Here is a 72089-nt window from a genome sequence, read left to right on the forward strand (position 1 = left end):
GTATGATCTGACATCAATCTTTAAAGCAATAATGTGTGATTGCATAAAAAATAGATTCCTATTTTTAAATAAATGTTAGTTTTCACTGATAGCTACTGATCGCATTGCCCCCTTTTAATTTCAAGCCAAACAAATGAGGTAAAACGAAGAAAATTGGTATTTCATTCCAGCGCCTACAATGCGTGTATTTAGCTTGCCGATTATAATTATCATGATTATCGGGAGCTTCACGCAGCTGAAGTTCTAACTGCAATATTTTGTGCAACTTGAGGGAAAGTGGGCCAAAAACATGCTATTTTGCCTGTTTCCTTAAAATTGTAGCTACTAAATTTGAAGACTTGGCACAAGTATAGGCATTCAAAAGTGTCAGTATAAGGTTAGAGTTAGCTCATAATTTTATTATATTTTTGATAGTTGATAATGAAAGAAAATGTGTTTTCCTTATTATTAATTAAAATTAGCAAAATTAGTGCTGCTTTTTTTCTGGAAGTAGTGAGTTGGGAGTAGTCACAAGGTTTTCATTTTTAGCAAGACGATACGAGTATTGATCATGTGAAATAAAACAAAAAGTGAAAACAAATCGCGAAAGTGTTCTTTTTGAACCATTTTCACCAATGGGGACTCTGGTTGTCAAGTTTGACGTCGACGTGTATAGTAGTCAACTATCATAATCTGCTTGTTTGCCATTACAAAGACATTTGTAATTAAAATATGTCGTTCCATTCGCAAACCTGGTTATGTAATAATTATCGTCCTATTTCTGTTTTATCTATGTTTTATAAAAAAATCTAACGTGTTTTTCATAAAAGATTATATAAATTTCGTCATAATTTGCGTCTTTATTTGCTTCATAATTTACTTCTTAATTGTCAATATGGTTTTCAGAATAAAGCTTTCCTCTAACATGGCACTCATTAATGCCTATAAGGCCGTATAAAATTAATGTTTTGGTTCTCGTCCCCTCCCTCCTCAATTTCTGTGATTTGTCAGATTTTTTTTTTTTTTTTTTTTTTTTAGATTTTTCAATTATTTAAGACTTTGGAATGATCTATGAATTTTCATACATATAAATAAGTTTATTAGAGAACAAGGATCACTTCCAAGTCTTTTTTGTGGTACTCTAGGGGTTTTACCTCAGAATCTCACATTTGAAAAAAAAAAAGTGCCTCATCGTTTCTTCAAGCACTGTTGGAAAAGACCGAAAACTACTGAAAATGGTGATTTTACATTGGAAAAAAAAAAAAAAAACCTCCCTCCCTCATCAATTCATGAAAATCCTCTGGACGAGAACCAAAATATTAATTTTATACGGCCTAAGCTTGATCTTGACATCTTCTTGGACCTCTCGAAGGCCTTCTACACGATTGATCATCATAATTCTTCTTGCTAAACTTCACAATTATGGTGTCAGAGGAAGTGCCTTCGAGTGGTTCAAGAGTTACCTTTCCAATAGAATGTATTGTTTGTTTAAACTCATCATAATAATAATATTAAACGTGGCGTGCTACAGGGTTCAGTATTACGCCCTTTACTTAATATCATATTCTTAAAAATAACATTGCCTTTTCCTTTGATGACATCATCACTGCCTACACAATAGTGTTACGTCGCACATGTCATGCCCGGTCCTGTTTTGCACTTACCCTGCCTTGTCCCTTATGTATAGTTTGCATGTTTGTAATGGTAATATTAGCTAACTGTCATCATTTATGTTAACCTCTGGTTGACCGTCATTTCGAGCTGTGCTCTTGTCGGTTTCCCCTCCAATGTTTTCTCTTTCATTATTAGGCTTATATAATGTATATGGTGAAAATAAACTGAAACTAAAACTGAGTAGTGTGTTGTCACCTTCACAGCCAGTTATGTATATTGTTCTCAATTGAGCCACATGCAGCCGCACTAAAAGTGCGTGGCAACGCCTGAGCTACCGTAGAATTCTGTCTACAAGCATATGCCTTATGACGAAAAAAACGAAAGACCAAAACCCTCCACAAAAACATTACAATATATTGGTCTTACAATAATACGTGTTTGTGCAGCCGCCAGTAATACGTTTTTGTGGAGATTATCTGCCTCTCGTCTCTTCCGTCAAAAAAATACCCACGTTTAGGAGTATACCGTAAAACCTCGTCTACAAGCATATAGTGTGCTTTTGATGAAAGCTAAATTATTCCGGACGCCATCCATTGACAAAATTAGAATATTATGGAGTTTTAGCAAATAAATGACCGATACAAGCATATACAAACAAGTAATATTGGGCTATTGCAGATGTATTCCGCACCCCCCCCCCCCTATGGAAGACATTTAAAAAAAATACAATTCCAGCTGGAATTGAGATGTGTCTAGAATTCCAGCAGTCATTTTTAACACAGATTCCGGCTGGAGGGTATGGAAGACATTGAGATTAGGTGAAATTCCGGCTGCTAAAATTAACAAAAAAACAAGAGTGGGGATTGTGAAAGGCCATGATGTGCCTATGGAAGACATTCATATTTCTTAATATTCCGGCTGGAAAATGGTCAAAAATGCTCTAATTCCGGCAGGATCTTCACTTATGGTCGCCATCTCGATTAACCTATGAATGACATTTACAATTTACTTGAATTCTAGCTGGAAACTGAAAAATGTTCTAATTCCAGCTGGAACCCTATGGAAGGCATTTACATTTACTTGAATTCCGGCTGGCCATATTACCACAATTCCGGTAGGGTCTTCCATGGGGTTTTCCTGACATGTGAATTCCGGCTGTCAATTTAGCCCCGAATTCCGTAGGGGGGGGGGTGCGGAATACATCTGGAATAGCCCATTGTAAGACCAACTTGGGATATTAATGGCTGCTTCGTTTTAAATAAATCGTCCTTCTTTCAATGTTTAAATATTGTGAAAACAATTATTAGTTATGAAACTATAGGCGTATTTATTTAGGGGTTACTTTTGTGCAGTCATAACCAATATTTGTACGAACAGTCATTCTAAAAACCTTACAAAAAAGTAACTTTGCAGTAAATTTGATTGATTTGAACTCAGCGCGAAGATAATGGCGGGCTTTACATGCTTGCGTTTAATAATTTTTTATCTCTATGAGTGCAACTTTTAAATTCGGGTTTTTTTCTTTAAAAAAAAACTAATGTGTTGTTAGTTCTGAATCATATATTTTTGCGAGTTAAATTTTGTCACGAGGTCTGTATTGCAAAATATATGATTACCGTAAAACCCCGTCTACAAGCATATAGAGTGCTTCTGATGAAAGCTACATTAATCCAGGCGCCATTATGGAGTATGAGCAAATAAATTACGGATCCAAGCATATACAAACAAGTATTATTTTAAGACCAATCTATTGTATTGGTATATTTACGCTGGCTTCGAATTAATTTAGCTTTCAATAAAAACACTATGCTTGTAGACGGGGTTTTACGGTATTTACCCTGTACAATGTTGGCACAGAAGTGGGTAAAGTTCGATGACCAAAAATTACGAATTAGCTCCAATTCACAGATTCACCAGTATATACTTTCTCTTTGGTATAATAATATTCTGGATTGGGTGACTGGGTTTCGGTTTCCTATGCGGTCACAATATTTCCTTGCGCAATTAATAACTATCATGTGCCTACCATTTCCGTAATTTTACACGCGTACTCCCAAACGCGATGTGATCTGTGAAATTGAGATACAGGCAGAAATAGGAAGCAACAAATAATAAAACAGATAAGAAAATTGACATCGTAAAAGACCATAACTTAGCAGCCAAGAATGCTAGGGATGTTAGGATTTTTGCAATAGCACAATTGGTTATTGCGCAAGTTGGTGGGGATAATAACTCAATTTTCGAAATTGCTTCCTTTTAACTGGTTGATCAGATTGTGTAACAATAACCTTTATTAATAGGCGATGAGCATTCAAAGCTTCTTGTGGTATTATTGACAACGAATAGTAGGCTAAATAAAGGTACAATATAATATAGTAGGCTAAAGGTCACAGCTGGCTAAAGGTCTACGCTTTTACCAAGAGGATAATAATAGCAAGGATTTTGTATAGAGCGTGTATTAGGCCTACAAGACTCGACACCAATCATCGAGACCTATTGCTCTAACTGTATAGAAGCTTGAGGCGACTGCAGAATGAATGCATCCACCGGTAGCATTAGCTCATCTATACTTGTTATAGTATGCATCCTCTTAAATCAGGCTCAAGGTAACATATGCTTGCATATCTAAACATATGGCAAATTCTGTTTGAGACCCCACTGCAGTCACAAGGCGTGTACTCAGCCGTGAAAAATGATATTGTTTCAAATGGGGTCCCAGCAAACACAAAACGTTTTCGACATCATTCGCAAAAGGTTATAAAAGGTTGTCAGAAAACGTTTAAATGTCGGGTTATATAAAGGGCATATTAAGAGTATAAAACGTTTTAATAACATTGAAAAACATTTTTTTATATTTTATTTCTCAGCATGCACAAAATGTTATACAAACAACGTTTAACTGTCGGCTTTTAATAACATTCCAATAACATTTTTGAAAACTTGATACAAAACATTCTAAACAGAATGTTATTTGGGGGTTGAAAAAATATTTTGCGAAAAATGTTTGCCCAAAATATTTTCAATAACGTTTTAAAAACGTTTTCATGACCTTTGTATAACCTGACATTTAAATGTTATTAAAAGGTTTTGAAAAAAAAAACATTTTAAGAACATTTCTGTGTTTGCTGGGTTCAAACATTTTAACATAATATTATTTAAATATTGACACAATATTTGGGGTAAATGTTTGTAAAAATAGTTTACAATAACATTTTTTGAAAACATTTAAAAATATTGTTGTAGTGTGTTTCATACAAAACGTTTTAAAACGTTATCATGACCTTTATATAACCCGACATTTTAATGTTATTAAAACGTTTTTACCTAAACCAAAAGCCAAAATATAACTTATTTAAAACGTTTTTAAAACGTTTTTGTGTTTGCTGGGGTGTCACTGTAAAGGGGAGTATTGTAGCTATCCATTGATATGCAACACGATATGAATATGTCACAAATATTTTGAGATACAGATGCTTGAAAAAACTTTCCAAACTTTTGTTGAGGAGTTTATATTCTTAAACTCGTAAAGTTACGGATTACTAATGATTTTCATCAAAACCTCTCTTCTTTTTTTCATGCAAATTTATGAACTACATTAATATGTTCACCACCTCATGTGCTAAGATTATAAAATATCTTTACCTACAAAGTGTTTTTAAACCTTAGAATATCATTTTGCACTACATATTTCTTGTTTATTGTTACTAAGGAATTGTAGTAACTCAGGTGTGTATCTCGTAACAAAAGAACTCTCTATTCAAGGAGAGTACTTGAATATATAGAATAAATTATCTTTGTTATTCGACGTCGAAGTTATGTAATATTCAGATTAAGTACCATAGCAATAGATGAATACGATTTTTGATTAGATCGCCCTGCACTACAAGCAGGTTGCACTCATCACGTGTGTATTTTGCAGTCATAGTTGAATACAATACCGCTCTTTACAAAGATACTAAGGGGCTGTGCAATAATTATGATCACTGGGGGAGGGTAAAAATGGGGGGGGGGGGGCAAGAAATTTTTAGCGCGCCGAAAGGGGGGGGGCAAGCATTTTGTGGCAAGCCGAGAGGGGGGGGCAAGTGATTTTTGGCACACATTATTGGGGCGCCTTTTAAATAAAACGCTCTAAAAAGGCTTAGGAAAACCGTACGGAAACGCTTAAATATGCAAATTTTCCTGCTCGCTGCGCGATGCGCTCGTAACATGTATATAGGCCAGTTAAGGTTTGCAAATTGGGATCCAAAAAATTGGGCATGTTCAAGGGGGAGAAAAGATATTTTGGCGGGCCGAGAGGGTGGGCAAGCGATTTTTGGCGAGCCGTTTGGAAATTTAACCCCTCCCCCCTCCCGTGGGGCTCGAATTATTGCACAGCCCCTAATCTTTCAGGTGCGAGTGATAAGCATTTCTTTGATATCTATATGGTTCAATGCATAGGCACCACGCAGACTTTGTAGTGCAGGGCGATATATTCAAAAAATGTATTCATCTATTGCAATGGTAATTGTGACCCATCACATCAAACCCGACCACTTCGCCACTGACTTTATTGGCAGATAACAATGAAAGAAGATGAGATAATAAAAAGAAATTTGAGCTTGTTTTGCCTCATTTTTACTGTATTTGATTTCAACAATATTAAGGTGTCATTTTAAAGTTAAAAATCAGCAGTTTATCCTAAGTATTTAAATCTCCATTTTCATTTCTGCCTCGAAGTGGTTGGTTTTGATGTGATAGGTCACAATTAATCCTGTTACTTCAACACTTCGGCGGCGAATACCAGCTTTACAAACTATGCTTATTCATGCACGCTAAATGAAACCTCTTCCACAATGGATGCTAGCATTTTAAATACTTTTAAAGAGACTTCTAAGGTCATCATAGGTCAGGTTATTTTATAGGTCACCTGGTTGAAATACAATTTAGGCATCCATTTTGAACAACATGTGATATCATAATGAGACATCAATTTTGATATTTCGTCAAGTTTGTCTTTTACTGGTATAGGCTACATATTCAAATGGCATATAACGGCTATAATAACATGTAGTACAATTTAGTTTATGATTGATTGGACAAACACAGGAAAAATAGGTACCAAAATCACTGAAGTGAAGCTCATGAAAAATTACCTAATCTTGTATAGGTAATGAGATGTCCTATTTTTTCACATTGTGTAGTTGGTCGTGGAAACTTTTTTACATTTGGCTTATTAACTATGTTTCAGTGAAATAATGTTGGTAGTTAAAAATACAAAATATTGCTCAGCATTCCAAATAGAAGCATTTGAACCAATCCTTTTTTTGTATATAATAGGTGTAGAGTACTGAAAATCACCAAGCTCATGAAGTTATAAAGAAATCAGGAACCTGCTACGTTGAAATATGCTGATTTTACCTCATGTCGAAGTTCGTGCAACGCGCCCAATTTTCAGAACGAAAAGTCTCATTTTGAATGTAAAGTCATGATATACAGGGTGTATCAAAATGATTGGTACCGACGACTTTTCATTTTTGCCTTTTTTTTACTATGTTTTGTACCAGTTTGGGGTTAATTATTTACATATTTGTAATGATAGTAGTTTTATCTTCTCTACGAATTTTAGATCTTAAAGATAGCACATTTGGTTCAGAAGTTACATGATTCTAAAGGAAAGTAGGTGTTTTACACTTTTCATCGTAACGCTGGATCCGTAGCGCACCATTTTCAAGCTGTTGTGCTCTATTTTATTACACATACCTGTCGAGAATGATATTTATGTTGAAGATCTTGGAAATGTTTTATTTTTTCCTTGCATATTTCTTCATTCACGATGTGTTCTAATCAATATTTATTGGTTGATAGTAATATCAAAGCCGTAATACCTTATTAACTTGAATTAAGAGCATGTATGCAATAAACATTTCAAGCAATGAACATATTCATCTTGTTGTGTGTAAGTAATTTAATTGACAATAGCTCCCAGATGCATCAACCTTTCATCGTCAGATTATTAGATCAATAAGTTAACATATGCCCCTTTCTATTTATAGTACAAAAACAATATTAATTAGCAATCTTATATTTTTTGATATATTTTTAAAAATGTCACATGTCTCGGTACCAATTATTTTGATACACCCTGTATGGATGTAGTGATCCTTAATCTACCAAAATGTTTTGGGCAACTATAATATTTGGGGAGCACAAAAATACAATTAGGTTTAAGCAGCATGTTAACCTTGGTTTTTATTCAAAATCAAAAGCGTGCTGTTTGAATTAGGCAGAGACTCGGTAGCCTGCGCTAACCATTATTTTTTCAATCACTATGCCCTCTATATTATAGTAGCTTATAGTCTTTGTTCCAGGCGCCTTGTTCTCCTTCGTGATGAATGAGCACAATCCAGTTTGGAACCGAGACAATATAATTATATTTAACACCGTATTAACGTACGTAAAATTAAAAACGTACGTTAAAACGTACGGTCCACGTGCTGCGTATGGAACATCGCAATCTCTCTATTTTTGTGCATTCAACTCAAATTTTTGTGTTTAAAACCCACTTTTGCAACAAACACACGCCTTTACCATCAGGTATTGATGTTGTCATTTCCAACAGCTTCCCGGGTAACCACAGACCCCGAAGTATCCGTACAGCGTAACACCCGAGGTGAACTCATGTGTGAGTTTGAACACACAAAACAAGTGTCCTCTGTCACATGGAAGAAGGGCGAAAATTACGATGATGCCGTGGAGGTCATCAAATACTTCATGGGGTGGAAAACAGGACCAAAATATAACAAGGGATACGATTTAGCAGCTGACAATTCGACGCTGATTATTGAGAATGTCGGTGATGAAGATGCTGGTACCTGGTGGTGTACTGTGGTTGTTACGGATCCTTGGACAGATAAAAACTCCACTAACGTCACCGTTACAGGTAATTTGCATTTTATTTAGGTCATGTAGGTTAGCAACTATTTTAAACTGTTGCGATTTGGTAGTACACAACATCTTTCGAATGGTAGTGAGCTTTGGCAAATATTGTATTGATCAATTCATAGCGAGTGTGTACAAGAATTTCTGTGGTTCTTGAGTTATGTTGTAAAGAGGTCTGAAACAACAACACTTATGTAAAACCTACATGGTTCATTCACAACCATAAATCAAGCAAGTTTTCAAAGTATATGATCTGTAGAATAAACTTTTGCAAAACATCAAAGTGTTATTTTTCAACAATAATTATATTGATTTAGATATAATGAAAATCGTTTTTTTATTTTTTGGCTGCTTCGACCAACATTAACTAGTCTACCCTTAAAACGCTAGACTCTCATTCGTACGAGTTTGAACACATGCATTGTCGTTTATATAGTTTTCTCTCGTGGGAAAATTGAGCTACATTGAAATACTAGTACTCTTGGGCGAAAGATTTACTACTTTTGTGTCTATAGGGTGTATGGTTTTGAATTACAAGTTCCTGATGTTGTTAAAAGGTTTATGGAATGATAAAGTATGAAAAGATTCATATTTTGTGGTTTGGAATATAGCGCGCTGTATATCGATCACTATATAGAGTGTTTCGGGGTATTTTTAGTCTCGGTCAAATATAGCAATCATTTTTTTCCTTCAGTAAAATTAGTCATGAAATGTTGTCTTTTAGTGTAAGATTTTTGATTTTCATAGGGCTTAATTTCGCCCACGAGCTTTTCTCGGAATTAATGTTTTGGCGTTTCAAACTAATATAATTCGCTAAAGAAAGATATTCTTCACCTCTGTAAGGCACATCTAGTGGGTCTATATATTATAGTTTTGTCAGAATATCCGTTTTGATTTTTTCCTTTTTTTCCACTTGCGACTCCCAAAAATGTCCAACCAGTGCTTCATTTCTAATATAACCAGCAGAAATAATCGATATTTCTATTGTGGCTTCCAAAATCATCCATCCATGGGTACATTCGCGAGTTGACTTTGACAAAATTGGTAGTCGGAATTGAAAAATGGTGCAATCAAAACCGAGGTTCTGACAAAACTATGACATATCGCCCATTATGATGTGCATTAGAAATTTGGGAAATATCTGTCGTCAGCGAATTATGTTACTTTGAAAAGCAAAAACGTTAACCCCAGAAAAAGCTCGCGGGGGCAAAATGAAGCCTGTGAAAATAAATCAAAAATCTTACACTAGAACGCTAAATTTCACACCTAAGTTTAACACCGGGGTTTGAAAAAATATACAGTACCAAGCATTATAGTTTTCTTCTGACATTTACCGACGAAATGAAAATTATTGCTTTTCATTTGACCGAGAAAATTAATTATGAACTGAAAAGGTGTAACTAAAAAATTAGCTTATTTCAGCACCGAATTCGATCGTTTCAAGCGACGTGGGTCTTGTTTAACAATAGGCATCGACTGACTAGCGTTCGGCCTGTACCTCGTGTATGTTTCACCAGTATAGCAGGGCGAAAAGCAGTATTCAGACTTTTTATTGTACGTACAATATTGTATGCCACATATCTACGTTGTTTAATCTATTGCCATTCTATTTCCAGTAATGTTTAAGTTCTAACGAATGTTTGATGACGTAAAATCGATAATATATTTCTACTAGATATTACATGTAACATATTATCGATTTTTCGTCATCAAACATTCGTTAGAACTTAAACATTACTGGAAATAGAATGGCAATAGATTAAATAACGTAGATATGTTGCATACAATATTGTACGTACAATACTCGGAGTCTGTGGAGCGCTTAAGACGACAGTGGACTTGAAAACGGTGTTGTTACACAGCCGTGACGTTAGTCACGGCTGTGTCTTTTTTATTACACAGCCGTGACGTTAGTCACGGCTGTGTCTTTTTTCTTACAGGTTGTTCTTTCTTTCTGTCAACCATTACAATACAATACAATAAACGGAATTTATATAGCGCCTTAGCATAAGTATGAACAAAGCGCTTTACAATGATCTTAAAAGTACAATTTACACTACATCTTAGGCTACAGTAAAATGTACAACTTAATTAAAAATAAAAACAAACTTAGTTTGGAAACAAATAGGTTTTCAGATTAGATTTAAAAGTGGCCAGACTATGTGAAGTGCGAAGTTTTACAGGTAATTTGTTCCAGAGAGCTGGCACAGAATTGCAGAAGGCATTATTCCCATATGTTGTGTGAGTTCTTTTACATTCAAGCAGACTGCCATCAGCATGTGATCGTAGGAACATACCATCAGAAAATGTGTGAGATTTTAGGAGATTTTGTATGTACAGTGGTGTTGTTTCATGTCTACTTTTATAAGCGAATGTGAGTAGTTTGTAGGTAATACGCTCATTTACTGGAAGCCAGTGAAGCTCTTTCAGCAGAGGAGTGGTGTGTTCCATACGGTTTGGCTTGAAAACAAGTCTGGCAGCTCTGTTTTGTATCTTTTGTAGTTTTTGTGTGTTTTTACAGTTGTTCCATATAATAAAGAGTTACAATAATCAATTCGAGAAATAACAAGTGAGCGGACAGCATGGTTGCAAGTATCTTTATCAATATAACAGCGAATGCGTCCTACATTACGAAGATGATAATTTAAAGAGCGAGAGACAGCAGATATTTGAGATGACATAGACATGGTTGAATCAATAAGAACTCCAAGGTTGCGTACAGAATCAGATGGTTTGATAATTGTTCCACATACGTTAAGAGTTGGTTCATATATATATTTCAAATTATATGCAGAGCTAGCAACAAAGAATTCGGTTTTATCTTCATTCAATTTAAGCTTATTTACATTCATCCAATTCTTGATTTCAGCAATACATGATTCCAATTTGAAAAGAGCAGTTACACTATCTCCAGGTATGCGGGGATTAAATTCTGTATATATTTGCGTATCATCTGCGTATATGTGATAGTTCAATCTGTGTTTCTGGATAATTTTTCCAAGTGGATATGTGTAGTAGCTAAACATCCCAGGACCTGATGCTACTTTTCATCTCCGCCTCCTTGTTGCTGGTGATGTAAACCCTAACCCCGGACCTGACCAATGTCCATCACCATCCCATACGTAAAACTCTGGCCATCGCATTACTTATGATCGTGACAAACTACTTGAATTCAAAGACTATGGAAAATCCACTCATATCAACCCTGATGTTTGGAAATGTCTTAGATCTTTAAAGATCAATTCCATGCCTGTAACTCATAGAGGAAAAGGTCACAGGATAAGATTCCGCACAGATTTACCAAATGAAGTTGAGCCTGAAAATAACAACGTTAGCCAGGACACCGGGATCTCCACAAGGAAAGATGATAGAAACTGTAAAATAAACGATATTAAAATAAACAATATTGACTCTGACGATGTTTTAAAAACCTTTTCTAAGAAGGGTATTCACATTATCAATCTCAATGCCCGTTCTGTTTGTCCCAAAATGAGTGAATTAAAATTGATTGCATCCAATATAGTTGGGTCCAGAATGGAAGTCCCGTTCTCGGGTCTTCTACAAGAAGTTTTGAAGATGTTTTTTTATAGATTTGAGGACGCTGAATACAATGAGAGGGGTCTGACCCATCGAAAAGTGTGGGGAACTCTCGCTAGAGGGCGTTTTTCAAAATGGCTGCCAAAATCCCTTAAAATCGCCATAACTTGGTCAGAGAAGCACCCAGCAGCACGATTCTGATGTCTATACCCACGTTTTCAGGGTCAAGGAATCCAATGGAATCATTTACAACAGCCTAGGACCTATCATTTCAAGATGGCTGCCAAAATTTCAAAATGGCCGCCAGTAAAAATTAATTTGGCTATATCTCGGGTGCAGAAAGTCCTAGAAGTATGATTCTGGTGTCTATACCCATGTTTACAGGGTCTAGAAATCCATTGGACTAATCTAGAACAGCACAGGACCTTAAAATTCCAAGATGGCCGCCAAAATTTAAAAATAACCACCACTAAAATGCAGAATTTTGCCTATATCTTCAATCTTTTCTGTGGTTTAGACGGCCTTATCTGGGGTTTACGATCCTTATCTGGGGCTAAGATGCCTTAAACTTAGCATAACGCAGTCTAAACCCAGATAAGGTATCTTAACCCCAGATAAGGTGCCGTAACCCCAGATTAAGGGACGTAAACCCCAGATAAAGCAGTCCAAATCCCAAATAAGGCACCTTAACCCTAAATAAGGAACATAAACCCCAGATAAGGCGTAAGATTCTCTACATAAGGGTTGTAAACCCCAGATAAGGGTTGTAAACCCCAGATAAGCTATCTAAACCCCAGATAAGGCATCTAAACCCCAGATAAGGCGCCTTAACCTTAAGATAAGAGACGTAAACCCCAGATAAGAGACGTAAACCTCAGATACGGCAGTCTAAACCCTAGATAAGGTGCCTTAACTTCAGATGAGGGTTGTTAACCCTAGATAAGGCAGTCTTATTCCCAGAGGTCCATTTTTAGGCATCTAAACCCAGATAATGCGCCTTAACACCAAATAAGGGATGTAAACACCTGATAAGGCAGTCTAAACTCCAGATAAGACATTTTAACCCCAGATAAGGGATGTAAATGTAGGATAATGCAGTCTAAACCCAAAATACCCAGCAAACACAAAACGTATTAAACAGGTTATATTTGGGGTTTTGGTTTTGGTAAAATCATTTTAATAACATTAAAATGTCGGGTTATATAAAGGTCATGGAAATATTTTTAAATATTTCCATGACCTTTTAAAAAATGTGATGTATATGAAAACACACTACAAAACTATTTTTTTAAATGTTTTCAACAAACAACATTTTGTTAGAGTAATTGCAGGAGAGTTATCAAAAATGTTTTTAAATGTTGTGAAAACGTTTTATACCCTTTATTTATACCCTTTATACCCTCTATTTAACCCGACATTTAAAAACGTTTTCTGGTAACCTTATCTAACATTTGGCGAATGATGTCGAAAACGGTTTGTGTTTGCTGGGTAAGTTGCCCTAACCCCTGATAAGGGACGTTAACTGGGGATAACACAGTCTAAACCCCAGATAAGACATCTAAATCCCAGATAAGGCGCCGTAACCCCAGATAAGGGACGTAAGTTTTAGATAAGGCAGTTTAAACCTAAAATAAGGCGCCTTAAACCCTAGATAAGGTACGCAAACCCCAGATACGGCATCTAAAGCCCAGATAAGGCATCTAAACCTATGAGATGCCTTAACCACAGATAAGAGATGTAAACCCCAGATAAGGCAGTCTAAACAATAGATAAGGCACCTAAACCCCAGATAAACATCTCTAAACGCCAGATAAGGCCCCTTAACCCCAGATAAGAGATGTAAACCATATATTATGTCCCTTATCTCGGGATAAGGCACCTTATCCAGGGTTTAGATGCCTTATCTGGGGTTTACGCTCCTTATCTGAGGGAAGGCGCCTTATCTGGTTGTTAGACTACCTTATCTGGGCTTACGTCCCCTTGCTGGGGTTAAAGCACCTTGTGTGGGGTTCAGATGCCTTGTCTGGGGATTTAGACTGTATTATTCTTGGTTTATGTCCCTTATCTGAGGTTAAGGCACCTTATCTGAGGTTAAGGCACCTTATCTGATGTTAGACTGCATAATCTGGGGTTTACATTCCTTATATGCGGTAAAGGTGCCTTATCTGGGGTTTAGATTGTGTTATGATATATTAATGTCCCTTATCTGGGCTTAAGGCACCTTATCTGGGGTTTAGACTGCATTGTATTAGATTCACATCCCTTATCTGGGCTTAAGGCACTTTATCTGGGGTTTAGACTGCATTAACCTGGATTCACATCCCTTATCTGGGGTTAGGGCGCCTTATCTTGGTTTAGATGCCTTATCTGGGATTTAGACTGCCTTATCTGGGGTTTGTGTTCCTTATCTAGGGTTTAAGGTGCAGGTGCCTTATTTGGGATTTAAACTGCCCCATCTGGAGTTTACATCCCTTATCTGGGGTTATGGCGCCTTATCTGGGGTTTAGATGCCTTATCTGGGATTTAGACTGTGATACCCCCAGTTAATGTCCCTTATCAGGGGTTAAGGCAGCTTATGTGGGGTTTAGACTGCATTAACCTATATTTACATCCCTTTAATATCTGGGGTTATCTGGAGTTTAGACTGCCTAGTCTGGGATTTAAGTCACTTATCGGGGTTAACACGCCTTATCTGGCCTAAAGATCTATGCCTAAAGAATGGATCTGGGATTTAGACTGCCTTATCTAGGGTTTACATCCCTTATTTGGAGTTAAGGCGCCTTATATGGGGTTTAAATGCCATATCTGGGGTTTAGATGGTGTTATCCTAGGTTTACGTACCTCATCTGAAGTTAAAAGGCACCTTAGCTGGGATGTAGATGCCTTATCTGGTGTTTACGTTCCTTATCTGGGGTTAAGGCGCCTTATCTGGAGTTTAGATTGCCTTATCTGGGGGGTTTACGTCTCTTATCTGGGGTTAAGACGCCTTATCTTGGGTTTAGATGCCTTATCTGGGGTTTATTACCCTTATCTAGAGTAAAGGCACCTTTCGTGGGGTTTAGATGTGGTTTATGTTCCTTATTCAGGGTTAAGGCACCTTATTTGGGGTTTGACCTGCTTTATCTGGGTTCTACGTCCCTTAATCTGGATTTTTGGCGCCTTATCTGGGGTTTAGATACCTTATCTGGGGTTTAGACTGTGTTATGCTAAGGTTAAGGCATCTAAGCCCCAGGTAAGGATCGTAAACCCTGGATAAGGCCGTCTAAACCAAAGAAAAGATTGAAGATATAGGCAAAATTCTGCATTTTAATGGTGGTTATTTTTAAATTTTGGCGGCCATCTTAGGATTTTAAGGTCCTGTGCTGTTCTAGATTATTCCAATGGATTTCTAGACTCTGTAAACATGGGTATAGATACCAGAATCATACTTCTAGGACTTTCTGCACCCGAGATATAGCCAAATTAATTTTCACTGGCGGCCATTTTGAAATTTTGGCAGCCATCTTGGAATGATAGGTCCTAGGCTGTTGTAAATGAGTCTATTGGATTCCTTGACCCTGAAAACATGGGTATAGACATGAGAATCGTGCTGCTTGGTCTTTCTCTGACCAAGTTATGGCGATTTTAAGGGATTTTGGTGGCCATTTTGAAAAACGCCCTCTAGCGAGAGTTCCCCACACTTTTCGATGGGTCAGACCCCTCTCATTGTATTCAGCGTCCTCAAATCTATAAAAAAACACCTTCAAAACTTCTTGTAGAAGACCCGAGAACGGGACTTCCATTCTGGACCCAACTAATACTAGAGCCAAAATAATTACTGTCTGTGAAACATGGCTGGATGATTCAGTCACCGATAATGAAATCAACATTCCTAATTTCTCTGTTATCCGTAAGGACCGTAACAAAAATGGCGGCGGTACCTGCATCTACATTCATTCTGATTTGGCATTTAATCCCAGGCCTGATTTAGACATTCCCAAAATGGAAGCTATTTGGACTGAGATTTTGCTACCAAGATGCAAACCTTTTATTGTTGGTTCCTGTTACAGGCCTGAAAAGCATTCACAATTTATCAACAATCTTGAGAATGTCCTTTCAAAATTGCCTGCTGATTCTGAAGTGATTATTTTGGGTGATATGAACATGTGTGCTTTACGTAAAGACCGAGTATACACCAAATATGCTAACATGTTGCACTTGTTTGGACATAAACAACTTATTCATACCCCAACTAGAATCACCCCTACCACAAAGTCTGCTCTTGATAACATTATATGTAATTATGATAATGTGATCAGTCAATATGGTGTGGTAACAACTGGGTTAAGTGATCACTTTTTCACGTACTGTACAAGGAAGTCACCCAAAGCAACATTTAACGAGCATAAAAGAGTTAAAGTAAGATCTTTAAAGAATTACAGCAAAGGAATCTTTCATTGATAAGTTGTCTGAAACTGACTGGTCTGAAATATTGTTATGTAACGATGTTGATAGAGCTTGGTCCATGTTTTGTAACATATTCTTGAACACTCTTGACTCTGTTGCTCCTCTAAGGGAAGTTCGGATTAAACAACGCTCTGAACCATGGATGACAAGTGAGATTATTGATAACATCAGAGAAAGAGACTGTTTGCTTGCAAAATTTAATAAAAACAAACATATGTCTGAGTATTATAAAGAGTACTGTAAGTTACGTAATAAAGTCCAAAGAGAGATAAGATCTGCTAAACAACAGTACATGTTGCATAAGATTGAGGCAAATAAAAATGATTCTAAAAAGCTCTGGAAAAATCTGAAAGAGCTTGGGTACCAAAACAAAACAAAAGACTCTACCAATATGGTTTTAGATATTGATGGTAAAAAGTGTTTTGAGAACAAAGAAGTTGCTAATCATTTCAACGAATTCTTTACTGGAGTTGCTGCCAAACTTGTTGGTGAGCTACCTGAGCCAAGTGGTCTTTATGATGTTAACTCCAACAGGTTCCAAAGCTATTACAGTCATATCAGGAATGGATCATTTGATCTTCATGAGGTCAGTGAGACCTTTGTCTATGATGAGCTAACCAATCTTAACATCGATAAAAGCACTGGCTTAGATGGCTTGCCGGCTCGTTTTCTGAAAGATGCTGCAGAAGTCATTAAAACTCCAATCACATCTATTATTAATCTCTCTATCAGGACTGAAGTGTTTCCAAGTGAAATGAAAATTGCCAAGGTCAAACCATTATATAAAAAGAAGAGCAGGTTGGAAGTAGGCAACTACAGACCTGTTAGTATTTTGTCTGTGGCCTCCAAAATTTTGGAGAAGGCAGTGTTTGTACAATTTAACAGGTATCTCACGGAAAATAACATCTTATTTAAATTTCAGTCAGGTTTTAGAGGTAAATATTCCACAGACGCATGTCTTATCTATCTTCAAGATCATATCAGAAACCAAATCAGTGCTGGTCTGTTTACTGGAATGGTGCTTCTTGACATCCAGAAAGCATTCGACAGTGTTAATCACTCTATTTTATGTCAAAAGCTTACAGCTCTGGGAATGAACTCCACTAAATGGTTTGAGTCATATCTGAATTGCAGATCTCAGATTGTTAATGTTAATGGCTCAGACTCCAACTCTATGGCTTTAACATGTGGAGTTCCACAGGGGAGTATCTTGGGTCCCATTTTGTTCCTTTGTTACGTGAACGACATGCCCAACGGTGTTGATTGTATGCTCCTTCAGTATGCAGACGATAGCGCTCTTTTGGTTTCTGATAAAGATCCGTTAAAAATCGGGCAGCAGCTTAGCAAAAATCTCGAAAGCTGTAACAAATGGCTCATAGATAATAAACTTTCTCTCCACATGGGCAAAACAGAACTCATTCTTTTTGGAACAAAACGTAAATTGAAGAATTGGCAAAATTATACCATTGAGTGTGAAGGGCAAACAATTCATGCTACTCCCTCAGTCAAATACTTAGGTCTTACTATTGACCAGTGCTTGAATGGTGACGAAATGGGTCTTGGTGTCATAAAAAAAGTAAATTCTAGACTCAAATTTCTTTACAGACAGGCAAAGTTTCTTGATCAAAATATCAAGAAAATTTTATGCTCTGCTCTAGTACTTTGTTTGTTTGATTACTCTATTTCTTCTTGGCATGCTGGCACACATAAGCAGATGAGTAAAAGCCTACAAATTGCTCAAAACAAAGTTATCAGATTTATTTTAAATAAGAATTGCATGTATCATATTACAGAAGATGTTTTTGATATTTTTAATGAAGTTGGCCCAGACTATCTTAGTTCAAATTTTACCAGAGTTTCAAACGTGCACCAATACAGTACTAGAAACAGTGCTCAAAATTTTCGTGTTCCAAAATCCACTACCATCACTTCTGGCTCTTTTTATTATAATGCCATTCAGGATTGGGCCAACTTACCAAGTGCAATCAAATCAATTTCTAACAAACCAAGTTTCAAAAAGTCTGTAAAAACTCATCTTTTTAACTAAATTTAGTTTCTAATGATTTTAATCATGTTTAAAAATTTATTTTACTTTTAATATTCACTTGTATATATATATTTCTTTGTATGTTTTTATATGTTTTTATGCCTTTGTATAAAGGACCCCTTCGGAAATAAGCCTTTGGGCTTAAAGGGCTATCCTGTGATATCTCCTTGCTTTGTTTTTTGTGTATTTTATGTTATTTATCTTAATGCATTTTATATCTATTTAGCTTGTATTGTTGTTTGTGCAATATGGAGATAACCAAATAAAATCAAATCAAATCAAAACCCTACCACTGATCCCTGGGGTAGGCCAAATTCCATTGTTTGAGTTTTAGAAAAATCACCACCTATACCAACTTGGCTATTGCGTCCTTTGAGGTAGGAGAGTATCCAGGATCGCACGGCTCCATTAATGCCAAGAGATTTTTCAAGTCTATCATTCAAAATATCAAAATCAATAGTGTCAAAAGCTGCACTTAGATCTAATAACACAAGATAAGCAGCTTTTTTGTTGTCCAGTGCACATAGAATCAGAGTATTTATAATTTGCCAAATTGCAGAAAATATTATCAGAAGTGAGAAATTGGATACCTTTAAAAAGCAGATTTTTGGGAAAAAATGGAAAATTCATCAAATCTCATTATTCAGCCCATTTTTAAAGACATTTCTAATGTAATGAAATATTTAATTTACATGTCATCATTTGAACTGTAAAAGTAATAAACTGTTTCTTTTTAGATCAGATGAATACCTATAAGCATTTTCCAAATATAGTTATGTAAAATTGACAAAATGGCAAATTGTATTATGTTGTAGAAGTATGATTTTGAATAAAAGTGCCATTTTGGCACATTTTTTTTGTGATAACCAGAGTTTCCATGAACTTTGATTCCACTTTGCATGCTTTTTCTTGTTGGGTTCTGTACCTGTGGAGAGAAAAAGGGATGTGGGTGGGGTTATTCTATGAGATAAAATGTCTTTAAAAAGCAGATTTTTGGGAAAAAATGCAAAATTAGCTACATTTCGTACAAATGTGGTTTCTTGAAGGATCATAACACGTAATCCATCGATTAAAACAATCTGGAATTTTCAAAGGAGAAGTTTTGTCCCCCAAACTTTTGTAAGACATGCTCTCAGAGGGTGTCTAGGGTGAATTTTTTTTACAAATGTGGCATTTATAAGGCTAAATAATGAAAATTAAAAAAAAAAAAAAAAATCATAAAATTGGCATTTTTTCAACAAAAAATGAAAAATGAAAAATTTTCTTTTTGATTATGTCAAATGGAATATTAATGGACACTATAACATTAAAAACAACAGAAAAACGCAATTCTTTCAAACACATGTCTTGACCCTTTTTGAAAAAAATGGTCAAAATTGCTTAAAAGGGCATTTTCACCCCAAAATATCTCCAAAACTGACCTTTTCATCAGCCATTATTGACTATATTTTTGTTGTACCTAAGTTGAACTTCGGAAAAATAATATACATGGACCACAGTCACCAAAGAATTGCAAGAAAATTGTGCCTGAAAAAGCACTTTCATTCCATAGGCCAATAAGGTTGTATGGGCCTCCCTATAGCTTTATTTTAAAAGTTGCATTGGTAAAGAATGTCCTTGAATACTAAAAAAATATTTAAAAAAAAGATAAATCAAACAATTTTTAGGCCTTACTCATAAATCATAATATTGCATGTTTTTGTTTGTGTTATGCTGCAGATTCTGATGTGAACCACTCTCAACAATTCTATTCAACACTACGATCTGGAAAGCATCCCATTCCTCCAGATGTGGCAGAAGTCTCACAGAAGTTGATGAAAGCAACCAAGAAAAATCAACAATTGACGCAACAGGTTGACAATTTGAAATCTCTTGTTGGTAAGCGTACTAGAGACATTGTTGATCAACTCAAGAAAGAGAAGGCAAGTGCTTTACAACTTGGAAGTAAACAATGTGAAAAAGAACTGAAGAAAAAACAAACCGAGTTGAATAAAATTAGGAGGGAGAAAGAAGCAGAGTGGATAAGGAGAAAGCGTCATGGAAAGAAAAATGTATAGAATTCATGGACATAGCGGAGAACTATGAAACGTCAGCAGCAAAGGCAAATAGTTATGCAAAGAAAGTGGCAAATGAAAAACACAAACTGCAAAAGAAGGTCAAGAGGAGGGAGAGTAAAATCCAAAGTTTGTTGCAAGATTTTGAAACGGACAAGCACACAGCCGCAAAGCTCCATGAAGAGATTGTTTGTCAACTTAAAGAAGACAAAGAAAATCTGCAGCAGAGACTAGCTGAATTAAGAACTTTGGAGACAAAACATAAAAATTACTATAACGCCGAAATAAGATTAGTGTATTTTGATTTATTAACTAAGGGTGTATCATGTAATATAATTCAGTCTGTAGTTCGTAGGGTTCTTGAAACTCTAGGTGACAAGGATGTCAAAAACACGTCACTACCTAGTAGGTCTACAGCCCAAAGGATGAAGATAGAAGCTGGCTATCTTGTGCAGTTAAGGCTTGCCTGGGAATGGAAGTTAAAGGCAAATAAGGATGCCATATTCCAGTGTGACAAGACAACCAAAGGACAGCTTGAGTGGTTATCAATTGTTATTAAGTTGGCCCCAAGTAGTGATGAGGAAAGAACTTTCACGCTTTGCATGGAACCTGTGGCATTGGGTACCTCCGAGGCCACTCTTGGAACATTCCAGAAATGTCTTGATGAGCTATGCGAGATAGCCATCAAAAATGGCATAGCTACGCACGAGGAGGCTAAAGGTATCTATTCCCTTACAAATATAGTGGGAAAGATGTCAGATAGAGCCAGTACCGAGATCAAACTGACGAAACTTCTCGTTGAAGAAAAGGCGCGCCTACTGAGAGAGAAGGGAATCCCTGAAAACCAGTTACAAGAAAGAGCGAAAGTTTATTCTTTTACATGTTCTCTCCACAAGATAAATAACACCGCTGTAGCCATGACACTAGCAGGAGAGAAAGAGTTGGCATTTGATAAAGACGGAGTAACAGGCACAAGGCATATCTATCAAACAGACAAACTTATTTGCACTGAAAGCAACAAAGAATATGCCCAAGGATCAAAGTTTAGAGCATTTTGTTTGTCTACAGACCAATTAGAAGCATCAGGATCAACATTATTCAAACCAATTGTTGGTGGTCGATACCTCATTTATGCTGAAAATGCTGTTCCAACATTTTGCAGCAAAGACTTAATCATGTTATTTCTGCAAGATCTAAAAGAAACAAAAAAGCTAAACAAACTAGAAGCTGGTGTGTATGATGGTTTCCTGTGCAACAAGGTTATGACTGAGGTGAGAGCACTAGCTATTGTGTACCATGATATCCTGCAACCCCTCTACACAGAAGCTCTACAAGCAGCAACTCCACTCGCTGTGGATTATCATTTTGCAGTAGAGAAGCTTGAGATGTTTGCTGTTCACCCCAACGACTTGCTCAAAGGAACAGATCCTGATATCGCACGACGCCATAGTGCTTCATGCAAGATTGACCATTATATGGACAGGGTAAGGGAACCCTCTGATACAGATGATGATCTACTGAACCTGCTCAAAGTAATGTGTGCTGCTGGGGCAGCAAAACTGAAGAAACATGCAGAAGAACATTTACCTGGTGGCGAGTATTTTTGGGATGATTTCAATCCTCGGTTAGTGAAAGCTGCAAAGATTATCGCAGACTCCACAAACAATGCAGTAGAAGGCAGGTTTGCTTCCGTAGATAACCAGATGAATAGATCTCGCCGCTCAAATCCACTGTCAGTAGGTGGAAGTGTAGCTGCTAAACATGACCACGTTGTGGGCTTTCTGGAAAGCCAAGATAAGGAGACTCGAGAGGATTTGTGTCGTAGTGCCATGATAGGAGGGAGGGAAATGGCGTCAAAGCGTGGGACAAAAAATCAGCAACTGAAAAGACTGCATGATGAAGGAGAGCCAGCCCGGCAAGCCAAGAAAATGAAAGCTCGGGAAAGGAAAAGAAGAGCAGAAGAAAAAATAAGGGCTACACAACAGGCTCTTGCTAATGGAGAGTTAATCAGAGATGTAACCAAACTTGATGCATCACTAACTGTCGGTGATCTGAAGAAGCAGTGTCAGCTGTGGCAAAGTCTTCCTATTCAACATGCTGATTTGCTGAAAGGCTATTACAAAAAGTCAAAGCAACAGCTGCTTGCTGTTCTTTGTGAAGTTGTTGGACAAAATTCTGCCTTCGACGTACATACTCATCAATCGGACAGCGAGAGCGACGATGAGTTCAGTTCATCCAGTGATGAGGATGACATAGCATTAGCAAATTTATAATGCATTTAATAAGCATCTACCATAAACCTTGAAGCCATTAAGAGTTATTGTAACTTCTTCTATTTTGATAAATTAAAAGTAGGCCTACATATTGGTCCGCCTCAAGTTCGGTAGTGACAAAAGGGAGTATTTTGCTGGTAGCAGTATCAAGTTTAATTAATTTTAATTACACAGTATTCACACGTACAAGGAAGGTGTGTTAGCACGCTTGCAGCCCAACTGCGAAAAAGCATTGATGTCACTGCTTAACTTAAAGCAAACCAAAGAATAGGCCTATATGTTAAGGGATGGTTTTGGTTATAAAGAAAAGCAGAAATTGTAATCGAAATGAAGAGATAAGAACGATTATTTTAAAAACCACTTAGGGACGAAATCAAAACTCGACAGGTGGTTGACCGCCGGTTCCGTCCAGTTGCTATTGTTCCAAACAATGGGAACCGGCAGTTAACCGCCGGTGGAGTTTTGATTTCATCCTTTAGGGAAAAATAACACGGATTGAGAAAACATGCATTTTTAGCTTTGAAGTGATTTTTTAATGGCAAGCAACTTTAAATTACTGGTGTTGATATGGTTGAATGTGTTTGAGGGTACACTAAAAGACACAGATTGCTGAAAATGTAATCAGAAATGATAAATAAGATTCTTTTAAAAATCACTTTTTTGGGGAAAATGCCAGAAATGACAAAAGTGCATTTTTAGCCACAAAAAGGTGATTTTTAATGGCAAGTTACTTTAAATTACTGATGTGGATATGATTGAGTATGTGTTTGAGGGTACACTAAAAGATACAGATTGCTGAAAATGTAATCAGAAATGATAAATAAGATTCTTTTAAAAATCACTTTTTTGGGGAAAAATGCCAGAAATGATGAAAAGTGCATTTTTAGCCTCAAAAAGGTGATTTTTAATGTCAAGTTACTTTAAATTACTGATGTTGATATGGTTGAATATGTGTATGAGGGTACACAAAAAGACTCAGATTGCTGAAAATGTAATCAGAAATGATAAATAAGGTACTTCTAAAAATCACTTTTTTGGGAAAAAATGCCAGAAATGTGGAAAATTGCATTTTTAGCCTCAAAAAAGTGATTTTTAATGGCAAGTAACTTTAAATTACTGTTGTTGATATGATTGAATATGTGTTTGAGGGTACTTATAAAGACAAAAATAGCTGAAAATATAATCAGAAAAGATAATTACGAGACTTTTAAAAATCACTTTTTTGGGAAAAATTGCCGGAAATGAGGAAAAGTGCATTTTCAGCCTTAAAATGGAGACTTTTAATGGCACATGTCTTTAAATTCTTGCTGTTATTTTAGTTAAATCTATGGTGGAGAGTTAATATCATTTTTCACTTTCAGAAGAGCAGTTTCTGTTCCATGATTAGGCTTGTAAGCAGATTGGTAAGGCTCCAGCAAACAATTTGTAGACATATGGGAAAACATCTGTGACATAACACATTTTTCCATAATTTTTGAAAAACATTTAATATTGGAGACAGGCCTATAATTTTTTTAAGTTCATTAGGATCCAGGGTTGCTTTCTTTATGATAGGGGTGACAATAGCTTGTTTCAAGGAGTTGGGAAAAGTGCCAGACTTTAGTGATATGTTAATAACTGTAGTTAAGGTGGGAATAATTGATGACATGCATTGCATGAGTAGCCAGGTTGGAATAACGTCAAGAGAACAATTCTTATTTGGTAACTTTTTATTTGGTAACTAATTTTTCTGACGATTTCTTCCTCTACCAAATTAAATTCTTGCATTGACTGTATTTGATTGTGTTCTTGAACTTCTGTATGTATTTGGATGTTATTACCATTTTTGTCCAGATTATTTCGGATTTTGACAATCTTGTTTTTGAAGAAGTCGGCAAACGAATCGCTAAGTTCTTTGTATGAGTCACATGATGGTAGAACTTTGGCACCTTATTGAGAAGTTTATTTATAATTTGAAAAACCTGTTTGTTGTCAGCGGCTGCTAGTTGCTCTTTATACAGGGTGTCCCAGAATGATCTATACCGGGAAAGATGGAATTTTTTAGGTATGAAGGGCATGTTAAATGATCATATTGTTTTACATTTTAAGTTTTACATATATTTAGCTTTCTCAGATTTTTTAGATTTTAAAAATTGGACGTTTCTAGTAGAAGTTATAGAAGATTGCGTAAAAATGGTGAATTCTAAGTTTTGACAACGCAACCTATTTTGAAAATCTGTAACATTACTAACCGTTCAGCACAAAGTAATTTGGAAACAGTTATGCAGGTATTTTAGTTGTGCCCTGTTCATATTTCCACTAAATAGCCGATATCTATCTATTATTTATGACATTACGAAGCAATCATTATATGCAATTAAGGATTTGCGGCCTAATCCCATTCTCTCTTTGGCGGTAGTTTTAGTTATTGTGGTGTGAGGTCCATGTCATTTGAAATGCTTGCAGAGGTCGAACTGGTTGTGGTACAGAAAAGATGGCTCCTCAATTTATTGTACAGCAGCGTGGATTTCTTTCAAAAACTTACTGGCAAACCGGCAGCTATGAAGATTCATTAGATGATTTCCGCGAGCACGCATTCCAGTCAAAGGAGCAATAGTGTATAACGTAAAGAAGTTTGACGCGCACAGAACTGTCAGGAATCGAAGCTTCAGAGTGAAGCTTCAGGTGCTTGTAAGACTGTAAGAACTAGAGCGAACATTGTAGCTGTCCGGCAAGCTTTAAGGCGCAACCCCTACAGTAGTTGTCGTCGAAATGCTGTGCCAAACATCCCATGTTCTTTATTTAATCGTATCGTGCCATTTTCAAGGGTATGCGAGTCGTTTGCGCTGAAAATGAAAAGCAGGTTTTTCATCGATTTTACATTATTGCATGCCATGCCAAAACAAATAAAGGTAGCGTGCTGAAATTAACAGAATAAGTAGGAGACATGTCCAGCATTATAATGCAGGTATCAAAAGTAAATACACTGCCCGTTTTCTATTTTTAGTTATTTTTGAAAACACGGTACAAATCATTCTGGGACACCCTGTAATAAGATTTCTTGGCTTCATGTATGAGCTTATTTACAGACGTATGTTACATTTGCTCTAGCACTCACATGCTTGAGCCGATTTTGACCTAACTTGGTCACAATGATCATTGACCGTGCCCCTACATGTCACATGAAACTCGTGGGGTCAAAGGTCACGCAGGGGTCATAGGGGTCAAAAACGTGATTTTAACTCAAAATGCATCTTCCCCTACAAATTAGGTAGGACAGTGGCGCCACTTGCACACATGGATTGTAATTACCCAGTGTTTATATGGTGTACACAGATTTGGGGTCAAAGGTCATTAAGGGGTCACTTCCGGTATAAAACGGAATACCTTCAAATTGTTTTATTAGCTAAGGAAAACATAGGACAGTAACGGTATGTTCACATATGAGTTGCAGTTACCAAATGTATATGTGGTATTTTTTATTTGGGGTCAAAGGTCATTAAGGGGTCACTTCCGGTATAAAACGAAATACCTTTAAAATGCATCTTCTCCCACAAATTACGTAGGACAGTGACACCACTTGCACATATGCATTGTTATTACCCAGTGTCAATGTGGTGTACACAGATTTGGAGTCAAAGGTCATTAAGGGGTCACTTTCGGTATAAATCGAAATATCTTCAAAAAATTAGCTAAGAAAAACATAGGCGAGTGATGGTATGTTCACACATGAATTGTGTTTACCCAATTATGGCATTTTTTTATTTGGGGTCAAAGGTCATTAAGGGGTCATTTCTGGTATAAAACGAAATACCTTTAAAATGCATCTTCTCCCGCAAATTACGTAGGACAGTGATGCCACTTGCTCACATGCATTGTTATTACCCAGTGTCTATAAGGTGTACACATATTTGGGGTCAAAGGTCATTAAGGGGTCACTTCCGGTATAAAACGAAATAACTTCAAAAACTTTATCAGCCAAGAAAAATATAGCACAGAGACGGTACATACACACATGAATTGATGTTACTCAGTGTATATGTGGTATATTTTATATGGGGTAAAAAGGTCATTAAGGGGTCACTTCCGGTCTGAGACAAAAAAAACCCCTTCAAAATGCCCCTTCTGCCACAAATAACATGGTAAAGTGATGATACGTGCACACATACATTGACATTAGCCAATGTCTATGGGGTTTCATATATTTTGGGGTCAAAGGTCATTAAGGGGTCACAACACGGCTGTGTTCGTGGTTTTAGACCACAGCTAAGTCTAGTTTTTTTTTAATGTTTTAAAACCATAGAGTGATAAACCACGCTCGTCACTCCGCGTAGCACCTTTTAACCCTTGTGTTTTATGTAGAATTTGCTAGGACAACTGAGACAGTAACGCTAGGTAAACCGGTCGCCATTGATACTTCAGAAGATGGACAGGGCACCATTGATACTTCAGGACAAGATGGTAAATCAAAGTATAAAGTATTTGTGTGTCGTACCCATAAATACTTAGGTGCTTACCTATAAACCTTGCGCGAGCACCCCTACTCATTAGGGTTCATACCACTAAATCCGCCCAATAGTGCCAACTTTGCATAAATATTGTGCAACATCGGTACAATATTAGCAATTTTAGTGTTTAAAATCTCTACAATTTTGAAAAGAAAACGCATAAATTTGAGTGATGAACACACAAGCTCAAAACACGGTTAGCAGTCACATATGAAGACCTACATGAGCGCAAGAAGACCATAAGTCCAATTGGCCCCTCAACATGTATACACTAAAGTTGCGTATAGTTTCGTATAGTTTGGTAATGTGTTATACATGTTCAGGGGCAAAAACAAATCTTTCACAACCTTTCATGATGTTTTCGCCCTGGAACATGTATTAAACATGATAAAACCCTAAGAAAATGGGGAAAATATACGTAACTTTAGTGTATACTTCTTGAGGGGCCAAGTGGACTTACGATCTTCTTGCGCTCAGGTCTTCAAATGTAAACACGGGAAAATCTGGCATTTTTATACAGCGCCAATTTTCTCAAAAAGTAGATCTAAAATGGGGGGTAATTTTCAGCTATTTTATGCAGATTTCTGTTCCGATTAAGATCATATCAAATATATATTTCAAAGTTCAAGGTAACTCGACTTATGGCCTAAAACGCGACCCCTATTTTGCAAGTAAAGTCTATGAGTAGTAGGGTAGCCTTTAGGGACATCACTTCCGTTTCGGGTCAAAGGTCACGAGGTCAATGGTCAACGGCCATTTCCGGTTCGTGTCAAATATAACGAGGTCAAAGGTCACTTTCAGTTCATCCGAAAGATCAAAGATCACTTTCGGTGTGCATATTAATAAGGTGGGCGTGGCGAATAAACATATTTGAATATTAATGAGATGGGCGTGGCTAATTAGCATATCTGAATAGTATGCGAATGCATCGGGTCGAACAAAAAAGTTCGACCAAAAAAAACCATTATTTTAAACACGATCTTTGACCCATACGCGACTTCTGACCTTTCATATGAGTCCCAACGGAACAACGTCACGTCGCGAGGGACGACGCTCCAGTCGCTCGCATAGGCGTAGATCCCGGGAGGATGGGGATTTACCCCCCCCCCCCCAATATTTTGCAAGGGGGATGGATCATACAATCATCCCCCCCCCCCAATGTTGACGCCTGATAATGGGTTTCTGACCAAATTAACCTCATATTTGCCCATTTTAGCCCCAAAAGTGCAAATTTTCGCGCGCTTCGCGCGTATTTATTCGACTTTTACACAATATTTCATCGGTTTACTGGATTGACTATACTTCAAGAATTTTTCCAACTCCATCCCCCCAATGTCAAACAGAAATCTACGCCACTCGCTCGTATCCAATCACTCCACACACCACCACCAAATGCTTCAAAATGCGTAAATTGAGTACCGATTGAGTAATTGTGCGGTGAAAAGGGTCAAGGAGTAAGGAATGAGTATCTACTCAGCAGTGAAATGAGCCAATGAGCGGGGAAATGAGTCAATGAAAAGCTATTTTGTGGTCTGTAGCCATAACCATTTGCACTAGTGCGTACATACCCATAGACACTTGCGAGATCGCGTGCGTACTCATAAACACGTGCGAGCACTCATGCGTAGAGATAAATTAAGCTAAGAAACTTTGCTTGACTATTATAGTTTGTATTTTCTACTGTTAATAACATTTCTCTTATTGATTTTGTTCTCATAATAGTCGCGGCAATAGAGAGCCCATTGACTGAGGTACAAGGTAAGTATATACTTGTCTGCATCAGCGTGAGGGTGGATGTGGAGAGGTAAGACGGCGTTGAAATATGAAAACACCTCCTTTTGCATCTTATTTCGCAAGGAAAGACATCCCCTCTTTTTAGCGATTTCGCGACATTGGCTCCCTTCAATAATTCATCTATTTGGTTAAAACGCGAACGATATTTCAAAGAGACCCTTTTTGACAGAAACGTGTACGTCAAACGGAGTAAGGTTTGCGCATTTCTGTTTCCGAAAATACTTCATATCAATAGATTAAGAACACCTTCGCAAAAGTGTTTTGAGAAATACCGCTTTTTTGTACAGGGTGTAACAATAAAATTTGTACAATTTTGAAAATAGAATGACACAAGTATGCCGCTTATTTTTTGGTTTGATATTTATATGTCTAACAAGATAATTTCTTTAGCCATCAGATAAGCTTTGTTCCAATAAATTCGATGGTATACAAGTGAAAATATGCCCAATTATGTAACCTAGTCTTAAAACCGCTTGGGCCACTTTTGTCTAAGTGTTACAAAAGTGACTGAATAGAATTGAACCATGGACCAGTTGGACGGTGCTCTTATGATAGGTAGTTTTAAACAATGGGGTATTCGAAGTGGTAGAAATGATTACATAATAGAATATCTCCTTGAGTTTTTGACAGTCACAACTAAGCACTGACATAGCAACCTCATTTTATTAGAAATTGTGACAACTTCAACCCCAATTCACGTTGGAAGAGCGTATTTTTATGGTTGTGACATTTGGTAGCACATAGAGTCAAGCAGAAGCCATAAGATTGTTTATAACTCATTTTCCAAACCCACGTCTTCCATCACGGCATACAATTACAAATAAATATGAGAAGTATGTAGAATTAATTAACATAAATGCTGGCAACAGTCACCCCAGAACAGCTAGAAGCCCAGCTGAACTTAATTTCAAAATTTTATTGTTTTGTACTTATGGATGCAAAAACTGTTCTCAGTTTTACCCATGATATCTCTGGGAAATGAGAAATTACTTAATTTATTTATAAGATAATTTGAAAGAAATTTCACGACTTTATTTATAGATTTTAAAGAAATATCATATTATTATTATGTTCATGTTAATTATATGAAAAAACACCACTTGTAATTCTTTTGTGTCGGTTCCTTGATGTTTAATGCACGATAAGCATATCTACGCGGTTCAAATTTGATATGCGCAAACATGGCAAAATTGGCCCAATACGTTTTCTGGACGATTGAATTAATCGGACATAACTTTTGAACCCACGCTAGTAAAGAAACTAAATAAACGTCTTCTTTTAGCCAAGATATTACTGATTGTATTGCATACAACATTTGTGCCATAACTCTTATAGTTTTTTCCTGAGAAGTCAGAATGCAATTGTATAAATTTTATTGTTACACCCTGTATGTTTCGCGAATCGCGTTTCTTCAGCAGAAATCACCCCATTTTCGCGAAATGTCCGACGAACATGAGTACCCACAGATACAAAGAACATGGGAGCCGGGAGCTATATACCAAACCTTCAGACCTCTCCACACAATTCTTTACTAGTTTACCTCGATAATTCCTTAGAAAAACAGTATTGAAACACGGAAACGGTTAAATATGCATATTTTCCTTCTCGTTGCCCTCGCAACATGTATCTAGACTATTTAAAGTGTGCAAATTGGGATCCAAACAAATTGGCATGATGATGATGATGATGATGATGATGATGATGATGATGATGATGATGATGATGATGATGATGATGATGATGATGATGATAATTATGATAATGGAAATTTGCCTTTTTAGTTGTTTCAGGTGCCGAATACCTTGGGTGTTATGTAGACGTGTCCGGTGATTACGATCAGCGAGTCCTTCCTGATTATCGGGTACAAACTAATGAGATGACAATTGAGTGGTGCCTACAGTTCTGTTACCGTCAAATTCCGCCCATGAAATATGCCGGTCTACAGTTATCTCACGAATGTTATTGTGGCTCAGCAAGCAGAGATCCTGGCACAACCAAACCGGTAACAGAATGCAATAAACCATGTGCAGGAAACCCAAATGAGATATGTGGAGGGATTCACAGAAATAGTGTTTATCAAGGTGAGTAGACAAGAATGTTATAATAGGCTTAAGGCACCTTTAGGCCGTTTTAATTATAACATTCTCAGGCCCATGTCTGAAGAAAATGGGACCAAAGGTATCTTGGAATCGACATAGCATGTACTTTCTCCCTATATAATGCCACCGATCCAATACGTTGGTGGTTTTGAGTACAAGGTCATCGAACATCAGGCTATTTCACCCACTGCTGTGTGAAGCCCTCTTAAAACATTTTCTGACTGTTTTATGTCTTTTACTGTTCTTGACCAAGTTGTTGTTTCCATGTAGGTAGTGACTGGTGATGTCATCCCTCCATCTTTCACCTTCTCATCGTCTCTCATATTCTCTGTCTTCCTTTCCTCCTTTTTCCGGTTCTTGGTGGCCATTCTGTTAGTCTCTTGGGCCATCTGCTGTTTTATGTTTTGCCAGATGTCCTGCCCATCTCCATTTTATTTCTGTGTCTCACCTTGTCACGCAGTGAAAGATGTAGCATTTTTCTTTTCATACCCCACTGGACTGTTATCAATTTCTGTTCCATATCCTTTGTAGTCGGCTATGTTTTTGCATGATTGTTAAGAAAACACTGATCGAAAATCCTTCCCCTATAATGACATTAGTATGATCTTGTATGTCAAAATTTCTTTGTGCATCCCCAAAATCTCCATCCGGCTTTTACTCTGATTAAGGTTTCCTCACCTGTGTTAGTATCCATTTTCAATGTCTGACCAAGATATCTCACAGTTGTTTGATGCGACCATTTTTCTAGACCTGGACAATACAGTACGACAGCAACTTAGCTCACTTCCGGTAATTTTTACCGGCGTGACCTTTGCTGTTACGTAACGTAATGTTGTAAATCAGGTGGCAAATACAGTTTTTCAGAAAACATCAAAAACATGGAATACACGAGTGGTTTCTCCCTTCATTTCCATATTGAGCCCATAGATAAGATATGAAACATGAGTATAAGGCAAACAGTCACGTGTAAAAGTCCAATTATTGTGGAGAAAATGAATGTTTATTGTGCGCGAAGTAGCCTAAAAATGAGAAAAAATGCATGTCACGATCACCAAAATGGTTATATCTGCAACTATGCGCCAACGCCGGTCGTATGCTTTTCTGTAATGATAGATATTAGCTAACTTGAGCTTGTATTAAATTTTCAGCGAAAATGATTGGTGGAACAATCGAGTCGTAGGTTGGAAAGTTGCTTTCAAAACGGCTTCCCCTCGCAGTCGTGCGTGACCATAAGTGACCAGTGTCAGCAGGAAAATTAACAGCCGGCCTTGTCCATATAATCGATTAATAATTGTCAGGATCGTCCAGTTGACTACAGTGATATTTATTTATTCATACAAAATACTGCCCTGTCTTACAAAATATCCAAGTCAATATAAAACGTAATTTCAAGCCATTTGACTGAACTTACAAACAGTTTATAAAAGATTATTGTTGAACGAGACACTGAATTAGAAATAACATTGCAAAAGGTACGAGAATACGTTAGCAGGTTGTGATGGTCTAGTGGCTAAGTCCGTGCCTGAAGTGCGTGAGGTTGGAAGTTCGAACCCTACCATAGCGGGGTTTTTTTGTTGAAAATATTTATGATATTAGTAAACAACTTTCAGGAAGGGTTTCTGATCATTTGAAGCAGAAATAATGAGGTAAAATGAAAGAAAGCATTTTTTTATCTTGACCGCTTGTGGTGTTCTATTGAAGATAATTAAAGTTACTCTAGACAACGAAACGCTGATTCCAATTATGTGTATGTCTGGGTATGGTGTAAGAACGGTGTAAAAATTACAAATAATATTATGCCAAAATATCAGGTTTGAAATTCGTAAATTATGGCTGACGCTATCTTATTTTTTAATATGTAGGCCTACGCATAAAGAAAAACATTGCAAACGTGTTGCATAGAAATATTTTTAATTGATCATAATACTGACGGGCCTACACCATAGGCCTAACAGAACAAGAGAGAAAAAAAATCGAAATGCTGTAGGATTCGAACCTTCAACCTCTCGCACTTCAAACCACGGCGTCAACCGCTAGACCATCTCAACCTGCTGTAACATACTCGTATCTTTTGCAATCTTATTTCTCATTCAGGGACTCGATCAACAATAATATTTTTTAAACTGCTTTTAAGTTCAGTCAAACGAGGTGATATTACTTTTTATATTGACTTCAATATTTTGTAAGTCAATGCAGTATTTTACTTGAATAAAGAAATATCACTGGAGTCAAATTGACGATTCTGACGATTATTATTCGATATAATGACAAGGCCGGCTGCTATTTTGCTAGTGACACTTGTCACTAACGGGACACGCACGATTGAGACACGGGCCGTTTTGAGAGTAACTTTCCAACCTACGACTCGATTGTTCCACCAATCATTTTCGCTGAAAATTTAATACAAGCTCAAGTTAGTTAATATCTATCATTACAGAAAAGCATAAGACCGGCGTTTGCTCATAGTTGTAGATATAACCATTTTGGTGATCGTGACATGTACTTTTTCTCATTTTCCCGGCCACTTTGGACATGTTCAAGCTTCTTTATTTTCAATATTATTCAACTTTTACTCGTTTTTTGTTCTTTGCACAAATGTTCGGTACCTTATCCGTGATCATGGTACACAATTTAAGCAAAAGACGACCCGTGTCTCCCATTTCTGGAGCTATTTCGCTAAAACATGTTTGCCGGCCAAATTTTCAACATTTAGTTACGTAACCCGTGTTCACCAACCCGTAAAAATTTTCTATCGAACAAAAGAGGTCACGAAGTTGCCGTCGTACTGAATACCAACAGGTATCACACTACTATTCGCAAAGAAGTTTTAGATGTTTTTAATATAGATTTTCTTTTCTATATCAAATTATTTTTCTGCTTTTTTGTCATTTTTATTATATAAACTGCACATTTACGTGCAAATTGAGGGCGCTATTTACATATCTTTTAAATTTAAATTAGCCAATTAAAGGAGGATTTTGTGATCCTAGCATCCTCTTTTTATGACATTTTTCAGTAGATATACAAAAAAAAAGCTTATTTTCAAAATTTCAGTTGATTCCGATTTTGCGTTTGCGAGTTATGCATGATTATGTGTATTACACTGCTCCATAGACAATGTGTTGTAATTTCGTTCTGGTGCACCAGAACGAAATTCAAATTAACGATATTTTTGCTAAACGAATTAATCTGCAAGAAATATAACATAAACATTATGTAGCCCGGTATCCAGTGGTGTAAAATCTCAACTTTTTTGGGAAAGTGGGGGATGAGGCTGTGGATCACGAAATGCCCCTTTAATAAGAGTTATTCCTTACATTTCATGATAAAAAGGTTTTTTTAATATTTTTTTGAAAATTTATTTCCTATTTTTGATGTTCTAATACTATTTTACAAGTATCTAACCCTTGTATGATGCAAAGATAAATAGCGCCATCATTGTTCAAATTTTCTTTAAAATGGAACAGTTTTACATGCCATCAAACAACCGTGATCTATTATAATTATCGACTCTTTCGATTTGGTAATTTAATTTGCTATTATGATTGTTCCTGCTGTCAGTTGCAAAGTTTGTCATAATTCGGTTGGTCTTGTGTGCATTATCCTGTAAACATGGTAAACTAATCAATTAACTCCGTTTTCTATCTTCAGCTCTTTAGATACATCAATGTCTATATATGTATTCTTGCGTCTGTGCAGATGATGGTGGATGCGATATCGCTATTTTGACGTCGCCATTGGATTAACACATAATCATGAAATCTTCACAAACAATTCTAAATTTGTTATGTGGTGTCAAAGCAAAATTATCTTACTCTAAAACCGTTGGGGTTCTGCAAAGTACCCCACTGCAAGTATGTTAATTGTCCATTTATAATCGCTAACCGTGTATTGTGAATGGGGCTGTCAGCCCTGTATCTTCGCCAGCCTCGTACGTCCGTGTTGCGTGTCCTATGCCGCCTGCGTCTGTGTATGTCTTAAGCAGATGTATCCTTCATGTACTTATATCTTTCTTAGTGCATCAAACATTTCCTTTTGCTCTATGGAATCAGATGATCTATGAATCTAAGTTTACCCTGTGTCATGACGCAGTCATGTCTACAGTAGAACTTAAACCCCAATAAAAGCTATTAAACCAAGATAACACTCATTGAAAACAGCTCAACTGATTAAATCAGATCTTCTCTGGTTAAATCCACACTACACATGTTTCTGTTTAACTTGTGCAATGAGCTATGAGCTGGTATTATAGTTTCAGTTGGGTGAACGATTATAAAGCGAACGCATATAACAATACTGTGTGGGCTTTTGTTTACGAAATGAGACAATAGTCTGCTTATTGTTAACCAGCGTTCTTGAAAATGAGAAGCATAATGGTTTGCAGACTTAACACGGTTAGGAAATAATTTCTCCATATTTTTTGGTGTTATCTGTCGTTTACATATCCTTCCTAAAACACAAAAGTGCGAATACTTCCAAACACCTAAATTAGCTAAAAATTTAGGACATGTTACAAAGCTATATTTTCTAGAATTTCAGAGAATACTTTAAATATTGGCCGGTTATTTTTCACACAGTGACGTTAACTAAGCAATTGCCTATACTTCTAACATACACTGCTTGTAGAGGTCACGCGTCAATTGTTAGAGCTCTGTGTATTGTGTATAGGAAAACGGACAGTAACTGCAGTATGTAGAATTCGGACCTTTTACTCGAAGCCCCAGCGTTAAAGACTGGAGGCATTATAGGGATATTATAAACGTACATGTTATGCCGACTCCAGCGGTACCAAAGAAACATCTGGTCTTAACTCTTTCAGACACCAAATTAATTTAAGGCTGCCTACTTGGAAAGACTACATTTCTTTGTGAACATATTATGAGTAACTGTTGGGTTTAGACTTAGTTTGGTAGATAAAAGTGACAGAAAATAACAGTATGTTTATTTACGGAAAGTATGAAGTCTTCATTTTCAACATAATATAAGAAAAGTATATAAACTCCTCAAATACCTGTCAATACCTCAAATGCCTGTAAATGTAAAATAAAGAAAGACCGCCCTATACCAAAATCCGATCTTGTTAAAGCAATTTGATTTGATTGACAATTTGGTATCAAATTGGAGCTAACAAGATCAGGTTTTGGTGTAGGACAGGCTCATAACTGCGGACATTCTTTATTTGAGGGGTTTATTGCAGGTAAATGTAGTATAAGTTTCGCTATATTACGTTTACCGGGTAAATATTCATCGACATAATACTTTTGATTCCTTTGATAGTGCATATTATGTATGTTTGGGACTTTTGGTAATACATTCCTTTTATTTATTTAGTATCCGCAGGTGCTACTGCAACTATTCATGTAAATTTTGTAGTTGCAGTGGCGGTCATTTCGTCAATTGCCGCAGTGGTATACTAAAAAGGTACGAAAATAGTTGTAATTCTATCTCATCTGTTCAAAGATTAACAGTAATGCGTGTAGCTGAATTATATACGTCGTATATCACCGTATTTATATTTTGAATAACATTTCCTACGTATATCTGTTATTTTCTTTTTCATTAAGTAACTGTTTGATGTGACACGTATCTAAGCCACTTTTACTTACTTACTTATATTATTTTGTTTTATTTTAAAATAATTATTTTGTACATCTAGGAAAAAGAGGATTGGATGCTGCAGCTGTCGTCAGTTCTATACCACTTCCATCTGATTTGCACGATTCAAAGAATCAACGGAGCAACAATCCCCTGATTTTAAATCAGGGGATTGTTGCTCCGTTGGATTTACTCAAAAATATATAACGTCTTCACAAAAAGTAATGAAGCCGTTCCAAATACGCATACAGCTTTAGAATTATTCATCGTACAGTATTCGCAAAATTTTAATATAAAAAGAACGATGGTTTATTTACGCGCATTTTGATACCCCATTCGTCCAATTTCATTCAATATTAACAACACAATGGTGTTTTTTAAGGGATCTGGAATGAACGTTTTAAGCGTTTCGACAGTATTTTTGTGGGACATGAGAGCACATCAGACATATCAAATTGCATTCTGAATACGAAGAATGTCTTTCTGATATCAAATAATTTTCATTTTTTGAAATTCACGATAAATCTACTTTTTAGACTATTTGGACTGATTTGCATTTACGACAAATTTTATGACAAATTATTAAAATTTGATAGTTTTCACATTTTGATATATAACAGTCCTCGAAGTAAATTTTATAAATCTAATGATATATTCTTAAAGTGTATGTAGCTGGGAAGATAAGCCGACGATCAATTGAAAATTTTGACCTTTCATATTGAAGATATGGATTTTTTCCCCCTAATTTTTTTTTTGTTTTTGTAAAAAAAATCCATATCTTCAATACGAAAGGTTGAAATTTTCAATTGATCGTCGGCTTTTCATCCCACCTACATACACTTTAAGTATAAATCATCAGATTTATAAAGTTTACTTCGAGTACTGTTAAATATCAAAAATATCAATTTTTAATCATTTGCCATAAAATGTGTATTACATTGCGAATTTCAAAAATCAAAATTATTTGGTATCATAAGGTCATTCTTCGTATTCAGAATGCAATTCGATATGTCTTATGTGCTCTAATTATGTCCCACAATAAATACTGTCCAAACATTCATACCACATCCCTTAAATAATAAAAAAAATACCCGAATTTAAAAGCTTACAGCGATCAATGTTTATTATGAAAAGATTGTGGCATGTAAACTAATCTTCGCGCTAAATTCAAGTCAATACAAATAAATGAACCTTATAAATTCGGGTATTTTCTTTAAAAAAAAACCACTGTGTTGGTAATATAGAACGACATTGGACAAAAATGTATCAAAATGCGCGCAAATTAAATATCGTTTTTTCTATGTTAAAATATTTTGAATACGATTTAAAGTTCTGAAGCCATGATCGTATTTTCCAACGGCTGCGTTACCTTTTGTGAAGACTTATTATTGAAATACTCTTTTGACAGTATCACTATCACGTAATAATAAAGGTGGGCTACTGTTTGTATGATTTAGATCAAAATGTCACCACTTGGGCTACCCTTGTTAAAAACATGATTTTCGTCTTGGATTTGGATATGTATGGATAACACAAGATGTGGGCTGTGTGGAAATGTTTATGTGCACAATCAATTTCAAGACAATTGTGTGATATTGCGTCCGAAGAATGGTTTGCTGATGTGTGTAATACTCCCAAGTTAAGAACATATATTTTAAAACATTGTTGACACAGAAAAATATTTGCTTGAAATTTGTGATTATCGTTATCGTAAGTCTCTTTCTAGACTTAGATGTTCAAATCACACGTTGAAGGTCGAAATGGGTCGAAGGGAAGATATTGATTATTACGATCGTATTTGCTCACTTTGTAACACCGCAATCATTGAAAATGAGTATCATTTTATTATGCCATGTCCGTTTTTTGTAGATATAAGATCTGAAATGTTACCATCATGGTCTATAAATGCACCAAATAAAGCCAAATGTATTTCACTAATGAGCACCGAAAGTGATCATGATTTACAATGTTTATCTAAATATGTTTTTTATGCAATAAAAATTAGAGATTCGATCTAATTAAATTATGTTATTGATGTTTTGTTTGTATTATGTACTAAATATATTGTATTGTGGGCCTGTGGCCTTGAATTACATGATAATAAATGAACTGAACTGAACTGAACTGAAAACGAGCGTAGGTGTACATTAAAGTCGCCTTGTCCGAATTCAGCAAATATTATGCCCTCCGTTTACATAAATACGGGTCATTTCGTATTCAATATTAAATGAAATTTAACTGAAAATTAATAGTTAAGCCTTACTCAATGACCTTCTTGTGAAACATAGCAATAAAATTACAAACTAAGGCCGCGGTTTTGCTATTAGTACTAATGCAAACCTATGCCAAGTTCCGCTGCGGGTTTGCGTCCAAATGTGTTTGTTTTCTCATAACAAATAAGTTGCCGGGTTTACACGTATAATCGGAGCCAGAGATGAAACATATTATTAGTTTACGTCTGACTTCACCTATCAATCCATCCAACTCAGAAACTATTTGTTTAAGAATTGTGAACGAGGAGGTAAACCCACGGTTGTTTGATGGCATGTAAAACTGAGTCATTTTAAAGAAAAATTGAACAATGATGGCGCTATTTATCGTATTTGCATCTTTACAAGGGTATTAGAACATCAGAAATGGGTCCAACGAATGTTGCAATAGGGCTTTAATGAAAAGAAAAGTGCAAATGTTCGTCTTGTTTCACATCGGACAAGTTACAATCTCTAATGACGTCACGACGTAAACAACGTACGGGTCAATAATAATTAATTAGGTAAACCCAAATATGGAAGTATCCAAAAGTATGCTAATTCAAGTTTAACGAATCAGAATACGATCCTGGTATCCAAAATTATGCAAATAAGTTGAGGTTGTTACGTGAACATGTACAACGGATCGCCTCTAGTTTTATAATAGACCTCTGTGAATTTTACTCAGTGTCGGCCAGGCGGCGGATGACATGATCGCGCCGGCAACTCGTGAAACCGCCCGGCCGTATGGCATTTTCCACATACTCGTTAGTATTTGTGGGGTTCATTATCGAACCCCAACGGTTTTAGCTTGTATTTATATTATTTATCAACATAGGCCTATTTGTTTGTGATATTTCAAGCGTTTTAAAATTTCAAAATAATCCCATTCAATTACACGGTTGACGATGAAAATTTACTGAATTTAGGGACTGCACGTCATACACCACCTGGTGTCGGCCATGTTGAATTTGGCGGCCATCTTGTCATGGAAACAAATAATTGTTGCCCTTATTCCAAATTTGTTCAGCGCATCAAAAGCTATATTCACTGAGCCAAATTTGGTGCTTTTCCGAAAAATTGCACAATACATTCACACATCTGCAGCACTAACTTAAGAAACTTTACGGTCATAGTGGGTCGTCAATTGTCGCTATATTTACCTATAAATCACATGAATTGACGGAAATCATTCACGGAAATAGTTGAACCATAATACATATAACCTATGACAAAATATACGACACGGTCCCGGATGCAACATAGAAAGTAACACGTCGTCGCCACGCTTTGTTTGTTTATATTATTTTCTATATATTTTGCCGTATTTTTTGGTTTATAATTTTCACCGTTGTTACCATATTGTGTTACCCTACTATAATTTGTCTGTTTTGATTACGATAAACGCATTAATTTATTCATAAGGAATAAGCGTAGTGTGTGTTGCAAGACCCCGTTAATTGTAGTTGGCCTTCAATTTAAGGTAAGTTGGTATTAATTTTTCATTTCACTTCCTCATATTAAGTTATCATGAAATGTTGCAGTGCTCTGTATAAAACTAAACACAGCGTGTCGGTGTTTTATAATATTAAGGGGGTACTACATCCCTGTGGTAAATTTGTGGGTTTTTTTGCATTTTCTCAAAAACTTATAATACACTGGTAACAAAATGTATGTATATTATTGTGGCAAGGGATCCAATTACTACGCTGAAATTTCAGTGACTCAAGACAAGCGGTTCAGTATATATAATAGGAAATGAGGTACATCCTAGCGGTACCTTATTTCTTATCATAAATAACGAACCGCTTGTCTTGGGTCACTAAAATTCCAGTGTAGTAATTGGATTCCTTGCCCCTATAATATACGTAACTTTTGTTACCAGTGTGTTATTAGTTTTTGTGAAAAATGCAAAAATAGACACACATTTATCAAGGGGTGTAGTACCCCCTTAAAGATCATTGTCTTGAATTTCAAATGTTGAAAGCTCTTGCGCTATTTTAATCAAATGACATGTTGAATTTCAAAAATGTGTAAAAATGTTAATTTGTTTCTTTTACTTTCTTTCATGGCTTGTGATGTTGCAAGTTCTGATGTTGCGAACCAAGGCCCAAGTTCACTTAAGAATGCAAAGCGAAACACTTTGTTTGCATAAGTTAACAAAAATGTTTATTTCTAAAGTACAGGATACATGGACAATGCGTGTACATAAGAAATCAAACAAATCACAGATCTGATCCATTTGATAAATATTACCAGCTTCTTGCTCTTGATACAAAGTTCTATTGCACTCAAAGTGCCGGAACTTATTCTGTCGCCAAAAGCATTCACTATACTTCAGGTAGACCCTGATTACGATTATGAAGATCCAAATTATATCCATTCAGCTTGAAGCAATCACGAGGTTTGTCTTTTAGCCATGTTTAATGATTAAATTAAATTACTCAGGGTACATCACAATACCATTATACAAGGGTTTACATAATAAAAAATTTAACTAAAAAGGGGCAATAACGCATTCACCCATGGCTTCTGAATCTTCCATGCAGCATGTCAGTATGACACATGTTACCATCAAGCAACAAGCAATTGCGTCAGGCGAAGTTCACTTTCCGGTCAATTTCTGGAAAGCTGAACTGAACATGGTTATCTGGTGTATAACTCATTTCTCATAATGGGCATGATATATATTGTCACGGGAATTAAAGCTATACCATAGAAAAATCAATTTTAGTGTGCTAATAATTAAACCCCGAAAAATAACATAACATCATGATATGTAGTTTTCGGCAGCGCAGAGGTAGACTTGGAATGTTACGTCTGACGTAGCGAGGCGTTTGGGACACGAGTAGGCCTATAGGGGCGAGTAAACTTGTGAATGTACCCACAAAAACATGATTTCACGTCATCGAGATATTATTGTATTTAATTATAAACAATTATTGCAATCCGTTTATAACTTTATTTATTTTTTAGATCCAACATGGCTGCCGCCACTACGCTTGAAGATCCCGTTGTTGATTGCCCTTCTACTTCCGGGTTATCGTCGCCATTTCATTTTAGTCTTCAGCAGACCCCAGTTCCCTATGAAACGCTCTCTAACACCGATGGGGACCAAAATAACAACCTCAAATTTAAGGGTATTAAATATACTGGTGTTATTCAGCTGGTCTGTGCGGGAGTTGGCGTAGTATTAAGCCTTGCTGGTCTTTTTACCTCGTTGTGCGTTATTGGTCGCAGTAAAATTGCCTGTTATCAGATTAATGGTCGCAACTATGAATTTTTTGCCATGGTAGCCTGGCCCTTGTGGAGCTCCGTATGCGTAAGTTTATCGGTGTTTATTCTTTCTTTATGGTAATTATTTTTTCTGGTATAGTATTATCCCTTATTATCTAATATATTAGCCTAAATTCAATATTCTGCACGGTTTAAACTTCCAAGTACCAAGTATGTATTAGTGTAACTTACAAAATAAATGGGGAGTAGGGTTCCTTTTCTTAACATTTGCCACATTTTCATAACTAACTTTTTTGCAGGATTAGGACAATATTAAGATTAAAACATGGATTTAAAGGAGATTAAACAAGCTTAAACAGGATTAAACAAGTACTTAAGTAGGAGCGTAGGCAGGGAGCGGTTACAAGGCCAAAAAGGTCCACTTTACGAGCGTAGCGAGCGAGGGTTTTTATGCTTTTGTGGGTTCCAAAAAGGTTCAAATTTGGCAATTTGCGAACGTAGCGAGCCAAAAAATAGGGTTTTTTTATGCTTTCTTGATCCAAAAAGTCGAAAATTTTTGAGAAAGGTCCAATAATACTATGTTGGTATGCCTCATTTCAGAAGTATAAAAACGGTTTTAGCTTTGAGATAATGTTCCACATAATGTTCCAATAATTAAAGTATGTGCATTTTAAATAGTAGTATAAGTTTATGGTGTCAATTACATAAGAATGTTTGAAATACCTATGAATATGAACAGAAGAGCTCGTTCTTTGCATGATTGATTTCAACACATCTCCATTATTTGCATCTATGGTTCAAGTACAAATTTCAGATTCCCCCGTCAAGACTACTAATAAAAATCGGATACCTCTCTTAAAACTCCACCTGGCGTAGATGATGAACGGTCCGTAAGAGCAGTGTGTAAAATAGAGCCCGTCCGTCCGCCCGTCCGAGACGGGGTATTTTGTCTTCAGCCATGCTATTTTCCTAACCAGCCCGTCCGACGGACGCCTTCAAATGTTGGCACTATACAGGGGGTAGCAAGAGCATCAGGGGCCCATGGACAAGGAGCAGCACGGGCCCTTTTAATCAGGGTGGAATTTACCTTATTGGGGCCCGGGCCAGGCCAACATTTGGAGGCCCGAACTCACGTGCCGAGGAAGGCATATGCACCCAAGTCAGTGGCCAAGTTCTGGTTTACATAAAATATAGAAGGGGACTAACATATTTTGTTCCGATGTTTATACTATGACATTTGCGCGCAAAGCACACGAAAAAAATAAATTTACAAGTTTGCCCTATTTTGGCCAAAAAACATGGTGTTATTAGGGTTAAAAGAAATATGCATAGGGCAATTTTGGGCCCCTGGACAGCTCTGGACCCGGGCCCATCTGGCCCAATGGTAAAAATAAAGAATAAAGAAATTTATAAAGCGCATTATGCCAGGCCTCAATGCGCTGAACAGAGAACTAAACTTACTAATACATTATGCAAAAACTACAAAATCCTGCCTCGGAAATTTTGTTCACTGATAACGATCACATTCAGGCCGGACAGATTACTTTTAGGAGCAGCCTGTCGTAAGGACTTGCTTTTTAGCTGAATTGTACACACTAACTTAGAGGAACCCATATATGGATAAGAAATCAAATTAATGAACAACCCTTTATTTCGGATTTCTATTGTGCAGTTTTATTTCGTGGCCAGTATCGTCGGCATCGCTTGTTCATACCGGAAAAGTAACTATTGGGTAAGCTATGTACTTTTGTTTTGTGTCATATACTGCATGCGCCAATAAAGTATCCTTACACTTGGCTTGGAGAAATAATCACAATTTCAATTTTCAAAACAATATTGGGGTAAATTTGGTTTTTTTTTCATAGATGCACTATTTAATCTTGCACGTTATGACACCACATTGAATCAATTGTGATCTCAAGAAGTAAAGTTACAAGCAATTGAATAGACGAAGTTAAAAGTGACAAACTAGCCTATACAAGGCGCAAAAAGATTCCAAAAAGCGAAACAAAGAGACAACACAGTTTCTTCAATGAAGCGTTATTTAAAGCAGTTTTTAATTCAGTTTTTGCTTCTCTGTACTTTTCATAACTTTCATTTTATTTTTCAGTTCTTTTGTTTCAGTTTTCTTTTGAACCTTTAAATTAAAGCCAAACGCGTGAATTAGCCATTCACCACTCTCAAACCAGATGTCTAGTCTGTGGAGTTTTGAATCGGCCAGTTTGTCACTTTTAAAACTGGACCCTCGTCTAATCTAATGCTTGTAGCTTTGCTTCTTAAAGTCACATTGGATTCAATGTGGTGTCATAATGTGCAGGATTAGATAGTGCATCTATTAAAAAAAAAAAATTTACCCAATATTGTTCAGTTTGGAAATTGTGATTATTTTTCCAAGTGTAAGGATACTTTTTGGCGCAGTATATAATAATCGGGTTAAGTTTTCTCCCGGGAGTTTTCTATCCGCAATGGAATTGATTTCGGTCAATTTCTTTCTTGTTATTAAACAATGTTAAAGCATATTACTCCAGTAACGAAGCTGATATACATAAACGATACTTATTCAGGGGCGTAGCAAGAGCCTCGGGGCCCATGGACAAGAAACACTGCGGGCCCTTTTAGTAGGGCCGGATTTACCATTGGGAAATTGGACCACAAAAATTACCTGTGCATGTTCCTTTTTAGCCCGAAAACACCATGTTTTGGACCAAAATATGGTAAAATTGCAAAATTGCCCTTCGCATAGCAAAATTCACCTTAATTTTAGGCTAAAATTGTCTGATGCTTCTGCCACTATTATAGATCTTATATAGTAGGCCCCCAATTTAAGAATCAAGAGGGCACATGCCTTCATCATGTGTGGGGAGTTTGGGATCTCTAAATTTTGGCCTGGCCCAGGTAAACCCGGCCCTGCCTTCCCATCTCCTTATCAGCGTTTATTTCATTTTCGTTTTTGCTTCGTCCACCCTGTCCCCCGCTTGCTACGCCCCTGTCCTTATTTGGTTACGTTTTACACGACAAACAGGTTCGTTAATAAAATTGGGGCATTTTTCTAGTGATTGTCCCTGAGGACCGTAACATTTACCGCATCCACTTCCACTGCGCATGGAGAACATAGGGGACCAATGTAAATTGTTACAGTTTTTTTTTTTTTTTTGCAAATCGGGTATAACTTTCTTTTGGTAGGTAAAGGAATACCTACCTGTACCTAATAACCACTCGGCAACGGGAGCTTCATGATTAAGCTGGCTGAAATTCGAACACATAAGTGATCACTTAAACTTACAGAGTGTCCCAAAAAAGAGGCCCTTCATTGAGCCCTCTTTTTCTCCTATTTTTGAAAAGTTTATCAAATATATTTTGGTATGTAAAGAAACCTTGAATCGTTAGCTTTAATAAACCAAAACAATTATTTCAATCGGCTCACAACTTTTGAAGATATGCCCTTTTGAATAAAAGTACCCGTTTTTCACTCTGTCCATGGACAGCAAACAGAGTGGTTTGGATTGCTCATTCTGTGGATTGGCGTGCACGATCACCAGACCTCACACCACTTGATTTTTTTTCCTTTGTGACAAAATCCAAGATCTTCGCAAACGTACTACTGAATGCATTCGTAAATATCCGGCGCACAAGGACGGTACGCAACGCAATTGATGCAATGAGAACCAGTGCTAAAACCTGTATTCGCCAAGGAGGCAACCAGGTAGAGGACAGAGCAGCACAGTAAACTCACTTCAGAAGAACCAAAGACAAACCAAACATCCTTTTAGGGCTACCCTTTATCCTAAATAGAAAAAAAAAAAAAAAGAAAGCAAGAAACAACAAAGTAAGAAAGTAAGAAACATAATAAAACAAAGAGGCATAAATAACCAAAAAAAAATAAGTAATTGCAAGTAAAGCAAAAGAGGTCCCATTCGGCATCCATTTTACCCACACTATCAATAAAATCCATTGCCCATAAACCAACCGGTAAAGCCCATTCCATAAATAAAGTTATTTTATAAAGTTATCATTGAGGAATGTTTGATATTCATGCATGGTATGGGTACTCCTTCCAATCTTTGAAGTAGCCAAGATTGATATAATTGGTTTGGTTTATTATAGCTAACGATTAAAGGTTTCTTTACATACCAAAATATATTTGATCAACTTTTCAGAAATAGGAGAAAAAGAGGGTTCAATGAGGGGCCTCTTTTTTTGGGACACCCTGTATATCCTCCCCGCAAATAGCACGTAGTAGCTAGGGCCGTAATACGACAAATAAATTGCCGCCTCCCTGTAGTCGAAATACGGTAAATACGGTATATAATTTTTCACCAGGTTCACCGTGAAGTTTAAGGGCTGGGGTATGAACGTTTGGACAGTATTTATTGTGGGACATTAGAGCACATCAGACATATCAATTGCATTCTGAATACGAAGAATGTCATTCTGATATCAAATAATTTTGATTTTTGAAATTCGCAATTTAATACACATTTTATGGCAAATCATTAAAATTGATATTTTTGATATTTAACAGTACTTGAAGTAAACTTTATAAATCTGATGATTTATACTTAAAGTGTATGTAGGTGGGATGAAAAACCGACGATCAATTGAAAATTTTGACCTTTCGTATTGAAGATATGGATTTTTTTCCCAAAACACCAAAAAAATTAGGTCTTTTTGGGAAAAAATCCATATCTTCAATATGAAAGGTCAAAATTTTCAATTGACCGTCGGCTTTTCCTCCCTGATACATACACTTTAAGAATATGTCATTAGATTTATATAATTTACTTCGAGTATTGTTATATATCAAAAATTTGAAAAATATCAAATTTTTATAATTTGTCATAAAATTTGTATTATATTGTGATTTTCAAAAATAAAAATTATTTGATATCAGAAAGACATGCTTCGTATTCAGAATGCAATTCGATAGGTCTGAGGTGCTCTCATGTCCCACAAAAAATACTGTCGAAACGCAATAAACGCTCATTTTAGATCCCTTAAGTGACCGCTTATGGGTTCGAATTTCAGCTACGAAACTGCTACGCCCCTGACTCAGCAATACTATTAGCCTAACCTAACCATAATTATTCACTATATAACATTTCTATATAACAGGCAGTCGCCTACCTCGTGATGTCGATCATAGCATCAGTCTTTGCAGCTGGTCAAGTGGTTTGGGAAGCTTTTGGTGCAGCTTCGGTGCACTGTATTGAAGACTATAGTCCGATTATAGACTACGTACCGGTATTACCACAGTACTTCTTTAGCCACGAATCAGATCGTCCCTTTGATCCTGAATATTACACTGACTGCACCGGAGTGGTATGTAGGCCTACTAGTTCGTATTTGTTGGCAATCACAACATTATGCCTTATATGACAGAGAAATAATTATCAAGCACGAATCACATGAGTAGTAGACTATGTCATAGTCGATTTTTGATAAATAAAAATGTTATTAATCATGATGAACGCATTCAGTTGAACTCGAAATTGTACTGATATTTAGTAGGCCTACATCAAAATACTAGAATAAAATGGTTATGAAAAAGTTTAGGCTATATAATTATATTTGTGACAGTAAAAGTAAAGTATAGGCCCTACGTAGGCTTATATTATTGAATGCAACATATCATAATGGCATAATTATAATGACACTTCAATACTGAACAATTCTAATTTTAGAATCTGCCAGTTTATTATCCGAAAAACCGACTATGGACTTTCACTTTTAAGCAGAACTTTACCCCGGGACTCACACACTGTCAATCATACTTGTTTATCTATAAAATCTAACCACAAGACTAAGCATGGTGGTACAATACGCGCTAGATGCATACGTTCATCCACCAGCACAAAAGCGCCGCATTCCCTAGATAGTTGTGTACCATGTATAGTTATAATGGTACCAGTACGCGTCGGGAGGATTTAAACAATAACGAGATCTGGGCGACCAATCACAAGCCAGATTCATTTTTAAAGATGCATTTCATCATCACCAATTTTAGTTAGGCCAGAAATTGGCCTAACTCTCAAGGCAAAGTCAGTAGTCCACTTGGGAAGCTAACAGAGGGCGTACGGTGACTGAAAAGATCAGTTGTGAAAATCTATCAATTGTGCACTCATTAATTAAATCAGAGTTTTAAGCTTAAATGTAATAGCCAGAGTAGTGCACAATTGGCAAGTGGACTACGGAGAAGTCTACATGAGGGTTTTATTTAAACAAACAGCCGGCTCTCAACACGCGATATCAAAATTCCCGCCACCGAAATTGTCTAGTGCAATGACGTCATGGTTATTTGTGCCCAATTGTTGTCAGTCTTCATTACTGGGACGTCATTGCACTGCACTGGGAATTTTGAATAACGCGTGTTGAGATACGGCTGCATTCGTTTTTATGGTCAATATGAGTTTTTAAAAATAAAACCACGTGATTCATGCTTGAAAATTAATTTTATACCATATAAGGCATAAAGTTGTGATTGCCGGAGACATCCTTTAAGTGGTGAATTCGTATTCCTTTAGGCATTTGTCGTTATATGTTAATTTTGACTTCATCTGCAAATACGTACCGGTGTACATTATCCCGGGATATATATTAATAAAGCCAACATGGCTCGGCAACATGGATATCCGCACCTTGGCATGCCTCATCATCTCACAGAGAAAAGATTAGTGTCTGTACTTAGATCACTGATGTGCAGGGCCTGTGTATTTTGGGTGGGATAATGGGTTAGGGGCAAAATTTCGCACAATTGGTCAAGAAATAAACATTGCAGGATAATATAAACTTATATTGTGCGTAACTGAACGTTTACCATTTCCTCATTTATGCAACCGATCTGAGTTTAAAGGGGCATTGTGAGATTTCATAAACATTGCGCCCTCAATTTTGGTCAAACCCCAGTTTACATGTACGCAATGTTTGTCCATACACTAATCACCATCTGAAATAGTATCTTTGATGTCTTTGATGTGGAATTGTACGATTTTTGTAATTAATGTCTGCATCTAGACATTAATTCCCTCACACAGTACAGTTCAATAGGAGATAAACTTAAGGGGGTACTACACCCCTGCCCAAATTTGTGCCTATTTTTGCATTTTTCCCAAAAATTATAGCGCATTGGGGACAAGTAAGATATGTATATTATAGGGGCAAGGACTACAACAACTGCGTTGGAAATTTTATTTCAGCACAGACAACAGTTGTGGAGTTACAGTCAAAAATGAGGGAAAACCAATATTTGACCAATAAATCAATAACTACTTGCTTTGAGTTGCTGAATTTTCAGTACAGTAGTCCTTGCCCCTATAATATACATATCTTACTTGTCACCAGTGGGCTATAATTTTTGAGAAAAATGCAAAAATAGGCACAGGTGTAGTACCCCCTTAACGCAGCGCTCATAAGATGTCTCTTAATCTTATTTTAAATTTTATGGCTTTTTTCCGCTAAATTGCTGCCTGGTATGCTTTTTGAGTATTCATTCTAACAAAGTAAAGCGACATTTTCTAAATTTGATTTTCCAAAAAAAAAAAATCTCTCAGAGGTCCTTAGCACAATCAAACAATCTATATACAGTATAAACGAATAAGTACGTTATAAATTGTGAGTGAACTGATTTAACTCTCTCCACGCGGGTGTCGACTACAGACAGCAAGTTTCAAATTTTATTTTAGAAATTGAAAAATTGTCAGAAATGTCAATTTTCATGACCATATTTGGAATCAGCAGGAAAAATGCATTAAAATTAGTACAAATAAGCAATAATAATAATTGTATTGGTTCAGTGGTCTTTATAACATAATTAATTTATGTTTTAATATTTTGAGTATTATATAAACACCCACATGTCAAGTAGACTGAAGACGATTTGCTGCTATTATAATGGTATTCATTTATTAACATTATTACAGAATCTATCTCGTGCGTTGCACATAGGATCTGCAGTCGTTGGCTTCGTCGAGTTCATCGTGGCTATTGCCGCTGCTGTGTATTGTTGCCGTTTTATATGTCATCAGATGTCATCACAGAAAGTTGTTGTAAGTTAATCAAAATGTGCGTAAAGGCGCAAATTGGGAGTTCGAGAACTGTTGCGTTCATGTTCTCTGTTTGAAGACAGCTGTATTAGCAAAATAATACAGTTCAGCATATTAAATATGTCGCTATTCACAAATGACATCTCTCTGACTATCCAGGTGTCTTTAAACAAAGAATTGCAAGTCAACAACTGGAAGATCTCGAAACCACCATCTTGCGACTTTACACTCATTTCGTGGGAGCTTTTATGCTTAAGGGAGCGTTTCGACAGTATTTTTATATGGAATATGAGAGCACCTCCGACGTATCGAACTGCATTTTTGAATACGAAGCATGTCTTTCTGATATCAAATAATTTTCATTTTTGAAAATCACGATATAATACAAATTTTATGACAAATTATAAAAATTTGATATTTTCAAATTTTGATATATAAAAATTGATATTTTGATATTTAACAGTACTCGTAAAGTAAATTTTATAAATCTAATGATTATATTCTTAAAGTATATGTAGGTGGTAGGAAAAGCCGACGATCAATTGAAATTTTCGACCTTTCATATTGAAGATATGGATTTTTCCCCAAAAGACCTAATTTTTTTTTTTTGGTGTTTTGGGAAAAAATCCATATCTTCAATACGAAAGGTCAAAATTTTCAATTGATCGTCGGCTTTTCATCCCACCTACATATACGTTAAGTATAAATCATCAGATTTATAAAGTTTACTTTACGAGTACTGTTAAATATCAAAATATCAATTTTAATGATTTGCCATAAAATGTGTATTACATTGCGAATTTCAAAAAATCAAAATTATTTGATATCAGAAGGACATTCTTCGTATTCAGAATGCAATTCGATATGTCTGATGTGCTCTAATGTCCCACAATAAATACTGTCCAAATGTTCATACCCCAGCCCTTAAATGATGACTTGATATGAGGAAACTTTTACCACTATGAGAAGTAGTAACGTGTAATAAAACATCTCTAAGGAACACAAACTATCAAATAACTTAATTTTGTTGATTGGGTCATTTTGGTGTATGCTATTAAATAGCCCTCACTACAGTAAGTTAACACTACAGTAGTATTAATATTACATAAGATTACCACAATACCTATTAGTATAAGTCCGGCAAGGCCCGCAGAGCTGGCATATTAATTTGCTCGCGGGCTAACTCAACCAAAACCTCCACGTGGTGTCGGATGGATAACGCAAACTTGGGCTCTGGATGCGAGGAAGTCAAGCTAGCGGAGGATCATGCAAAGTATTTTGACCACGTTTTAGCCCTTCCTCGGCTGACTCAGCCTGGTGTGGCTCTGAAGAGACACCGTTTGGTTTTTACCACGTCGACGAAGAAATAAATTTGGATTTACCGTACGAGCATACAGCAAGAGATATTCAACGAGCTAGGCATGAAGAAGATAGAAATAACTAAGATGCAGTGAAGCAGATAACTACGTATTGTCACGGGGGTGACACTAAATTCACGGTTATTCTATTAAGCACGCAAACCTATGACAAATCCCGCTGGTTTGCTTGGTAGAAAATGAGTCCAGTTATCGATCGGTTATGAATATTTATGTTCGTCCCCTTGATCATGTTAATTACGGTTGACAAATAAAGCCGCCATTCAGTTTTGCGAACTTTGTCTGTTCAATGCGAGTACCAAGCTTGAAAGTGCGCCCGCTTTAAGAGCTGAGACCACTGACCTCCACTGACCTCGTTTCCTCGTGTGATGATAAATATCATTCAATCTATAGTTATCGGACGTACACGTTGTATTACCGCCCTAAGCAGTTTGTTTTAAAAACAAGTAAATAATCATTACTCGCCGTTCTATTTGATCTTGTGCATTTCCCAAATCACGTAATAAATTGAAACGCCCTCAATTGAGCTGAGGCCACTGATTATATAATCACCCGAGTGTTTTGAATTTGGATTTATACACTACAGCGTGTGAGCCGGTTAGTAATATTAATGAAGTGACACACTGATGCACGGCGTTTATAGCACTTGTAGTAGTACATTGTACTGATATGTCACTTGCTGAATTACGTGTAGGCCTACTCATAGTATTTAAAATCTATGGCCTACTAGAAGAGTTTAAGTCTATCAAAAGAATGATTGAATGATTTTGGAGATTATCCCCGTAGTGTAATAATTCTGAGCCGGGGGGGGAAGGGGGATTTTTTGCACATATTCATGGTAGGCCTACGCCTATTAAATAAAACGCTCTAAAAAGGCTTAGGATAACAGTACGCGTCCGGAAACGCTTAAATATGCAAATTGTCTTAACAAAACCAAATGCTTCGCCTGTTTAATAGGCCTATGGTCAATAATGAGTAAAAAATCGGTCTATAGGAGGGCCTATCCACCAATCTGATGAATCTATTTAATTTAAGGTTTGCAGGATCGGATCCCAATAATTTGGATGTTAACGAGGGGGTACACAATTTTATTTGCAGATAAGCGATTTTTGGCAGGCCGGTGGGGGGGGGGCATTTTTTTGACACGCCGTTTGGAAATTTTATCCCCGGGGACCCATAATGAGCCCCCGGGGGTAAAATTTCCCAACGGCCCGCCAAAAATCACTCCCCCTCTCAGCCTGCCAAAAATCGCTTGCACCCCTCTCGGTCCGCCAAAAATTTTAGCCCCCCCTTGCACATGCCAACTTTTTGGGATCCCAATTTGCGGGTATCATGCACCCCATGGATGTGTGCCAAAATCGCCCCCCCCCCCCTCGGCTGGCCAAAAATTGCTTGTCCCCCCCTTGCGGCTCGCCAAAAATTCTTGCCCCCCCCAATTTTACCCTCCCCAGGACTCATAATTATTGCACAGCCCCTAATGATTTCAAAAGAGAAATAGGCCAACAACAATTTTATGAAAAGAAAACAAATATACAGATAGAATCAGCCCTAAACGAAATGGGACATCTATTGCATTTATTTTTCTTGCACAACTTTTATTTATTTATCTAATAATTAATTAGTTAATTAATTAATGAATGTATGAATTAATTACTTTATTTATTTATTTATTTATTTATTTATTTATTTATTTATTTGCTTGTTTATATATCTATTTAATTTAGGCCTATTGAAGTAACTCAGCTCTTAAACATTTCACGTACTCACTTGCAACGGCTCAACGAATTAATCAATAAATCAATTCTTCAAGTTATCAATCAATCAAACAATAACAATATTAATAATTATATAATAGTCAATTTCGATCAATAGACTTATCAAACCATGAAACAATGAACTGATCGACCAATCAAGTTGTCGATCAATTTTAATTTTATGACTTGTGATGACGTGAGACTAAATGACTGACAGATTGACTGATTGATATGTTGATGTATGGATTGATTGATTGATGAATTGATTGATTGATTGATTGATTGATGATTGATTGTTGGAATAAAGTGTGAATGTATAACAGGTAAATGAATGAATGCAAGAGTGATTGAGAGGAGGGAGTTGATTGGTTGATTGATTTACTGAACACATTATTTCACACAATATTATTTTGTAAGATGGATGATTACTGAATCTGTCATTATGGTAAAATAGACAGTGGTGACGGTAGATTTCTTGGCATTGGTGGATGAATTAATTTTTCTGAAATAAATGCGAGCAATAATTGCCATTTTGAAGTTAAAGTGAGACAGGTGTCAAGAGAAATCAAAAAATCATCATTATATCAATGTGTTTTTCATTATTAGACACATTAACATAATGCACTTTTGATAATACATAAAACAAAATTTTAAAAGTTATGCAAATCGGATAAAAAGATTTAAAAACAACGTGTTTTTTTTAAATTTTCAAACGCGTTTTTTACACATTTCATTTTTTCATCATATTTCGACCTGAGATAAAATGTAGCTCCAAAAGTATACCCACCATAATAGGCCTTAAACTTTGCATATTGTCTTTAGACTATTTTCTACTGCATGCACCTACAATCAAATTGATCTATCTGGGACATTTATAAAAATATTTGGTCAAATTTACAAAATTTAAATAATTTAAATAATATTGTTCATGATATAATTAATGGGGTTGTTTTGTCATCAGAATGAGATTAATTTTAAGTGAGTGAGTGATGAAGTGAGTATAAATGTTAGTGATAAATAAATAAATAAATTAATTAATTAATTAATTAATTAAATTATAGTATAGACAAGTTATTGTAATATATTTTTTTCTGATAGAGGCGTAACATTCTGTTTCAAAATATTTATTTAAATTTATTTGATTATTTTCTAACTTAAATATTTTCTTTAGAGCAAAGACAAATATTTTCCCTTTTCTCTAGTAGAGCTTTCTCCCATTTGAGCCCTAAATAAAACTCTGCTTCTTTTATTATTGATTTAATTTCACGATTTATTCCATTGAGCAATATCAAGGATTAAAATCACACGTCTCACAGCAGATAGTTACTTGGCTTAGTGGTTGTACGCTGTGCCTTTCAACCGAGAGGTACCGAGATCGATTCCCGCCTCCTCCAACTATTTTGTTCAAGACTGGAAAGAATGAAGCTTATTTGACTTTACAACACTAAATTATTCATGGCTTACCCTACGTGGTGGTGTAAAGTGCTACCGGTAAACATGAATATGAATTTATAACACAATGGCTAATTTAAATAAGAATGCGGCCTCATGCTAATTAGGGAGTGCCTCTTCCTATCAATTATTCCATGGTATTGTGACTGAATGGAGATATACAGGTGCAACTTGACAAAGGAGTGAGTACTGGCGCAAATAACCTCAGTAGTTGAAAGCGCCATACAAATCAACCAAAAATAAAAACAAAAAAAATACCTATTATCAGGTAAAGTTGAAAGAAAAATGGAAGTTGTAGTTAACTAAGTCTCGCCACTATGCGGAATTTATGAAGATCAATAGGCTATTATATATATGATTTTGTTTTGTTTTGTTTTTTGTATTTTGTTTTCTTTGTTTTATCATCTGCAGGTGCAGTACGTCAACACACCGCCTACCGTGCCTCAACCACCTCCGTATTCACCATAAAAGACATTCATTACGAAAAATTAGCTGCTATGATATACCCGATACGACTTCCGAGTATGCACTTTACAGGGCACACAACATGTTGTCACACATATGTGACCGTCCACGTCGAAACGCTCGTAAAGTCGGTCCTGGTCAATTTTGTTTTCTTCCGTGTTTAGAAAATATATATCATAAGTTTTACAATGATATTGACAGAAACGGAGTTATGGTTTGTTAAACTTTGCTCCATCAGTAAAAGGGTACATTATTTTGGTGCTACATTATTTCTCTTTTTCCACATCGCTGGTATTACATATCAAATTGTCATAATTGGCGGTCACTTTAAATCATCCCCAAGTCAAAGTGGTTCCGGAATGTTGATTGTTAGTTAACCCACCACTTGAACAGGATTTGGCCAAAGCAAACAAAGACTAGAGCTATTTACTAACTCTACTACAAGATACATAAGTATAAGCTTATTATCCTCTTCAACAATAGGATTAAAGATTGGCGTTTGACTGACACTAAAATGAGAAACATGTAGGACAAACATTAAGTAAATATGTATACAACCTTTATGCACATTTTGCACTGTAACTCGAAATACAATTTGTGAGCGATTTGAGATGGATGGTCACATATTATGATCCCAGCAAACACAAAAACGTTTTAAAAACGTTTTAAATAAGTTATATTTTGGCTTTTGGTTTAGGTAAAAACGTTTTAATAGCATTAAAATGTCGGGTTATATAAAGGTTATGATAACGTTTTAAAACGTTTTGTATGAAAACACACTACAACAATATTTTTAAATGTTTTCAAAAAATGTTATTGTAAACTATTTTTGCAAACATTTTTGCCAAATATTTTGTCAATACTTAAATAACATTATGTTAAAATATTTGAACCCAGCAAACACAGAAATGTTTTTAAAATGTTTTTTTTTCAAAACATTTTAATAACATTTAAATGTCGGGTTATATAAAGGTCATGAAAACGTTTTGAAAACGTTATTGCAAATATTTTGGGCAAACATTTTTCGCAAAATATTTTATCAACCCCAAAATAACATTCTGTTTAGAATGTTTTGTATCAAGTTTTCAAGAATGTTTTTGGAATGTTATCAAAACGTTTTTATACCCTTTATATAACCCGACATTTAAACGTTTTTTGTAAAACATTTTTGTTTGCTGAGCCGTAGATTATAAAAAAAATGTTTTTTAAGGTTATGAAAACGTTTTATACTCTTAATATACCCTTTATATAACCCGACATTTAAACGTTTTAAACCTTTTATAACCTTTTGCGAATGATGTCGAAAACGTTTTGTGTTTGCTGGGATTAATGACTAAGTCAACGTCATCTCGGAGCATTTCGATGGCGTCGATGATATAATAAACAGTCCTGTAGCCATATCAATTGCGTCTTCGTGAACAATTATGGGCGTGGACTTGGCAATATCTTGCCATCGTCTTGCTCTATGGTTTGTTATTCATTGTTCGAAACCTTTTGTTTATTGTAGTACTTACTTGATTCTAATCACCGTGAGCAATTTGTGGATCGGTCGATATAATCCGGCAAAGAATGTATATCGAAGGTCATAATGATATTCAGAGTTTTTCATCCACGCGCTTAAGGGATCTAGAATGAGCGTTTCGACAGTATTTTTTGTGGGACATGAGAGCACATCAGACATATCGAATTGCATTCTGAATACGAAGAATGTCTTTCTGATATCAAATAATTTTTATTTTTTGAAATTCACGATATAATACAAATTTTATGACAAATTATTAAAATATTACACAATTGGCTTTCGTTTTTGTATTGTGTTTATTCGCCTTGATCATACGCTTTGCGCCATATATAATAAGACACCCTTCTGTGAAAACTTAGACACAGAGACCCAAAAACATGCTATTTTGACCCAAAACATCTACATCAGTTATGAAAAGCAGTCATTGGATTGAATCTAAATTGATTTCCTGAAAGGTGTGTATTCAAAGATTGCCTGTTCAATTTTTCACATATCGATATTTGTACATAATTATGAATTTTTTGTGATAATTTTTTGAGTGGTATTTTTTTACATTACCTACAAATACAATTTTTCATAGCACTAGATATATAAAAAAAAAAAATGGAAATCACTAATAAATGTGCGATTGATACAAGCTTTGATATGTCCAATACTGAAATGCATTGCATTCAGACATCTTTATTATTGTGTTTAGCTGCCAGAAATTCTAAATGGCACAAAGGTATGTTTGGTAAAAAATATGCATTACCTCCGAATACATGTTAAAAGCTCTGTCATTTCCACAAACTGAGATATTGTAAATTATATTTAAGCAATAGGTGCAGGGTAATACACTCTTTAATACTACCAAGTTTCAATAGCCTGTATTTAACAATTTCTGAGATATTAACAAAATAAGTAAGTATTCGTAGGTAGATTTCGGTAGCCGAATGTTGCCTACAAATACAATTTGACATCATGACCCTATTGTGAAACACCGCCATTCATGCCAATGCCCATATCGGTACATAAAGAAGGCCCGTACGTTCGCTATCAAATTACATGTCAATGAAAGTTGCGAATTCACATACATGCCTGTCATGCAAAACTGAATACGGCTAATATTCATGAGGTGACGTCATCAATTTGCATATTCATGAGGTGACGTCATCAATTAGCATATTCATGAGATGACGTCACCAATTTGCATATTTATGACATGACGTCATCAATTTGCATATTCATGAGATGACGTCATCAATTTGCATATTCATGTAGTGACGTCATCAATTTGAATATTCAAATCTCAAATTATTTGAATTCTTAATTTTAATTTTTAATCCATGACGTCGTCAATTTGCATATTCATGAGGTGACGTTATCAATTTGTATATTCATGACATGACGTCATCAATTTGCATATTCATGAGATTAATATTTGAATATTCATACAAATTTAAATATTCATAAAATTTGGATATTCATATAATTTGAGATTTGAATATTCAAATTGATGACGTCACTACATGGATATTCAAATTGATGACGTCACTACATGAATATGCCAATTAATGACGTCATTACATGATTATGCAGATCGATGACGTCATCTCATGAATATGCAAATTGATGACATCTCATGAATATGCAGATTTATGACGTAATTCCAGGAATATGCAAATTTATTACGTCACCACATAAATATGGAAATTGATGACGTCACCTCATGAATATGCAAATTGACGACGTCACCTCATGAATATTTTTGTGAATATGCAAATTTATGACGTCACCTCATAAATATGCAAATTTATGACGTCATCTCATAAATATGGAAAGTGATGACGTCACCTCATGAATATGCAAATTGACGACGTCATCTTATGAATATGCAAATTGATGACGTCATCTCATGAATATGCAAATTGATGACGTCATCTCATGAATATGCAAATTGATGACGGCACTTCATGAATATGCAAATTGACGACGTCATGTTATGAATATGCAAATTGATGACGTCACCTCATGAATATGCAAATTGATGACGTCGATGACGTCACCTCATGAATATGCAAATTTATGACGTCACATGAAAATTCAAATTGATGACGTCACCTCATGATCTTATGAATATCAATTTATGACGTTATCTCGTGAATATGCAAATTTTATGACGTCACCTCGTAAATATGCAAATTGACGACGTCATCTTATGAATATGCAAATTTATGACGTCATCTCATAAATATGGAAATTGATGTCGTCACCTCATGAATATGCAAATTGACGACGTCATCTTTGATGACGTCACTTCATGAATATGCCAATTCACGACGTCATCTTATGAAAATGAAAATTGATGACGTCGATGACGTCACCTCATGAATATGCAAATTTATGACGTCACCTCATAAATATTCCAATTCACCAAATTGATTGCGACATTTCATGAATATTCAAATTGATGACGTCACCTCATGAATATTTTTGTGAATATGCACATTTATGACGTCACCTCATAAATATGCAAATTGACAACGTCATCTTATGAATATGCAAATTTATGACGTCATCTCATGATTATGCAAATTGATGACGTCATCTCATGAATATGCAAATTATCTGATGAATATGTGACGTCATAAATATGCAAATTCACGACGTCATCTTATGAATATCAAATTTATGACATCATCTCATGAATATGCAAATTGATTACGTCACCTCTAAATATGCAAATTTATGAAGTCACATGAATATTTTTTGTGAATATGCAAATTTATGGCGTTACCTCATAAATATGCAAATTGACGTCATCTTATGAATATGCAAATTTATGACGTTACCTCATAAATATGCAAATTGACGTCATCTTATGAATATGCAAATTTATGCCACTTCATAAATATGCAAATTGATGACGCCACCTCATGAATATTTTTTGTGAATATGCAAATTGATGACGTCACCTCATGAATATGCAAATTGGCGACGTCATCTCATGCATATATTTAAATTCACATAATCATGTAATGACGTCATTAATTAAAATTAAGAATTAAATTTTGAATATTCATACAAATTTAAATATTCATAAAATTTGGATATTCATATATAAATTGAGATTTGAAAATTCAAATTGATGACGTCACTACATGAATATGCAAATTGATGACGTCATCTCATGAATATGCATATTGATGACGTCATTTCATGGATATGCAAATTTAAGACGTCATCTCATAAATATGCAAATTTATGACGTCATCTTATAAATATGCAAATTGGTGACGTCATCTCATGAATATGCAAATTGATGACGACGTCATCTCATGAATATGCAAATTTATGACGTCACCTCATAAATATGAAAATTAATGACGTCATTTCATGAATATGCAAATTGATGACGTCATCTCATGAATATGCGAATTGATGACGTCACTTCATGAATATGCAAATTGACGACGTCATCTTATGAATATGCAAACTGATGATACAATCTATTTATCTCAAACAAAAGAAAATTGTCCGTTTATGTACCAACTCACATTACCTTGCACACACACAACCTTTGTTTAAGAGATTAAATACACTTACAGTCTTTGATATTTACAAATATCAAATTTCCCTCTTTATGTATAAGTTCAAAAGTGGCTTACTCCCAAATATTTTCACTGATTATTTTAAGAAGAGTAATACCTTCCATTCTTATGAAACCAGGTCAGCTGAACTGTATAGACCTCACAACTTCAGAACAGATCTTGCAAATAACACAATTAAAAGACAGGGTCCATTAAGTTGGAATGTAATTGATCTCAATATTCGTAACTGTAATACCGTTAAATGTTTTAGTAACCTGTATAAAGATTATCTTGTATCACAATATGAGTTGTAATTAGATTGCTTCGGGATTTATCTATTGATCATGTTGATTTCAATAAATATTTTCTTGACTTGTGCCTCGTAAAACCATTATTTATTTTCATGATTATACTGCCATTGCCAACATACTTGTCTGTCTCACCTGTGTTGTCCTGTCTCGTTTTGCACATTGTAGTTTTGTCGCTTTATAATGTCTCTTGTCTCTGCACGTAGTATTTAAGTTAGCTCTCTCATAAATTTCTTTCAGGGTGGCCAAACTTGTACGAGCCTTGTGCTCTTTTTTGGTCATCCCTCCATTAATTGCGTTTGTTTCGATTTATATGATAAACTTATATGGTAAATAAAACTGAAACTGAAACTGAAACTGATGACGTCACCTCATGAATATGCAAATTGATGACGTCTTCTCATGAATATGCAAATTGATGACGTCACCTCATGAATATGCAAATCGATGACGTCACCTCATGAATATGCAAATTTATGACGTCACCTCATAAATATTCAAATTCACCCAATTGATTGACATTTCATGAATATGCAAATTAATGACGACACCTCATGAATGTGATATTGACGACACATCTGATGAATATGCAAATTATTGACGTCATCTCATGAATATGCAAATTTTTGAATATCAAATTTTATATCCGAATTTTGCGAATCTCAAATATCAAATTATATTTTATAATTTTTAAAATATTTTATGACTATTCAATTTTTATATTTATGAATTTTATACAAATATTTATGAAATGATTATTTGTATGAATATTAAAATATTTTATTAAAATGCAAATGAATTTTATAATGAATTTTCAAATTTAATGTCTTATTCGATTATTAAACTATTAAAAGTATTCATTTTGGAATTTTGATACTAAAAATTTGATTAAATATTCATATTTCCTGAATATTCAAATTTTATGAATAATGAATTTACAAAAATATTGAATATTAAATTGTTTAAATTAATTTAACATTTTATTAATTCAAATGTAATATTTATTCTTAAATTTGAATAGTGATAAAATTTGAATTTGTATATGTTATACAAATGAAATAATCATTAAATTTGATTATTCATACAAATTTGAATATTGATACAAATTTGAATATTCAAATAAATATTGCATAATATTTCGTGTTGTGAATATTTTTAAATTTTAATATCAATTAATTAAATTAGAATATTTATTATTCATAAAATTTTAATTTTCATTAAATTAAAAATCAATATTCAAATATTCATCAAATGTTCATATACATAGAATTAGAAAATTAGAAAAATAAGATTGAATATTCGTTATTCATAAAAATAGAATATTCGTGTAATTCAATTTTGAATAGTTCATTGAAATTTCAATATTTTATTAAAATCGAAATATATTTTAAATGTTCATTAAAATTTAATTATTTGAGTATTCAATAGAATATTTTTATAGAATATTCTGCAATTATTCGTTATTCGTGAAAATTTGAATATTCATCAAGTTTGATTTTAATATTCTTAGAACATGAATATTCATACAATTATATTATTGTATTAGCAACCAATCACGCTGCGCCTTTGCCCTGACGTCAGATGCAAACTAGTCTTTTTAATGAAATATTCCTGAACACGTATATACTTATGACCTCATACTACATCCATTTGACCTACATTGATTTAAATCACCTTTATATAAACAGTCACTTGATAGACTTGTATATTCACGTAGCCTAAACGCACAAGTCGTAAGAGCGAAACAAACGTTTACCATGTTTACGTCACTGAATTTCGGACTTTGGAATTTCACATTTTAATTTGGTCACGAGATCGTTTTGTGGTGTTACGTTATTTGGTTATTATATCGGGAGTATATGCCTACAGGTTGTATCAAAATGATCGGTACCAACCAGTTTACAGTAATTATGGACAAGACTGCCACATCAAAATGCAACATAAGATCCACCTAATGTTGTGAAAGGATTGCAATTTCAATATGATCCAATATTGCATTTTGAGGCAGCAGGCTTGCCAATAACCATGAAAACTGATGGGTACAAATCATTTTGATACAGCCTGTATAAGTTGTGCTAATTAAGGTTTAGTGTTGTAGTGTTGAATGAGTTAGGGGTTTGGTTACGATTAGGGTTAATTTATAGTGTTAGCTATTAGTTGTTAGCTGTTAGTCCCAGGGTTAGTGTTAATAACAAAAATGCAGTACGTGTAGATAGGGCTTCCACAAAACGATCACGCAGCGCTAGTGGCGGAGTTCCGTTTTCACACAAAAACGCAAGTAGTAAATCCGTAGTAAATACACGCTTCTGTAAAATAAAATATCAATTGCGCTCTCACTATAGCCACAATAGCCTCATCCCAATGGCATACTCCAATAACCTCAATTAAACAATCATATACCAGCAAACATTATAATATTGGCCCAGTAATGGCGTAAACCGGTCTACTTCTGGCAATACCGGACACGGCTGACGGTATAACGCCAGTACAAATCCGATACTGGTCAATGTTTGGCCGCCGTTTTCTTACCAGGATAAGCTGTGCCGTACTTGGTCCATTATTGGGCCAATTGAAGACTACCCGAATATGGCATCGAGCCGGCACATACATACTGGTCCAGTTGCGGCAGACACTTGTAGGCCGGGCTTGTAGGCCCCCGAGTGCCGGCCCTGTATTGGCCCAATGTAGCTCAATGTTGCATTAATGTGGGCGTGGTTTTGAAACCGTGACATTTTCTACTATCAAAATACAATATTTGATCAGTATCATCTTCATTTTGAAGTGCCACGTGTTATTATTATTATAAAGAAGAGGCAGTGAGTTTGCGCTTGTTCCGAATATTTCATTTACTGCCTTGTAAAAAATCTATGTGAGCAAGGCATAATTTTTATCTGATGACACCATAGAATATATATTTCATTTATCAATGGCTCAGTTTTGTGAGCTTGGTTTGTTATCGACCTTTAATACTTTGCACATCAGTTAACACAAATTCAATTGTGCTGAGTGCAAGTAACCTGTAGGTCTCCTTTATAAAGGAGATCTGGTTCAACAGGTGAAACTGACCAATATGCCTGAACCAACCGGATAATCGAAGAATGAATAGAAGAATATTCCACAGCTAGACGTGGACCAAAATGAAATAAAATAAAAAGGACCAAAATTGGACCATTACCGTTTGCTTACGGTTGCATAATGGGAATATATTGGCAATATTATATTGGCCCAGTACAGTATTGAATAAATTGGACCTCTACTGGGCCAATTTCAACCCATTTTGGCCCAGTGCTGGCAATATCTATTGGGCCAGTCGAATGCCCGTGTGCACGACCGTGTCGGACCAATACAGGCTGCCATTCTTGGTCCTTTATAGCAGCTTTTATAGAGCCAGTATCGGGCCGATTGTATAATGTATAGTGCAAAATTTGACCTCAAGTTTTTGTACCCACATTTTTCAAAGGACATTCAATGAATGTACAAATGTATTGGGGTTAAAGAACTGTGCCCCTGATAGATGAGCATGTTGTGGATCCTAGTGTCTTCAGGCATGTCACACGTTTTTGTTCATTCAATTCTGGATGGAATTTATACACTTCAAAAGCTGTTGTTTTGTCCAAATCTACCTTGGGTGTTGAAAAAATTGCACCCAAATAATTGAGCAGACATCTTTCTCTATAGAACATGTTTATAACCTATACATGGTCATTTTTGACGCCAAGTCATTGCCAAAAATGCACTTTTTGGTGGTCACAATTTTAAACTCATTTTTAGTTGGTGCAAAAATGATCACGTAGTTTTAAAAGATGCACAAATAGAAATAGAAATTGCACAATTACTGCTTATGTGAAACAAGAACATAAACCGATATAAACTTAATTAAAGAAATTACCCCAAAACGTTCATAATAATATGTCTAAGCTGTTGGTGTCATTTGATGAAACACATGTATCAAATATTTATTAGCAAAGTCTCAACATCCGGCACCATCTGGGTCCATAAGATTGAGATATAGCAGTCGATCCAATCACAGATAGGCCTGTGCAGTGATGTGTCGTGCCGTTGCATAGCCTCAAGAATTAGAAGACTGTGGTCAGCAGTGAATCTCGTCGGTATACAGTTCCTTAAAACAGATAGCACCAAGGGAGTATACATAAGTGTCTACAAAGCACTGTCTGAAACGTTTTAACTTACAGCCATATTGTAACATTTGCTGATGAGTTCAGTGTTTTTCAAAGTAATGTACTTGAATAGGCTACTAACATAATTAGGCTGAAAAAAATCAAGGCTCAGTATTTGTGATACAATCGGAGATGTTAAATAAATGACGTGTCCCGTTGTTTTATTCATACGATCAAAATATTAGTCGAGCGCACACACGATGCTCATAACATCGTAAGCGTTTAGGATGATAACACACTGGTCTCAGTCACGGCCGACGTAGTCATATATGTCACGATTTAGGACAGAAAAATTTGAGGATACAATAATTTAAAAGTTTAAAAAACACAAATCGAAACGTTAAGATACCAAAATACTAGCAAGAGGCTAGTGGCACGCATTGGCGAGATATGCGCTTTGTTTTGCCTCATTTATCCGGTTCAAATATAAAAGCGGACACTTTTGAGAGTGAAAACTTATAAATCTATTTCTTTTGTTACAGTATGGCTCTAAGTGTCAAATTTAAAAGTTACAAAGTTGAATTGATCAAAGTCTCCTAAATTTTGGTCAATTTTCAACAAACGAAAAAGCTCCACAATTATTATGGCCCAAAGTATGAAAATGTGAAATCACGTTAGGTCCAAAATGATCGAGGATTAAATATGAATCCGGTTCCAATTGCTTGTTTTAAGTCTTTTCTGTATTTCTGTAAACATGGCAAATAACATGTCACTTTTCGAAACAATGATATTTGCCCTAAAAGTATCTGGAGATTCCTTTTTACAGGTGTGCACACTAGAGCTATAGATATCAAACGTGTACATGTTATATCATATATCATAAATTTGGATACTGGTAAACTTAAGAGACTTCTTTGTTTCCAATTTAATTTATCTTGACTATGCAAACAAGCTAATTAACATGGTATCATTTTAAGCATTTTTTGCTATCTACTGCTGATAGCAATGACACATTACAGTTAACTAGCTCAATGCATTACCACATTTGTTTCACTTTCTGTTTAATTTGCAACTGCTTTAGGCTTATACGAGCGTACATTGATTGATTGAAAACTGTGCACTCACCCACATGTTGTGTTCCTCCAATATTCAATTACCGTTGGTGCATCCAGCTCTTCCCTAATTCATGAATTAGCGACTCCAATCCTCATTTTCGCCAGCCATCCAAGATACCACAAAAATAATTAAACCACAAAGAGAAATGTTATTACATTTAAGAGAATATAATGTGAACACCACCAAATCAAGCTCCTATTCTTTCATCCCGCACTCAATTGATGATATAAGGTTTCGGATCAATATCGATTTTTTTCTTCTCAAAACATGATAAAATTATATTCATTTTCACTAACAGAAAGATTCTATACGCTTTTTGAGCCGAAAAAAATTAAGTAAAATAATTTAAAAATTAAAACAGCTGTATTATATATCAAAACGCTTTTATAATCATTCGGCATTGTTACGGTTGGCTGTTTTTATACCGCGAGATACCGAAATTTAATTCAAAATATTGGATTCTGTCATATTTATACCAACGTGGTATTTTATTTTAATATGTATAAAGCCTAAATTGCAATAATTTTGAAGAAAACATTCATTTGTACAGGAATTTTTTTCCCGAATTTGTTCAAAATCTGTGTCGGTCGGGCCCGTAGAACAGTGTTTTCTTTTTTCATCGCCTCAGGTACATGTACCAGGCAATTGATATCGCAAGGTTATTTGGCGATTCGAAAAAATAGACCTAGGTATAATGCGGAAATGTTAGGCCTACAAATCTTTTCTGTAATCTTAGTGGTTTTGAACATTTTAAACATCTTCTGGTGAATTAAGTTTGGGTTATGCAATTTGTAGCTGCAAAAATTAGATGTTATATTTATGCCTCGCCTTGTTCGTGTCTAGGCTTAAACAAAAAGTAATATTTCTGGCATGGGAAGATGAATCGACATAAAACGCGTTTATGTAAAATGAAGATAGGTTATAATTTTAACCGAATTTTAGAGAGCTAGCCTGGCTGTCCTTGCATTTGCTGCAATTAATTACCCCGCACAAAAATACAAGACATAATACCTACCCTGATCCGAGGTGGAAACCCTGAATACATGCTTGTTGAGTCATTCGTGTTCTCGGTTACACGAGAAAACATAACGTGATAAGCAACGCGAAAAAGCATGAAAAGTACAAGAACGCTTGTCATGCTTGTGTTTTTGTGTTAGTTAGGCTATACCGTAAAACCTCGTTTACAAGTATATAGAGTGATTTTGATAACGGCTATATTAAAACGAAGCAGCCATAAATATCCCAATGCAATAGATTGGTCTTACAATTAGTAATTGTTTGTATATGCTTGTATCGGTAATTTATTAAACTCCATAACGTTCTAATTTTGCCGCTGGATGGCGCCTGGATTAATTAGCTTTCATCAAAAGCACTTTATATGCTTGTAGACGAGGTTTTACGGTATGTTGGGTTATAGGACTTTTAGGAAAGGTTGAGTTAACTTCTTAGCAAGCATACAACGTTTTACAGAAAATGTTTAAATGTCGGGATATATAAAGGGTATAAAACGTTTTAATAACATACATAAACATTTTTGAAAAGGTGATGCAAAACATCCTAACAGTGCTTTTTAACTGTTGACAAAATATTTTGCAACATGTTTGTCCAAAGTATTTTACAATAACGTTTAAAACATATTCATCATCTTTATATAACTCGACATTTAAATGTTATTATAAAACGTTTTAAGAACATTTTTGTGTTTGCTGGGTTAAGTTGTGATATAACGGAAAATATTATGTTAGATTTGATGTTAGATAGGGGGTTATGTTAGTAAGGTTATGTTAGGTTATGTTATGTTAGTAAGGTTATGTTAGGTTAGGTTATGTTAGGTTATGTTATGTTAGTAAGGTTATGTTAGGTTATGTTATGTTAGGTTAGGTTGTGTTATAACAGATAAGATTGTGTTCGGTTTGTAATGTTACAAAGGGTTATCAAGATTATGTTATAATTATGTTAAGGATATGTTGGGTTATGTTAGGCAAGATCTATAGTCCTAACTAGAAATTTCGAACCCTATCATAATGATAATGTCGTCAGGTCTCAGTTACTGGGACTAAGGCAAGATCAGGTTATGTTGAGTAAGATTTTATTAGAAAAGGCCAAAAAAATGCATGTCTCAGATCACAAGAGCTACCCGCGCGTTCGTCCCCTTAGTTTGTTTTTTTAATCGGTAGAAATATATAATGTTTATAAAGCATTATTTTGTTGGAAGAATTATGTGAACAACACTTTAAATTAGAGACAAATTTAATTTTGTGTATAAGAATAAGCGTTGAAAGTTTCGAGCATCTCAAGTTTATTTTGACCGAGTTTGAATCGGAAAAGTTGATTAAGATTAACTGCATTGGATTTTAAGATTTTCGCAAGCTCTGTTACATACCTTTTTTGGCTTTAGATTAAGTTAGTTACGATTAGGATAAGTAACAATCATGCAGTACTTTTGTCATTTTCTTTGGTAGGGGGTCCCAAATATCAAAGTTTGATACTGAGTCGAGTCGCTAATAATAACAACACAGAAGTGTGTGGGCGATGAAGCTTCCGTTTTCAAATAAAGTTGAAAATGTGTTCATTAAAATGAGTGCCTATAGCAGCTCTCATCATCACGATCATGCCTTATAAAGCGGGGTCACACAAATGATCAACATCAGATATAGGGGTTTAAAAATGACTGGCCACTGACACTTCAGCAAGACTTCAGTCTTTATCATAAACATAATGTCATCTATACGGACCTGAAGTCTTGCTGAGTTACAGTTACTGGAACTACACTGACACCGGGACCCCTTCCAAAAGAAATGTGTTTAGTGTTTTTTAACACCACTTTTCTGATAAAACATGAAACAAAGAGCGTACAAATAACTAAAAAGCACAAAATCGAGTTATAATCACAAGCGTTCTTGCACTTTTCATGCTCTTTGCGTCGCTCATCACGTTGATGCTTTCTCGTGTAACCGTGAACACGAACGAGTCAACAAGCATGTATTGAGATTTTCAACCTCAGATAAGGGTAGGTGTTATGTCTTTTATTTTTGTACAAGGTAATCAATTGCAGCGAATACAAGGACAGACAGGCTAGCTCTTTAAAATTCAAGTAAAATTATAATCTTTTTTTTTGCCAGAAATGTTACATTTTTGCCTACAATCCTAAGTTCCAGGATCATGCATAGGTAAACTGTGCACGTTAAGCCCGTGCGACAATAGGCTATATATACTCAAAAATTTATGGGAAGAAGAAATATATGCCTAAATATAACATTTAGCTTTTTGCAACTACAAACATACGGTACACATGTTATATGTTCACCATTATAAATGTTCATGTGCAAAACATTAGTCGCAGCTAAAGTAGACAATTGGGATCGATTGCACTATATAAAATAACCATGATATGATATACAGCCTGTCTCAAAAAAAATTGTGCAAGTGAAAAGCGCCCTCTGTGGCAATTAGAAAATACCTTTGTGACATAATTCTTACATCGACGCCAAGGGCATAGTCTTAGCTCTCAAATGCCGTTTAGTCTGTTCAATTTGCTTATTTTTATCTCGAGATATGCTTACTTAACAACGAAAGGGTAAAATCACAATTGTGCCACTTTTACTAGGGAAGGGGCTGTACAAAGTCATGTAAATCAATAATAGCATCAAGTTTATCAAGAGAAATCAAAAGAATGCATCAATTACACAACAATACAAAATTGTTTTTTAATGTTTTATCATGATAAAGGTACAATGACCCCGGGACAATGACAAATTAAATGATAAATAAATATTTCACATTCTGCTGTAAAATTAAATACATATGCATGTCAATGATTTTACCTACGTAAATACTGTTCTTTTTGTCATTCAAGACATGTTAAAAGACAAACAAACACACTTATGGGTTATTGAACTTTGACAAGGTCATGAAATTTGACAAATTAATGAAATTAAACAAAATAATGCACGCGCACTGGTGTTGATGCGTCTAATGCACGAGCCCCGAAGGGGGTGCATTAGACGCATCAACATCAGCTATCATTTATTTACATGTACAGCCCTATTCCCTAGTAAAAGTGGCACAATTGTGATTTCACCCTTTCGTTCTTAACTAAACATATCTCGAGATTAAAAAGAGCAAATTGAACAGAACAAACGGTATTTGAGAGCTAAGACTGTGCCTTTGACGTTGATGTAAGCATCATGTCACAACGGTATTTTCTAATCGTCAAAGAGGGCGCTTTTCACTTGCACAATTTTTTTTGAGACAGGCTGTATAGGCTTAATTTCAATTGCATAACCATCCTAATTGCGTGAAATACATTCACAGAATTCAAGCTAATGAGTTGTAGGCCTAATTATGACAAACAAAGATTTTGAAAGAAACGGTATCCCGAGGTAAAATAGACCTTTCCAACTTTCTATATTATGTAAAAGAGTGAAATATTCATTCAAAAAATGGTATTTTTGAGAACAAAAACAATATGAAAAGAAGAACTTTCATTCTGTGGTGACGACATTCTACAAACATCCGACACAATCCGGGCACAATACTGTATTTTTGTTTCATTTTGCTGCTTAATATCGGCTCAAAAAGCAAAGGGAATCTTTCAACCCCGGGGGCCACTCACATAAATGGTCTGTACGCATGCGTGACCAAAAAAACAAGGAAAATGGGGTGTTTTTTAGGCAAGGCAAGATACGCGAGTGACGCATTTAGGGTCTAAAACACTGATTTTCAAGAATAAGGGTAGTTTTCTGAAACTGAACTTGTTTAGGGTACCTTTTCAAATTTTTGGTAAATTACGAGACCAAAAGGGTACATTTTTTCATTTTACTAGCCAAAAAAAGCCAGGGGTAAAATTTATATTAATTAAATTACCTTATAAGGGCCCAAATTTGCTGGTAGGCCGAACTTTGGTCACGCATGCGTACACTATCATACTTAAGTGGCCCCTGGGTCATTCAATTTATGTTTAAATTTATGTGCATAGGTCTACTTAACTTTCATAGGCTTTATATAGGCTCAAAAAAGTAAAGGGAATCTTTCAATTTCTGTTTAAATCTATGTGCATTGGTCTACTTAACTTTTATCAGCATGTTGTACGTGTACTGCAGCTATGTGTCTAAAAAGAGTTCAATCTTCTGTTTCCGTGTCTTCATTATATCGCAGCTCCAAACTTCTTTTGTACATCACGCAAGTGTTCTTTCTGGAACATAAAATGAAATGCCGTCTCTTTAGAATGACCAAATAATTCGGCCGCGAATCGACCACGAACGTCATTTAGTCGTTTCAAATGATGATGATGATGATGATGATGATGATGATGATGATGATGATGATGATGATGATGGTGATGGTGATGGTGATGGTGATGGTGATGATGATGATGATGATGATGATGATGGTGATGATGATGGTGATGATGATGATGGTGATGGTGATGGTGATGGTGATGATGATGATGATGATGATGATGATGGTGATGATGATGATGGTGATGATGATGGTGATGATGATGGTGATGGTGATGGTGATGATGATGGTGATGATGGTGATGGTGATGATGATTTATTTCCGTTTTGTTTATTCATTGGTCGTTTTACTGCTATTCGTGTCATTTATTTCGCATTGTGCCACCGATTTTATTGGAATCATTACTAAGAGTAATACCAGTACGACAGCAACTTCGTGACCTCTTTTGTTCGACAGAAAATTTATAGGCCTACGGGTTGGTGAACACGGGTTACGTAACACAATGTTAAAATTTTAGCCGGCAAACGCTTTTTATCAAAATAGCTCCAGAAATGGAAGACACGGGTCGTATATTGCTCCATTTATGTACCCTGACCACAGATAGGATATCAAACATTTGTGTAAAGCAACAAATAACGTGTAAAAGTTGAATTAAATTGAAAAAAAGAAGCTTGAACATGTCCAAAGTAGCTCGGAAAATGAGAAAAATTGCATATAACGAACACAAAAATGTTCATTATCATCAAGCAAGAAAAAGCGCCGGAATCAAAAATGGGTGTCATGTTATAGAATAACTAAAG

The 72089-nt window shown here is 35.6% G+C and overlaps 1 protein-coding gene and 1 long non-coding RNA gene across 2 annotated transcripts; both read left to right on the top strand.

Moving 5' to 3' along the window:
• The first annotated feature begins 29076 nt into the window (after positions 1-29076).
• Positions 29077-37003, top strand: LOC140162367 (uncharacterized). The gene is made up of 4 exons (XR_011860256.1): positions 29077-29113; positions 30931-31230; positions 36580-36669; positions 36905-37003. It is a non-coding gene; the product is annotated as an uncharacterized lncRNA (long non-coding RNA).
• Positions 37004-40290: 3287 nt separating this feature from the next.
• LOC140163188 (uncharacterized) lies at positions 40291-57213 on the top strand. The gene is made up of 6 exons (XM_072186575.1): positions 40291-40575; positions 42069-42414; positions 44002-44061; positions 47442-47648; positions 50246-50371; positions 55362-57213. The coding sequence occupies exons 2-6, from the start codon at positions 42076-42078 to the stop codon at positions 55416-55418; spliced, it is 789 nt and encodes a 262-aa protein (XP_072042676.1). The 5' UTR covers positions 40291-40575; positions 42069-42075; the 3' UTR covers positions 55419-57213.
• Positions 57214-72089: the final 14876 nt, after the last annotated feature.

This window comes from Amphiura filiformis, chromosome 10 (genome assembly GCF_039555335.1).
Source record: "Amphiura filiformis chromosome 10, Afil_fr2py, whole genome shotgun sequence".
Taxonomy (NCBI): Eukaryota; Metazoa; Echinodermata; class Ophiuroidea; order Amphilepidida; family Amphiuridae; genus Amphiura; species Amphiura filiformis.

Bases quoted from the DNA above. Each gene is read 5' to 3' on its own strand.
- LOC140163188 (XM_072186575.1), top strand. From the start codon at position 42,076: ATGGCTGCCGCCACTACGCTTGAAGATCCCGTTGTTGATTGCCCTTCT. The intron at 44,062-47,441 runs GTAAGCTATGTA...TCTATATAACAG, and splicing joins ACCGGAAAAGTAACTATTGG to GCAGTCGCCTACCTCGTGAT. The intron at 50,372-55,361 runs GTAAGTTAATCA...TATCATCTGCAG, and splicing joins TGTCATCACAGAAAGTTGTT to GTGCAGTACGTCAACACACC.